Source organism: Pezoporus wallicus, unplaced genomic scaffold, assembly GCF_028554395.1.
Source record: "Pezoporus wallicus isolate ANWC-B61680 ecotype Strahan unplaced genomic scaffold, APGP_CSIRO_Pwel_v1 contig_8475, whole genome shotgun sequence".
NCBI classification, from domain to species: domain Eukaryota; kingdom Metazoa; phylum Chordata; class Aves; order Psittaciformes; family Psittacidae; genus Pezoporus; species Pezoporus wallicus.
Window position 1 is genome coordinate 20,955 of NW_026642487.1, and position 72,089 is coordinate 93,043.

Sequence of the window (72,089 nt, forward strand, 5' to 3'; positions counted from 1 at the left end):
GCCTCCCCCTAAAAAAAAAGGAGGAAAATGCAGGTACGAAAAGAACTCCCCTGGGCAGCCCAGGTTCCTCTCGAGCCAGGCAAAAACAGATATTGCAAGCCCCTCTCCGAGAGGCAGTAGGGCCCGAAGGGACTACAATGCTGATCAAGGTACCTTTTTCCACGCCAGATATAGAAGCATGGAAAAAGGTAGTCTTGAGACCCTGGCCCACGACCACCAGGAGACACTACGCAAGCGCAAAGGACCTTTTACCTCATTATAATATGAAGCGGGGATAGGTCATGAATATGTATGAGTGTGTTGTGTAATAGTTTAGAGGGTAAATATAGAGGAGAACAATGCTGGGGCGCGCATGCCTTTGGAGGAGCAATCCCCCATGCACCTCAGTGCTGAATAAAGCTTACCTACTTTACAACTTTAATGAGTTGTGGAGTTTATCCGCGTATCACTAGGATCAATGTAGTTCCATCCTGCCATGTGCTTGTACTTTTTCCTGTCCACCTGACTTCCTGTATATGAGAAAAACTGTTGGTCTGTTCTTTTCTGTAATTTTTGATCATGTCACAATTTTCAAAGAAAAGTGATGCACCTAAAGAGGACTCTCATATTCCTGAAAATACTGCTTGGGAAGGGAGTGTTGGATAATCAGTGGCATCACATGGAACAAAAGCAAAAAAGAGAGCAACTACTTTTAAAAGTTACCATGTCTGGGGAAGGAGAAATGAGTGATGACTTGGAAAGGTCCTTTGTTTAATGAAAAGCAGGGAAGAAAAGAAAGCAGACTGTTTGAAACCCTGACAGCTTGGCAGGCCCATATTTCTAGAAAACAGTTTTAAAAAACAATAAGCACCTCTACACATTAACTGTAGCACCTAGTATCAAATACATGAGTCCCTAAGCCAAAGTTCTGAAAATGCTAGATGTTCTGCAAGCAGCAAGACTAAAGCTAGCATAGCACTGGCTTTGACACCAACATCAATTTTCAGGATTTAATCTGGTATTCAGCACTTCTTAGGACAAGAAATTGTCCTGGGTTCTGCTGCAGCAGTCATTTTTCTCTTTCTTAATAGCTGGTGCAGTGCTCTGTTTTCAACTTTAGTCTGAGAACAATGCTGATAACACACCAATGTTTTTAGTTGTTAAGTAATGTTTACTCTGATCAAGGACTTTCCAGTATTACGCTCTGCCAGTGAGGAGGGGCACAAGAAGCCAGGAGGAAGCAGAGACAGGACACAGGACCCAAACTAGCCAAAGGGGTATTCCATACCACAGCATGTCATGCCCAGTATATAAACTGGAGGGAGTTGCCCAGAAGGCCAGACCACTTCTTGGGTCAGGCTGGGTATTGGTTGATGGGTGGTGAGCAATTGTATACTCTCCCCTTGTTATTTCCCTTATTATTAACATTGGTGGCAGTAGTAGTAGTTTTGTATTATACCTTAGGTACTGGACTATTCTTAACCTGTGGGATTTACATTCTTTTGATTCTCCTCCCCATCCCTCCAGGAGCAGAGAGGGAAGAAGAGGGGGAGTGAGCAAGTGGCTGCATGGTTCTGAGTTACTGGCTGGGCTTAAACCATGACAATTCTTTTCTGGTGCCCAACGGGTTAAGATAAGTACAGATCAGAGCAGTGTGTGTCTAATCATCTTTGTGATAAGCATTCATTGTTTCAGATTAATAGTCACTTGTGACAATGTTGATTTATTAGCTCTTGGAGTTGTTGTGCTTCATCTCAGAATATCAGCATGTCATACCTTACTTGCAGCCAGTATTTGCTGTTTTAACGTTTATCAGATTTGGGACCTGGGCTGAGGTCCTCATTTCGTTGTAATGACTTATAATACAATAGAGTCATACACTACAATAGAGCTAAAATACAATAGAGTTGTAATACAATAGAGTCATTGATCATGAAACTGGCTGGTATGGGTTCTCAGCATGATCATCACCTCTATACTATGGGAGGCATGTAATGGGAATTTTTAACAATTACACATCTTTCTTTTTCCTTCCCTCAGGGGGTCAACCTATGAAGGAGATATTACCTCACACCCTCAGCCCCCCCCCCCCCAGCCTCCACACCCCCAGGCCATTTACATTATGAGCAGATTCTGGAAAAGTTAAAGAACTTGATTATCCTTTCAATGCCCTGAAAGCACCCTACTCCTTTTGCTAGGAACTTTTGCTGCGTATGCTCTCCCTGTTTTGCCTACGACATGACCACCCTGAGAATTCCCTATCTTATCCGATCTCGGAAGCTAAGCAGGGTCCCACTCGGGTCTTGTCTAAGGTTAAACAACTATTTAAGAATATTACCAAGAGATCTTCCCTGAGGCTGGACAGTCATGGGTGGCTTAAACCAAGACATGCATGAAAGGTCAGGGTTGCCCTCCTAAATTTAACATAGCTTGGTATAAAAGGTGCAATGGATTCTCTTTGGCAAGGTGGCAACACCACCACAAGAAACTTACACAATACAGAAAAGCTGAGCCTTCTCCCGGTTCTCTTACATGTATCATAAATTTTCCCCACTGCAATAAAAGGATCTGTTAGTAAATATTCCATTAACTCTCTGGTGTATTCGTCAGCCAAGTCCTTCTTACAATGTGCTGGAAAAGGACAAGACAAACTTTCAGAAGTCAGTATGTCACTGTTCTCAAGTAGGAAATTCTGTGAGTGTAATGTAAGAACAGATTTTTCCAGCCTTGCCATTTGAACAAATGCCTTCAAACTGGCCGCACAGTGATCCCGATCTACCAAGAGATCTTCCCCGAGGCTGGACAGTCCTCAGTGGCAGGGTGTGTGGGATCATATGGGTAAGCACTTAAGCCAGCTGGACCCTCCAGTGCTTTGGAATTTCACTCCTGAACAAATGCAGAATCTGGAAGAATTAGCAGAACACTTAGACAAGATATGCTGTTGTCCTGGCTATACGAGAGAGGGACAACTTGCCACAACGTGCTGGGGCTTGGCCTATGCCTATATAGCCCTGTACTGTAAGGCGCAGGAAGATGTGTCTGGATCTGATGGCAAAGCAACAGGCAACGCAGCTACTCAACCCCCAAGCACAGCAGCTACACCAACCCTGAAAAACAGCCACTGGAGCCACTTCAAGCCAAGTGAAAGAGAGTGCAGCCACTCCAATCCCAGTGAACAGACACTGTAGATAAACAAAAGGACCAATCTCATGCCAATATCAGTTGTCCCTGTAAGCAAGGCAAAAAGCAAATGACAGCCACAAAGAGCAACTCATGCAGTGAAGAAAGATGAAGACCCAATGTGAGTAATAGGGGACACCACCTGAATGAGAGTTATTACTACAGGAATCAGATGAAGAGGAAGAGGTGACTTGTTGATCCTGGACCTCTACCGAGCTGCAGAGTATCTAAAAAGATTACAGCCATCTTCCAGGGGAGCACATCGTCACCTGGTTGCTCTGATGCTGGGACAATGGGGCCAACAGCCATGAACAAGAAGGTAGGGAAGCCAGGCAGCCGGGATCACTTGCTAGGGAGAAAGGAATTGACAAATGGATTGCAAAAAGACAAACGAGTCCTCAGCTCTTGGCGGCAGCTCTTGGCAGATGTGAAAGAAAGTATACAATGTTATGAGTTGCTCAGGCAAGTGGACCACGACAGAGAGAGGATTCTAGTCCCTGAGGGAATCATCCATTCTAAACAAGACCTATCATAGGCTGGATGGTGGAAATGCACCTGTAGGTCTAGGTGAAGTTGAATGCACATGGGTCATATGGCGGAAACTTACACGAAGTGCACCATCATCATATGCCCGCTCATTGGCATCAGTGACCTGGAGTGAGGCAGAACCACCAACAATCGATGAATTGAGTTATCAACTCTGAGAGCTTGAAGACAATCTCACCCCTTCCATCATTTCAGTGGTAGAAAAACTGTCCCAGGAGATCAAACAATTGAAAAAACATCTGAAATATCCAGCTCCCCACATGTATCAACCCACGTCTCAGCTACTAACAGAAGGTGCCCTATTGCCTGAGAGAGAAGATACAGGAGTTACACGCTACAAGCCACCCTATGGTCTCATCTGCGGGATCATGGAGAAGACATGAGAAAGTGGGATGGAAAACCCACCTCAGTTCTGGAGATAAAGGTGTGTGAATTGAAGAGGAAAACAATGGTCAAGGATGATTCTCCCAAGAAAGTTGCTGCTCCAGTATTTGGTAAGAAGCCTCCCAGATGGAGTGGAATAACAGATTTTACTCCAACTCCTATGATAAGGAATTCTAATCCATTTCTACAGGACATATGTGGAGAATCTTATGATCACTGTTAGTGGGGCCCTGCCTCCAGCCAGGTGGAGGACAGGAACAATTGGGTTTACTGGACTGCATGGATCAGATGGCCTGGCACATCAATCCCACAGGAGTATAAGGCTCTAGTAGATACTGGTGCACAGTGTACCCTGATGCCATCAAGCTGTCAAGGGGTGGAACCCATTTGTATTTCTAGAGTGACAGGAGGGTCCCAAGAGCTGACTGTACTAAAGACTGAAATTAGCCTAACACAGAATGAGTGGCAAAAACACCCTATTGTGACTGGTTGAGAGGCATCCTTGGCATAGACCCTTCAAGGGGATTTAATTTTGGGAAAAACAGCCAATGAATTTAATCATATGCTGTTGCCTGCTCTATAACATTTATGTAACCCATGAGCTAATCCTCATTTCTGCCACTCTGTAATGTCCAACACGACAAAAAAAAACACTTACAGTCCTCTGCCCAGTACTCACCAGAGCTGTTAAACATAATACAGTTGCTCCTCCTGCTTCCTGTTACTAACTTCCACAGACTTGCCTGTTATCTTCACAGCTATCTCCAGTTCTTGTGTAATATGTGCTGCCTGGCCTTTGATGGGGTTCCGAGCTGTGCTCCCAGTGGCACACCAGCCAGCTCCAGGGAGGACTCTCTTCACCCTGAAAAGAGCAATGGGGGATGAGGCAAGGTAAGAGAGGAGAAACAGTGGTGCCAAGGCCAGAGTAACAGATGAATAATGATCTTTATGGTCCCTTAGAGCATGGACCAATCCCTATAAAGCTGCTGAGTTCATGTGGTCCATGGTGTCAGGGGGCTCCATGTCTTGTAACAGTCTTTCAGAGCAGGAGAGACAGTGCGCAGTGTTGGAATGTTACCTGCTGATGTCACCATGGAACTCATCTGGTCACTGCTGAGCTCATCTGGTTTTGTCATTCTTTGCTGGAATGATTATCAGAGGGAAGCCAGGGCCAGTTGCTGGTGACCTGAAGACATCTAGTTGGTGGGCTATAAAAGTGCTACATAGCAGGCAACAGTATATGATTGAATTCACTGGCTGTTTTCCCCTAAAATCAAATCCCCTTGAGGTACACACTGGACTTCATTACCTCAGGGGAGCTGGGAAGGGGAGAGCCTCGATTGCTCTCAGGCCGGCACCACTCACTGGGAGTGAGTGAACAAGCTGTCTGGCTAGGGTTTAAACCACGACAGATCTTTTTGAGGCCCAACATGGGGGCACGAGGGGTTGAGATAACGACAGATCTGACCGGATTAATAGTCACTTGTCACAATGCTGATTTATTGGCTCTCAAGGTTGTTCCTCTTGATCTCACAGTATCAGTATATTGTATCTTACTTCGAGCCGGTATTTGCTGTATTAGTGTTTTTCAAGTGTGGGGCTTGCGCTAAGGTTTTTGTCTCATTGTACTTTATGGTAATGACTTGTAATACAATAGAATCATTGATCATGAAACAGATCTGGCTTATGTTCCCAGTGTGGTCACCACCTTTATACTTTGGAAGGTATAAAATAGAAGTGCTTAGCAATTACACATCTTTTTTCTCCTTCTCAGGTGCTCAACCTGTGAAGGAGACATCCTTTTACCCTCCCAGTCCTCCCCCCAGACCATTTACATTTGAGAGTTTTGAAGTTTTTGAATGGCCTTTTAAAGCTGTTGAGACTCGTTTGCTGATCATGATGGGAATCACCATGCTAGCACGCATACAGAGTGTGTTTTGCCCATGACTGATTTCAAGAGTTAAGCAGAGTCAGGTTTGGGTCTTGTCTGGGATCAAACGACGATGTAGGAGGACCAAGAGATTTTCCCTGAGGCTGGACAGTCATGAGTGGCAGGGTGTGTGGGATAGTATGGGCAAGTATCTAGGCCAGTGGGCCCCTCCAGTACTTTGGAATTTCACCACCAAACAACTGCAAAATCCAGAAGAATTAGTAAAACACTTAAATGAGGTGTGTGGTCATTCTGGCCATACCAGAGATGGACAAATCATGGCAACGTGCTGGGGCTTGGCCTATGCTTACAGGGCCTTGTTCAACACTATCCAGCACCTTCAAAAGGAAAAGAATGTCGGTGGATCTGAGGGCAAAGCAACAGTCAGCGCAGCTACTCCAGCTCCAGGCACAGCAGCTTCACCACCCCCAGCAACAAGGACTGTCACTACTCAAACTTTGGCTGCAATGAACAGCGCAGCTACCCCAGTGGCAAGTACAACAGCTGCTCAAAGTTTGACTGCAACAGACAGCGTGGCTACCCCAGCTCCAAGCACAGCAGCTACACCACCCCCAGCAACAAGTACAGTTGCTACTCAAACCACAGTGATAATCACTGCAGCCAAACCAGAGGACCAATTCATACCAATATCGGTTGCCCCTGTACGCAAGAGAAAAAGCAAAAAACAGGCAAGAAGGGTGAAGCAAGATGAAGAAACAATGAATTCACCACCCAGTCTAGAATCTGATCAGGAGTCATCATCACATGACAAAGAAGAAGAGGTAACTTCTCGACCTCGGACCTCAACTGAGCTACGGAATATGTGAAAAGATTTTACCCATCAACCAGGGGAGCACATCATCACCTGGTTACTCCGATGATGGAACAATGGGGCCGATGGTCACGAACTAGAAGGTACAGAAGCCAAGCAGCTGGGATCACTTGCTAGAGAAGGGGGAATTGACAAAGCAATTACAAGAGAGGAAAAGTCCCTCAGTCTTTGGAGGAGGCTCTTGGCAGCTGTGAAAGAAAGGTTTCCATACAAGGACGATGTTAGGAGTCGTTTGTCCAAGTGGACTACTATAGACAAAGGCATCCAGTCTCTGAGGGAATCAGCCATCGTAGAGATGATCTATCACAACAAGCCAAATAACGGGGATACACCCATAGATCCAGATGAAGTTGAATGTACACGACCCATGTGGCGAAAACTTACACGGAATGCACCGTCATCATATGCCCATTCATTGGCAAAAGTAACCTGGAATGACATAGTACCACTAACAGTGGATGAAATGGTTCATAAACTCCAAGAGTTCAAAGACAATCTCACGCCTTCCATCATCTCAGCTGTGGAAAAACTGTCCCAGGACCTCAGACAATTGAGGGACGATCTATCTGATTTATCCAGCTCCTCACGTGTACCAACACACGTCTCAGCTATTAAGAAAAGGTGTCCTATCGTTCGAGAGAGGAGATACAGGAGGAATACGCCACGGGGTACCCTATGGTTTTACCTGCTGGATCACGGAGAAGACATGACAAAGTGGGATGGAAAACCTACTTCAGCTTTGGAGGAACGGGTGAGTGAACTGAAGAGGGGAGCAAGGGCCAAGACTGATCGTCCCATGAGAGCTACGGCTTCAGTCTCTGGTGAGCAGTTTCCCAGATGGAGTGGAAGAGCTGATTTTACTCCAGCTCCTGTGATAATGAAGAATAATCCCTTTCAACACGACTTAAGTGTCCAATGCTGTGACGACCATTAGAGGGGCCCTGCCTCCAGCCAGGTGGAGGTAGGGGACAATCGGATTTACTGGACTGTGTGGATCAGATGGCCTGGCACATCAGTCCCACAGAAGTATAAGGCTCTAGTAGATACCGGTGCACAGTGTACCCTGATGCCATCAAGCTGTCAAGGGGTGGAACCCATCTATATTTCTGGAGTAACAGGAGGATCCCAAGAGTTGACTGTGCTGGAGGCTGAAATCAGCCTGACTGGGAGGGAATGGCAAAAGCACCCTATTGTGACTGGTCCAGAGGCTCCATGCATTCTCGGCATAGACTACCTCAAGAGAGGGTACTTCAAAGACCCAAAAGGGTACCGGTGGGCTTTTGGTATTGCTGCTTTGGAGACTGAGGAAATTGAGCAGCTGTCCACCTTGCCTGGTCTCTCAGAAGATCCTTCTGCTGTGGGGTTGCTGAAAGTTGAAGAACAACAAGTGCCAATTGCGACCACAACAGTGCACCGGCGGCAATATCGCACCAACCGAGACTCCCTGATTCCCATCCATCAGCTGATCCGTAGACTGGAGAGTCAGGGGGTGATCAGCAGGACCCGCTCACCCTTCAATAGCCCCATATGGCCAGTGCGAAAGTCTAATGGAGAATGGAGACTAACAGTAGACTATCGTGGCCTGAATGAAGTCACACCACCATTGAGTGCTGCCGTACCGGACATGCTAGAACTTCAGTATGAACTAGAGTCAAAGGCAGCCAAGTGGTATGCCATGATTGATATTGCCAATGCATTTTTCTCCATTCCTTTGGCAGCAGAGTGCAGGCCACAGTTTGCTTTTACTTGGAGGGGTGTCCAGTTCACTTGGAACCGACTGCCCCAGGGGTGGAAACACAGCCCTACCATTTGCCATGGACTGATCCAGACTGCACTGGAACAGGGGCAAGCTCCAGAACACCTGCAATACATTGATGACATTATTGTGTGGGGCGATACAGCAGAAGAAGTCTTTGAGAAAGGGAGGAAAATAATCCAAATCCTGCTGAAAGCCGGTTTTGCCATAAAACGGAGTAAGGTCAAGGGACCTGCACAGGAGATTCAATTTTTGGGAATAAAATGGCAAGATGGACGTAGACAGATCCCCACAGATGTGATCAACAAGATAACAGCAATGTCTCCACCAACTAATAAGAAAGAAACGCAAGCTTTCTTGGGTGCAGTGGGGTTCTGGAGAATGCACATCCCAAATTACATTTTGATTGTAAGCCCTCTCTAACATGTGACCCGGAAGAAGAATGATTTTAAAAGGGGCCCTGAGAAACAACAAGCCTTTGAGCAAATTAAACATGAGATAGTTAATGCAAGTAGCCCTTGGACCTGTCCGGACAGGGACAGATGTAAAAAATGTACTGTACACTGCAGCTGGGGAGAACGGTCCTACCTGGAGCCTCTGGCAGAAAGCTCCAGGGGAGACTCGAGGTCGACCCCTCGGCTTTTGGAGTCGGGGATACAAAGGATCTGAGGCCAGCTATACCCCAACTGAGAAAGAGATACTGGCAGCCTATGAAGGGGTTCTATCTGCTTCGGAAGTGATTGGCACTGAAGCACAGCTCCTCCTGGCACCCCGGCTGCCCGTGCTGGGCTGGATGTTCAAAGGCAGGGTCTCCTCTACACATCATGCAACTGATGCTACATGGAGTAAATGGGCTGCACTAATTACACAACGAACTCGAATAGGAAATCCCAGTCGTCCAGGCATTCTAGAAGTCATCATGGACTGGCCAGAGGGCAAAGATTTCGGAATGTCACCAGAGGAGGAGGTGATGCGTGCTGAAGAGGCCCCACCATATAATAAACTGTCAGAAAGTGAAAAGCAGTATGCCTTGTTTACTGATGGCTCTTGCCGTATTGTGGGAAAGCATCAGAGATGGAAGGCAGCTGTATGGAGTCCTGGACGACAAGTTGCAGAAACTGCTGAAGGAGAGGGTGAATCGAGTCAGTTTGCAGAGGTGAAAGCCATCCAGCTGGCCCTGGACATTGCTGAACGAGAAAAGTGGCCAGTACTTTATCTCTATACTGACTCATGGATGGTGGCAAATGCCCTGTGGGGTGGTTGAAGCAATGGAAGCAGAGCAACTGGCAACGCAGAGGTAAATCCATCTGGGCAGCTGCACGGTGGCAAGATATTGCTGCCAGGGTGCAGAACCTGGTGGTGAAGGTACGTCATGTAGATGCCCATGTACCCAAGAGTCGGGCCACTGAGGAACACCAGAACAACCAACAAGTGGATAAAGCGGCTAAGATTGAAGTGGCTCAGATGGACTTAGATTGGCAACATAAAGGTGAATTATTTTTGGCCCGGTGGGCCCATGACACTTCAAGCCATCAGGGCAGAGATGCAACATATAGATGGGCTCGTGATCGAGGGGTGGACTTAACAATGGACACTATTTCCCAGGTTATTAATGAGTGTGAAACATGTGCTGCAATTAAACAAGCCAAGCGGTTAAAGCCTCTTTGGTATGGAGGACGATGGTTGAAGTATAAATATGGGGAGGCCTGGCAGATTGACTATATCACACTGCCGACATCCCGCCAAGGCAAGTGCCATGTGCATACCATGGTGGAAGCAACTACCAGGTGGCTTGAAACATACGCTGTGCCTCATTCCACTGCGCAGAACACTGTCCTGGGCCTTGAGAAACAGATTTTGTGGCGACACGGCACCCCAGAGAGAATTGAGTCAGACAATGGGACTCATTTCCGGAATAACCTTATAGACACTTGGGCGAAAGTACATGGCATTGAGTGGGTATATCGCATCCCCTACCACGCACCAGCCTCTGGGAAAATCGAACGGTACAATGGGCTGTTAAAAACTACACTGAGGGGGAACTTTCAAGCATTGGGATACACACTTACCAAAGGCCACCTGGTTGGTCAACACCAGAGGATCTGCTAACAGGGCCGGCCCAGCCCAGTCAGAACTTTTACATATTGTAGAGGGGGACAAAGTTCCCGTGGTGCATATGAAGAATTTGCTGGGGAAGACAGTCTGGGTTATTCCTGCTTCAGGTAAAGGCAAACCCACTTGTGGGATTGCTTTTGATCAGGGACCTGGATATACTTGGTGGGTAATGCGGGAAGATGGGGAAGTCCAACGTATACCTCAAGGGGATTTGATTTTAGGGGAAAACAGCCAGTGAACTCAATTGTATGCTGCTGCCTGCTGTGTAATACTTTTATAGCCCATCAACTAGATGTCTCCAGGTCACCAGCGACTAGCCCTGACTTCCCTCCAACCATCATCCCAACAGAGAATGAACTTTGATGAGTTCCGCAGTAAAGGAACAACCAGCATCAGCAGGCAACGATCCAATACAGCACACAGCCTTTCCTGTCCTGAAAGATTTTTACAAGAGATGGAACCTGACATCATGGACCGAATGGACTCGGCAGCATTATAGGGATTGGTCCATGCACTAAGAAAATGATCTCTTTCTCTTGGTCTGTGTGTATATGGATGTATATATGTGGGAGAGCGATGGTGTATTGAAAATGTGGGATCTGAGCATGACGTGAATGGTATGGAGTAAGGGGTGGATAACGTCCTGGGTTCAGCAGTAGCACTCATGTTTCTCCTTCGTGGTAGCTGGTTCAGTGCTGTGTTTTGACTTCCCGCCTGGGAACAGTGCTGGTGATACCGATGTTTTCGGTTGTTGCTAAGTGATGTTTACCCTGACCAAGGAGTTTGTGAGGCTCATGCTCTGCCAGGGAGGAGGGGAAGCCGTGAGGAAGCAGAGACGGGGCGCCTGACCCAGGCTAGCCAAGGAGGTATTCCATACCACAGCACGTCATGCCCGGGGCGGGGGGTAACTGGGAGTTACCCGGAAGGACATGGGCTTCCGGGTCGGACTCGTTTCTTGGCTGGTGGTAACAGTCAAATCACAGTTCTTTCCCAAACTCCACTTCTTTGGTGAAACCATTAAAGCCTAACATTTCCTGTATTTATTTTTCTTATTCCATCAAACCACACACATGTAAAGACAGCAAGACCTCTGATAGGGTTTCCGCAACACAGCATAGTTTAAAAAGTCAGTTGCAAGGAATAAATGCATACATCAAAGAGAAGAAAAATCAAATAAAATAAAATTTAGTCCTTACCTCAAACTCCCAGCCTTCTCCAGTGACATAAGCCACCTTTCAAGTGTTCCATTTGTAAAGGAGAACAAAGTATTCAAATTACATTAAAGTAAGATTTTTGGTAGACTTCACCAGGACAAATCTTGGAAACAGATTAATGCAAACAGTCTCAATCTAAAAAGTTTTCCCTCCAGTCCCACCTGATTGTGATAAAACCTCAGTCATGAGGTTTTAATGATGAAATGGTATCTGGCACAGGATGCTTCTGACTACAGAGAAATAAACCTTACCTTAATATGATCCTCACACCCCCTTCCATTCTTATTACAGAAAGGTTTTCTGGCTTCAATTTCAAGTTCAATACTTCATTTCCTCTGGCACCAGAATGAGAAAACTAAGCATGTAAACTGTTACATTACACTGCTTAAGTGTCCTACTGCAAGAGAAATATGTATCATTCATGTTTCTGGCTTACCAGCACGTGTATAAAAAAAATAAATAAAAAATCACACCACTAACAATGTACATATGCTTACCTAAATCTAGAAGAAAAAGTAATAAGAGATTATTTATCAGAGAATGATGCCCCATAAAAATACATTAAAACAAAGCATAAGTTACTTTGAAAAGCCAGTACATATCGTAAGCATCTCTTATTCATTGTAATATAAAGAAGTATACATCATTCCATTAAGTACAACTCAAATTGTACAGTAACAAAAAAGATAAATTCAGATGTCCATGAACATATCAGGGTTCATTACATTTTGCTCTGCTGGTATTGCACGTGGAATGGTTTTGAAGTAAAGCACAATAAAACCAAAGTTATTTAGTGCTTCTACAGCAGATATCTTTTAAACACATGCTACATGACATAAAAGTACTTCTATCTTATATATATACACACAGGGAGGGAGAAAGAAAAAAGCATACATTGAAATCTAAATCCTCTAGCGTATATATTGAAACAAGATACAAGTAAAGATGTAAACAACTTGCATACACAAACTACAGCAAAATCTTTAATACAGTTTGAGAACTATTATGCTTAAATAAAAAAATATAGTACTCAGGTTTATGTGCCATTTTTGTCCTGTAGAGATGAACAGTTTGGGGCGGGGGGCAGGGAGTTATGAGAGAGCAGGGAGGACTTTCCTGCTTTTGGGAAGTTTTTTTGCCTTACGGACTGGCAGCATTACATTGGTAAGACAAATATGGCTTTTGCGAAACAATGTCTAATAAAACATGAGAAAGCACAATTGCATTTGGGGTCCAGCATCCTGGTATTTTCCAGTCAAGAAAAAAAATAAAAAAATAAAACCCAAAACATCACAAAAAAGCCACACAAAAAACAAACAAACAAAAAATATCATTATCTACGCTTTGAACTGGGAAAGCTACACATTCCAAAAGACATTTCTGAAGACATTTCAACTCTACAAAAAACAGACATTTTGTCAAGTGTAAACTCTTAAAAAACTACACATAAAAGAATCTGACTCAAAGCTTCACTTTCCACTTCAAATGGTACTGAACAGGTTTCTCCCACAGCTGCAATAGCTGAAGTGCTATTAGATTATCTTCAAAATTAATTAGATTCCAGGAGTGAGTTTGATTTAAAAAAAAAAAAAATACAAGCACACAAGAAAGTAAATTAACTACATAATTTTTTGAGTCACTTTATCTTTAGCACAGGTTTACGCCATTTTTCAAATTAAACACAGAACATGTGCCACTCTACATTCCAACATATTATGCCAAAAAGGTATGTTTACTGCTGCCTGGGTAGCAAGGGAAGACTTCTTATTTGCAAAAGGCACAGTGCTTAGTGCGATATTCTTTCCCCATCCCCTAAAGAGTATTTAGTTAGACCAGGAACAGTTCTACATAGTGGCATCCCAGAAGCTGTCTATTTTTTCTCAGCCACTGCTTTCAGAGCTAGATCCAAGCTTGGAGAAGTCACAAGTCTCTCTCCACTGGGCTGGCCGCTAAAGTTGTAAAGCACGAGGATGGAATCTGTGTGGAACTGCAGTGGTACAAGAAGAAAAAAAGAAAAACAAAAACCCCCAACCCACCCACCCCCCACCCCTCCCCCCCAAAAAAAAACAAAAACAAAAAAAAACAAACAACCAAGCAACCAAAAAAAAAAAAACAACACAACAACTTACTTAAGACCAGAGACCACACCTGGAAATGCAGTTGTTAATGCTGTGCATCTGGTTCACTCCACTGCTGTGTCTATGGCAAAAAAAGACTGCAGATGTGAGAGTGGGAAGGAACGGAAGACAAAAAGAATTCTGCTTTTAGTTTGGCAAACAGCAGCAGCTCTTATTCTGCTAGTGTGCTGAGCACAATAACGTAGACATAATTCCATACAAAGATTTTGTTAGAGAAGTAATTCAGATTAAAGGTTGAGAAGAAAAGAAAGACTTAGATGTTAATAAAGGGTAAATGGATAAAGAAAAATTCTTGTATCGTGTAGACTACTGGCCAAGTGACAAAGGCTATAAGGCATGTGAATACTCAAAAAAAAAAAAAAAAAAGCAGCTGTACAAGAGCTCTGAACTTTACAGGTATAGAGTACAAGAGATTGTTCAATAAAACTAAATGAGATTATTTAGTATTTGGAGTTGATTTACTTTGGAGTGCATTTGCCCTCATGACTTCTTAAAAGACAGTTCCAAAATGCTGAGTTTAAAGCAGCCATCTGTCTGCCCTATGGTACCTCAGCTATTTCTCACAAGATGCTGCAAGTCCTTCCAAGCTAAGTTTAGAAGCCTTATTTGCTGGATAGAAAGGGATCTCAGTGAAGTTTCAAAACCAAAGGTTGAAGGATCAGAAGCTCAGCATACAAGATTCATTTGTTGGAGAAATCAGCACCAAAACATATACTGAAAAACCAACCAGTTTTATGAGTAATAACCCAAATCAAGCTAAGTTTGTGTGACATATGTCCTCATGGGTTTATAAAAGGTTATAAAAAAAAAAAAAATCTAAGGGTTTAACTTTTTGTAGAATATGTGCATGCCTGGTATGCTGCAAAGAAATATCAGACTTCTCAGTTGTTACCAGTTTCTGATCAGCTTTACATTCAAACACATGAAAATAAATCAAGTACATGCCAGAACTTCACTCACTCAAATACTTAGCGGGCAGTAAAAGTATTCTTCAGATATAAGCAACAGTATACTTTAGAAACTAAAAGCAGGTATAAGACAGTACAGACTTCCTATCATTTCTTCTCACAGAACCAAAGTTAGTCAAAAAGTAGCATGCAGAAAGAAATTCAAAGACAAATAAAAAACACCATGCCTGAAGCCCAGTTCAGTGAACCTTGTGAACCTTGTGTCCTGCGTTCAGCAGTAGCAGTCATGTTTCTCCTCCTTGGTACCTGGTGCAGTGCAGTGTTTTGACTTTCGGCCTGGGAACAGAGCTGATAGCGATGTTTTGGTTTGGCCAAGGACTTTGTGAGCCTTATGCTGGCACACATACAGAGTGTGTTTTACCCACAACCATTTTGTCTGATCTCAAAAGTTAAGCAGAGTCAGGTTTGGGTCTTGTCTGAGGTTAGACGACGATGCAGGGGGACCAAGAGATTTTCCCCAAGGCTGGACAGTCATGAGTGGCAGGGTGTGTGGGACAGTATGGGCAAGTATCTAGTCCACTGGGCCCCTCCAGTGCTTTGGAAGCATCAGAGATGGAAGGCAGCTGTATGGAGACCCCAGCAACAAGCTGCAGAAACTGCCGAAGGGGACAGGGAATTATTTTGAGCCTGGTGGGCCCATGGCACTTCAGGCCATCAGAGCAGAGATGCAACACAGAGATGGACTCATGATCGAGGGGTGGACTTAGCAATGGACACTATTGCCCAGGTTATTCACAAGTGTGAACACTGCACACAGTCTCTCCTGCTCTGGAAGACTGTTACAAGAGATGGAGCCTGACATCATGGACCAGATGGACTCAGAAGCTTTATAGCTACTGGTCCATGCACTTAGATAAGAGTGATGGTATATTGAAAATGTGGGATCTGAGCATGACGTGAATGGTATGGAATAAGGGGTGGATAATGTCCTGGGTTCAGCAGTAGCAGTCATGTTTCTCCTCCTTGGTACCCGGTGCAGTGCAGTGTTTTGACTTTCGGCCTGGGAACAGAGCTGATAGCAATGTTTTGGTTTGGCCAAGGACTTTGTGAGCCTTATGCTCTGCCAGGGAGGAGGTGGAAGCCAGGAGGAAGCAGAGACAGGACACCTGACCCAAGCTAGCCAAAGAGGTATTCCATACCACATCATGTCATGCCCGGGATGTAACTGGGAGTTAGCCGGAAGGGCTGGGAGACTGCAGGGTTGGAGGAGGTATGGGTCGGTGCTTGGTCGGGCTTGGGGGGTGAGTTATCGGTTGGCTGGTGGTGAGGTGTTGTATTCTCTTCCCTTGTTATTTCCTTTATCATTATTATTACTGGTGGTAGCAGTAGTGATTTGTGTTATACCTTAGCTACTAAACTGTTCTTATCTCAACCCGTGGGAGTTGCATTCTTTTCGATTCTCCTCTCCATCCCTCCGAGAGTAGGGAGAGGGAAAGAAGGGGAGGGAGTGAGTGAACAAGTTACCTGACTGGGTTTAAACCATGACACCTTGGTTTATTTCAGAATAACACTGTGCAAATGAGAAAGTTGTACACAGTTTGGGTTGAGCCACAAATATGAGCTAAAATATGGCCTGCTCTTAAACATCTTTTTGCTATTAATCCATATGGGATCAAGTAATTTACCATCAGTCCTGAATGCAAGTTTAATATTGCAGTTCAAAGTCAGATGAAAACATACATAGAACACAGTCAGACCTATGAGCAGAGAGGAGAGCTTTAACAAGTAGTTTAAATAGCAGCACTGGTGTAATACCAATGTCAGGATTTGGAAATTCACATTATAAGAGTTGCATAGAAAGTTAGTAGAGAAGCCTACATGTTCTGCAAGCAGCATAATTAAAAAAGTAAAATAAAACCCTGTGTGATACTGCTGAGGACTGCTTAGAATTCAGGATGAGCTACTCCATGAATTATTTTCTAGTCAAAGATTGTTTTCCATCTCATACAGTTTAGAACCCTATTGCTGATCTGGTTTTCCAGTTACTCTGGGTAAAACAAGAGAGCCAAACAGATTGTGTAAGGTCACATAAATATAGAAAAATCTCAGAGTAATAATGGTTGTTCTTCTGTACTCCACCAGACCATGCAGCTTCTGTATGTTCTCCCTAGCAGATCTAACAGTATCATGAGAAAACAACTCATTTGAAAACAGAGGTGATGGTGATTATGTGAAGATAATTCTATCAAGGCCCAGTATGTGACTGCCATTTGTACTAAGTGTTTTGTGTGGGTTTGAGGGAGGGGGAAAAAAAAAAAAAAGTAATGCAGGGAAGTTTACCATTAGCATATTTAGTTAGCTGCATTAGAAAGCCACTATACCAAAGAAACATGTCCTAAAAAAAGGAAAAAAAAAAGTAACAATTCACATTGCATCAGAGAGAAACAAAGAAATTAATCTCTAGACAGCTATATGATACAGGAAAGAGAAAGCCAGAGGTTTGGGGTTTTTTTGCACACACATTTGTGTGTGCTTTGTAGCCATATCAAGAAAAAGAAATCATCCTCTGCTATGCTAAAAATAAAATGTTGGACTGAAATCTTCACATGAGAATCAAGTGCTAATAAATCTTTCTGGAAGTTTAAACACACCATCTGCACAGAACCAGGCAATCACACCACCTCCACCACTGCTATCCCATCGGCTACAGATCACAATTGGCCTATTTACTCAGGTTAGTTGATTATTTTTTTTTTTTTTAACAGGACGACAGCAGAAAGATTAAAGCAAAGATTCCAATACAAGCTAAGAAGGGGAATAAACCATAAGCCAAAATAACTGTATCCCCAAGCTCTTCTTTCCCTTCCCATTCAACGCTGGAGACCCAGCTTCTGCCAGACACACCTTCTTCAGAAGTTAGAGTTACAAACAGACCCATTCTTACGGTGCTTGTAACACAGTCCTTGCTTGATTGCTCAGCTGAATAAGGCCATTGTAGTCATCAGGTGCATACTACAGTACAAGTGTGATATACAATAATCAGCAAGAGAAGGAACAGTTCTGGTACAACATGCCACACAGACCATTTGCAACCATAATTAAGAGCATCAGCTATAATAACTGGCAGGAGAAAGTGAATTTGACAGACATTATTTTTATGCAAGATAAAAACCCCCACAGCAATTGAATTACTAGTTGTAGAAATAGATTTAAAGTAAATTTATACAGGGAATATTCTAAACTGTGTATCTGAACTGTTCCTTATCAAAGGAGGAAAATAGTTCAGACAACAAAGTGCTCCTTTTTCCCTTCAGTTTGCAGAATCATGCTTCCAGTAATGACTCTCACTGGGACAGATGAGCAGCATGTGAACTGAAGTGGGGCATTAGGAGTGTACGGATCTCATTCATATCTTTCATGCAATCACGGAAATAAACTGCAGCATTCCTAAGGTAGAGCAATAAACACTCTAGCCGCATATAATACTTGCATTACATAGACTACACCAGCATAGTTAAAGAAAATCCCAGCATGAATGCACTTTAAGATAAAACAGCATTTATACTAATATAGTATATTTCCACATAGGAAAAAGAAATAAACTATATACTGTAACTGCATTATGACAGATTTGTAGCAGAATATTAAGATATAGTGACTGCACAGTAGATCAGATCTAAAATATTTGAGATCCTGAATCTGAACAGTAATCATGCATACTGCAGGGCCTGGTACAAATATGAAATCTATAGCCAGAACATAGATCTTGGGGAATACAAAACATTGGCTTTTTTTTTTAATCTTAATCTTTCCAAATTACATATCCTGGAAAGGGACTGAACATTACTGTATATGCTACAAAGACTACTGGAGTGGCTCCCATAATCCAGAAGACAAAATGTTTAGCATAACCCAAGTTATAGAATATCCTTTCAGTGGCAAGAAGAGCTTCCCAACTCCCCCAAAATGGCTATTTCGCACTAATGTTTTAGAGGATCACCAAATGCACAGTGTAGACATGCTATGTAGACAAGAAGTCTCCTGCGATTAAAAAAAAAAAAAAGTATTATATTTGGGCATACCGAACACATTGTATCCATCCAAAGTGAAGTTGAAAAGAAAAAATACCAACCATCACAGTATACACCTTCCACAGAGAAGGATAACCAAGAGCTCAGAGAACATAAAAGAACCTTCCTGAATTTTACTACTGAATTATAGCCACCTTCACATCTAGACCCATGCCATTAAGTAAAAGACAAATATAAGAAATACTTTCTAGACAGTCTCTGCCAGGGCAACCAGACTGTACAAATATTATATTTACCAGTTCCCAGACCTGCCCTTGAAACAAATCTACAGCAGCAACTTCTAATCACAAGAAAGGTAAAACCTTAAAGTAAATAAAACAGAAGTTGTGGAAGAGTAAATTCTTAAAATGTACAGATTTCAAAAAGTAGCACTGCAAACCAAGCTAGGAAATAAGGTGGGGGAATTCTTTTTCCCCGTGAGTGAAACTGAAACTGCCATAACTTGCCTGAGGAAGTACATGATCATGAATACTTCTGATTCTGTCTGCATTTCAGAAACCCATAAGAAAACAAAACACAACATGCAGGACAAAGTGTACAGCCAAGATTAAACCCATGAACTCATTGCTCAAAATGGAAATAGTTTTGCTAGCTTCACCTCCAATGCAAAGGCCAAATTCTGCTTCTACTTAAGATTCATTTCACAAATAACACCTACTGATTTAATGCCCCAGTATAATCAGCTGTAAGTTCACTAAGCTAAATTCTAGTAGCTTGTTTCCTGTATAAATGTTAGTGAGACCCAAGTATGACAATACTGAGATAACATGAAACTTCACATTGCATTTTCAAATACCTACACTTAATTCAAGTAACTAGTAAAAAGTTACCAAATACTGCAATGGTCCCCTTAATTTTAAGTATAATAAAATTAAAAGCAGACCTCATTGTTAGTACCTCCACTACCTTCCTCTTATCCCACTACCATCTCATTCCCACCTTCCTTGCTTCTCTGAAAAACACAGCCTCTTTCCTCAGAGCTGCTGCCTTCTCCCCTCCTTCCTGTGAGCTCACAGCTCTTGGGGGGAGGTTGGACTTCCATTTCAACCTGAAAGATTCTATCATTCTTTGTCACCCAGGGGTTTCCACTTACTGTCAGTAGGTCAGCAGCAGCATTAAAATATAGTAGTCTAGATGATAAAGAGGGGGGACCTATCTCCTACAATGAATGAAGAACACAGAAATAAATTCAAACAATAAAGCAATTTCTCTTTTACCTTTGAAGTAGCCATCAAGTAGTCTAGCTTAGTCTAGTAAGGAAGATAATACAAAATACCACTTAAGACCATCAGAAAAGTCAGCCACAGAGCAAAAGGCATTAAGATATGGTTCTCAGCATATGCTCTGGTGCTATACTGACTTCTTCCAGTGATCAGAGATGGGAGGTAGGATCAAGAAAGATGGAAACTAGGTATGGGATAAGATTGACAGTTAGAATCTAACTTAGGAGATAGAAGCAAAACAGAACATTTGCAAATAGTTACAAAGTAAGATTCTGGGGTCAATGATTAGCTCTACAGCAGGCTGCAAGACTACAAGAAGATAATGCATATATATGGGGAAAAACCCCACAGCTGAATGGAACAGAGATCACATTGAAGAGCAAAGAATGGTGTTTCTTGTTCCCTACGTTCTTCTTCTGTTATCTCCTCTGTGACAGTGGGGACTTTCATAGCTGAAGATATGTCTGTTAATAATGGCAAAATGACATTTCCTGAAGGACATATTGCTTCTTTACAGAATCAGCACCTTACCTTACAAGCATAAGGTAAATATCTTTCTAGGTATTAACATTTGAAATGGCAGAGATATTTTAACTCATGTATATTAAGTAATACTTAATATTCAATAACACAATAGACTATATAAATGACATATTAAAAAACACTAACCCCTCTCCCCTAAAGGAGATGACCATTTCTGACCAACAACTATCTCCAGGACAGTAACATCTCCCTGACAGACTGCTATGTTTACTACAGTGCAAAACCTTTTTAAGATAATTGCCGCAGAAAATATATGGACTCAGTCAGAGATCAATATGATCAGACAAAAGCCATTTATTACAAAGCCTTAACCCCTTAAATACTATTTCTTACATGCACTTACAGTGATTTGGCATATTATGATTGGATACATGTTTTGAAGACCCTTTGCAACTAGCATATAATTGGTTAAGCACAGGTGTGGGAACTTGACCTCCAAAGCTTGCCAACAGTCCACAGTTCTCATTACCTCAGTGAATTCCAGCTTCTTCTTATCTTGCTTGCTTAAGCTTCCTTGGGCCTCTCACGGCCTTCCTGTATCTTTCAGGATTATTCAGAGTTTATGTACCAATTATCCACTCTCCTGTGAGAACACTGCCTCCACATCTCCCCCTTTTTGTTTTATATATGTTTTGGATGACCCTACTTGAGCAGGGGATTTGGGCTAGATTATATCTCTAATATATGCCAACTACAGGCTGCTGGATCTGCCCCTTTTTTCTCCTGTATGGCTCTCTGATAACAGGGGAGGCCATCCTTCACATCAAGGTCTGGTATGGCATGTGTCCCCACCGCTCCACGCCTGCTGGGTTGCAGCCAACAGTGGAGCTAAAGGTTCTTCTTGCTGGCAAACACAGAGGCCAACCCAGTCTTGCCCTTGATTGTGGTAGCAGGCCTTTTGTTAGCCTCAGTCCTTGCACTTTGTTGTCAATGCACAGTTTCACCTGCTTCATCCAGTACCAAGTCGCTACTACAGCAAGGCACACACACATTTACATTAGCACAGTAACTATTACAGGGTGCAGCAGCATGTTGAAGATGCTGATGGCAGCGAGGGACTAGCCAAAGAAATTTCTTACCACTGGAATTCTCCCACCCTCTTAATTTGTTCCATCACCTGCTTTATAACACTACCATTGTATTAAAGTCTTTCTAGCTTTTGCCTTAGCATTTTCTAGCAGCTACTGCAAATTTCCATATGCTAACATCTCTTACAAGTGACAAATCTGTACAAAACAAGGTGCGGTTTCTTATTAGCAACTAGCTAGTAAATACAGGTGGTTTTATACACAAAATCACAACCTCTAATAATAGCTACTTTACAAGCACACATATTCAGGATGTTACTTTTCAGTTGCCTCCAAGTGATGTTTTGCAGTCATTTGTTTTTCTCTTCCTCTATCTCATTCTGCTTGGGGTATTCACGGTCAGCTCCTGTAGCTGAGGCATCAGGTTTTTCCATTCGTCTGTCCAGCTCATGGCAAGGCTTGACAAACTTTGCAGGCAGTCGCCATGGACCTGTAGGCAGGAGGACACAAATATACCCCCTCCCCCAGGTTATCAGTTCTTGAGAAGCAGACAGGTTAAACTGCACATTGTTAACTGTCGAGAAGTTTGCTGCATCATTGCTCTTTTCTTCTTTTTTTTTTTTTTTTTTTAATCCCTGCAAAAGCTGGCCTGCTTGGCAGCAGCTACAGCCGCCTGCCTGCTTCAGCAGCAACCATAAATACCTGCTGGCAGCCGCACTTTTACATTAACTCTTTCATGCCCGAAATGTTAAAAGCTACTCGTTAAAAACTTTTACATGAACCCAACAATACATAAAACACCGATTGCCCTCAATACACACACACACATGTGGGATCCCAGAAGCACACTCCACACAACTACAGTATTTGAAGCACAAAATCCAGACAATCATTACTCCCACTACAGTCCCACGTACAGAACGTGGCACAAGGGCCCTGTGGAGACTAACAGCAAGCCAGCTCCGAGAAGCATCATTGCAGTGCGAGGTGGCAGGCTCATTCTTAGTGGGCGTCCCCACAGAGGCTCTGCCTCCCCCACAGCGCATGAGGCTTGGGCTTTTATACTGACCAAAATGCACACTCATTCCGACACAGGTGGCCAGCCTGTGCTGAAAGAAGTGACCAGCAATATCTATAAAGGTCTCCAAAGGTCGATAGAAACCTGGACATACTTATTTTTACCAATTTCTAGTTCATAAGTATCACAGAGAGACTGTATTAAATGAGTCACAGTATGCCCAACACCCCTGATAAGAACATATGTAAGATCTTCCCACCACCGAAAACACACACAATACCCCTGTATCCCATGTTTGTCTCGCTATAGGTTTGGGTGGGTGGGTGGGGGGTGGTGGATGGTTTGTTTTGGGTTGTTTGTTTGTTTTTTTGTTTGTTTGTTTTGTTTTTTCTTTTTTTTTTTACTTTAACGTAAAATTGTTTGCTCTCTTCACTATAAGAAGGACTGAAAAACATCCATAAAACAGAAGTCCTAAGCTGACATTTCAATTAATTCAGTCACTGACAAGGGGGTTGTCCTGGGGTGGTGCTGGCTCTTTCCAGGGTTTCACCCATTGAGCTGGCACCCACCACAGACCGGAATCTGTAATTACACACATATAACCTTGAACAGTTAATTTTACTTTCACAGGACTTTTCCAAATGCTGGTTTCCAAATCCTTGTACTGGGCCAAAATACCCAGAGTTTTAGTCATATAACCTGAACCAAATGCCTGACCATGTATTATAGCAGGGGGGTCATTAAAGTCTCCTGTCAATTGCACAAAATTCATAACATATACAGCTTTCTGTATCCTTGCTACTGGTGTACATCCTTCTTCCCCCGTTTTTTTGTTTTTCCAACAGTTGTTTCAAAGTTTGATGTGTTTGTTCAATAATAGTTTGTCCTATAGTACCCCCACGATCACCCTGACCTTGTTGTAGAAGGGGTTTAACAGCAGCAGCGAAGGCAGTAGCCATGTATCCAGCCTTTTCCTCTGCTGTGCCCACTTTAGAACATGCATCCATCATATCCTGAAGACCAGCAGATTCTGGCAAAACCTGCAAAATACGCTTACAATCTGGGTTAGCATTTTCCATAGCCAGAGACATAAGCATGGATTCTTTAGCATTAGATGCCAGATAAATATTCTTTTTGATAGCCTCTGTCAATAAATTGCATATATGGCTCAGTAGGTCCCTGTTTTACTGATGTATATGAAGGATTAGGCTTTCCTGCTTCCGGCACAGCTTTCAGAGCAGCTAAAGCCAATTGCTGTGCTTGCTGTAAAACTTCAATTTTCATACAAGCTTGTACTCCATCAGGGTGAAATTGTCCCTTTCCCAATAACATTTCAGATGAAACACTGTGCAAAGGGCGATGAGGATTACACTCTGAATTCTCATCTGCAGCCCTTGCAGCAAGCTCCTCAAACCCACTTTTAAAATGCAGGAGCTGTGAAGGAGTTAATAAAATTGCAGCCACTCTGAGACAATCATTTGGAGTCAGAACATTACTAGAAAAGAAAGCAGAGAACATTTGCTGTGTATATGAGGAAGACAACCCATACTGAGTAATTGCTCCCTTAATTTCTTTCATAGCTTTCCAGTCCATAGGAGTCCAGACAGACTGTCCCTGAGAATTTATAATAACAGGGAATGCAGCGGGAACATCTATCGGTAAAATAGTACCGCCTATGATTGCATCCTGAATGCAGCCTTGCCATCTCATGACACTCGGATTGGCTTTATTAGATGTAGGATTCGGTGGTAACGGCACATCACATGGACTGATCTTATCTGGGTTTTCCGTTTTTTCCCGTTTTTCTGGGGCTTGCTCCCTCTCCTCCCCCAACTTGTCCAGACGGTCCCTCAAGTCCTGCAATTGCTTATCTAAGGATTTCGTCCATTGTCGCCAGTTCCACTCATTTTGCAGCTCCAGTGGGAGCGATGCAAGCGGTGGTTTATGTGGTGGAGGTGGGTATTTATTCGGAGTTACACTCTCCTCCTTAGGAGACTCCCACCCCAGCAAAAATTCTTGGGGACCAAGTTCAGGGGCAGTAGCAGCACGAAAAGGGTTAACATCAGTTTGTTTCATTTCCTCACTAGCCCCTACAGGCTCCCGAGTATCAACTGGAGCTACCGCCGATAAAGGCGTTGTCGACACAGGATAGGGGAAAGGCGCAGGGTCCTCAAACATTCGTACCTTACTGCGTGCCGGTTTTTGACCAGAAGGTTTTATGCCCGAAACAGACGACACTACCATGGCTGTAGCACCGGGTGCTGAATCTAATGTAGGTGCCGAGCCCTGCTGTTGTGAAGGCGAGTCAGAGAGAGCTGTAAAAACGGATTTTGCCGCCTGTTTGCGGCTAGAGTCCCTTTTAGTAGTAACCAGGGGGCAGCAAGAGACTTTGCCTCCTTAAACCCACAAGTAACTTGATCCCACAGGCATGCCCCAATTTTTTTCCAAGTCCCGAGATCAAAAGTTTCATTAACCCCCTGGATCAGCTCTTTTTCTTTACTCCAGAGCAACAATCTTTTTAACAGATTATCGACATATTCTATCCCTCTCACTGAGAGGATGTGCTGGAAGACCTTAAGGATGACCATTTTTTCTTTACTTAATTGATTCCCCATCCTAACCCTCTTCCAGACCCCGTCGGCTGTTACCTTATTTGCACTGCGCAGTGTCTTCCAGGCTCACTAGGCTCCGTTCCGAGGCGTCTACCTCCCGATCCTGGTCCTGCCGGATCGAACCCAGCCGACGTCCCTGCAGCTCCGTGTTTTCCACTTTCTTCGGTGCCACGCGCTTTAATTCTTTCAGCTTCAATATGAAAAATATGGGGGGTCCCTGTTCGGGCGCCAATTGCCGCAGAATATACATGGACTCAGTCAGAGATCAATATGATCAGACAAAAGCTGTTTATTACAAAGCCTTAACCCCTTAAATACTATTTCTACTTGCACTTACAGTGATTTGGCATTGGAAACAGAGACAGACTGGTTAAAAAAAAAAGAGATAGTATATTACACTCTCTCCTTGTAATTGTTGATGTTGTTTTCCTCTTCCTTCAAGCTATTTCTTTCAATAATACCTGCTACCCTGAGAGTAATGTGGGACTGACCTTATCCCTCACAGACTGCACAGATTCAATCAATCAAGTCACTAACCAGCAAAACAGTAACTTCCATTTCATTTTTGTAGTTCTTACAGTGGGCATTCAAAGATCAGTCTAAAACAGGATATGCAAAGTAATCTAGAGAAAAAAAAAAAAACACAAAAAACCCCCATAGCTAAAAACAAAATTAACATTGGAAACTATACTTAGACATGCCCCAAATGGGGGGAAAAGAAAAAAGTAAAAAAATTAAGGAAAACATCACAGGCAAAATGGCCTCTTCAGGAACATAGCTGCAATTCTAGCCTATACTACCAAATAACTGTCACAGAACAGTTCCCAAAGGGAAGAAATCCATCTCTCAGACTTTGGAAAACAAAAGTCTAGATATAGTAAGTCTGGAACATAGGATCTAACTTAAGGATTAGGTAATTGTAATCCTTGGCACAAGCGTCAGGAGAAATACCCTAAAATTGTCTTTGTCACTAAAGTATATATCATCTGTACCTTAAGAGTGCCAATATAAGCACCAGCAGCCACCTGTATGTTTTGAGGAACAGATAGTGAAATACATAATGCATGTTCCCCAAAATAACAGCTTGAAGATGGTGCTACTTAGTCTCTTTCTTCAAGCATGAGAGGCAACAAACAGTAACCACTAATTTACTAGATCTAATCTCACAGATGATTCTGCCACAGAGGCAACATTTCCAGGTGGGGAATAAATTTAGGAATAAAGGAAAACAAACAACACAAGTGCATGGAGAGAGTATATAGTAATATCTATATTGCCAGATAACTTCAAATACCCCTAAGCGGGAATTCATCTTCTACTACACACTCTTTCCCTTCCTTAGTCAGAAGGTGCTGTGCCTGCAGCTGGCACACAGACATGGAGGATCCCTCTCATACTATGAAGCATCAGGTTTCAAAAGGAGCCCATAGGAAGCAAAGAATACTTCTTAGTTCAAACATGCAATTTGGAGGGGGAAAAATAACAACAGCAACAACAACAAAACTCCCAAAAACCACAAACCCCAAACCAAAACCAAACTAATCCCTAAAAAATAAAACAATGAAGCCTGCTGTCCTGATACAAGAGAAAAATGTTGTCCTCTCTTGGAATTTAGCTATCCATCCATTCCCCTTCACTTATTACCATTTTAAGCACAAGCCACCCTTCTCCCCCACCAACATGAGCCTTGAATTCTGGGTCTCTGAAGACTTGGAGGATTAATATACTGCAAAAGCTCTTTTTAGCTACAGATAAAAGGCACCTAAATCCCAGTACAGGTTTTAAAGAATAGTACTTATCTTAAACTCCACCTACACAAAAACATGTACACAAAGAAGTCCCTACATATTCTATCCTAGCCTTTTTCAGCACTTTCAGGAGGCTTTAAGTAATGCTCAGATGATGACCATAGCCCCTAAATATTTAGTCTTGTCCTTGTTTGTTTTTTCACCAGTTGAAGCACTACTATAGTTACACACAACTTACCTAAATAGCAAGTCTGCTTTCTAAGAACTAATACCACATGGATTTTTTCAGGCAGACATAAGTTCACTTTACATGCCAACCTCCAAGAAACAAGGCAACTACTACTAAGTGCATGCTGAATGCTAGCTGACATTTGTGACTTTTGGTCAGCTAAAATCACGGGCACAGTTAAATTGTATCTACTTGTACATTGTCATGGTTTAGGCCCACCTAACAGTTGTCAGAATACCAACTCTGTCAGTGTTGGCAACAAACCTGCATTCTCATAAGAAAAAAAAAGTCATTCTTTGGAGACTAGAAATATTTCTCATTGATTCATCTAGTGGTTGAAGAGTAAAATCCATACAGGATTTAGCCAGTAAATAAAGAAATCTACTTTTTAGCAAAACATTTTCCCCAGATATGCACAACTTAATGTAAATCCATCACTCAAGTCCTACACCTGTTCCTTCCTTATTTGATTTCTCTCACTGCTTCTGCATCTGGCCTAAAGTAACATTAAGAAGGCTGATGCATGTAATTACTATTTTTGCACCACTTGTTCCTCATTTTTTTCCCCACAGGATCTGAAACATGAAATATTTTTCTTAGGTCTAGAAGGGTCTCTTCAGAATCACATTTTTCAAATTATAAGGAAAGTTTCCTATAAACATCCATAGATCCCTTGGCTTCAACATAATGCCCAGAAACTAGCATCTGCTGAGTCCCAGGTGTTTTAGCACCTGTCAGGGTAACACCTTGTCAATCCCACTCTCCTATCTCAATTGCATGGTGGGGTTTGTTGCTGTGCTGGTTTTGGTGGGTTTGGGGTTTGTTGTTAAGTATCCTTTATCTATGTATCCAGTATATGACTGGAGTCAAATCAATAGCCCTGATGCATTACAGTACAACTACAAAGCAGTTTAACATGAATTACTAACTTAATCAGAGCACCAATATTAGCTCTTTTGAAGATTACAGTACACTACAACACTATACAGAAAGGTGATGGGAAAATTAAACACCTCTGAGATTTACTACTAAAATTCCTCACAGGTTTTTCCAAGATTGTTTAATGCAAAATACATTAAACATGGAATTCTCAACAATAAGAAAGCAGAACTACAAGAAAACAAACCGCTGAACCAGTGAACAAGAGGTTTGATACAATTACATAAAAATTAAAATGCTGATCTACAGATTTTTACATTATGTGTTATTAGAAGCATGTACTGATGTTGAGACCAACTTGTTGAAGCACATAAGCAAAGTGTATCTCTTAAGAGGCAGGTCTGGTATAAAAGGTGCTTTCACTTCAATAGCAACATGCGCATGCATACAATATACAAAGTCCATCAAGACTGACAGAAGAAAAAATAAGAGAATAAAGCAAGAACTAAAACTTAAAACCTGTTCCTTTCAGACAAGGACATACAAAGACAAAAATTACCCTTCGATCTCAGCATCTCCGATCGGGTTCCCAGAATACCAACATCAATTAGTAATACAGAGACTAAAATCATGCCCAAACCACTGATTATTAGGGCTATTAGGAATATTAGGGATATTAGAAATAATACTTGCCTCTGTGTGTGTGTCCTGGGTTCAGCAGTAGCAGTCATTTTTCTCCTTCTTAGTAGCTGGTGCAGTGCTGTGGTTTTGACTTCAGCCTGAGAACAGTGCTGATAACACTGATGTTTTTAGTTGTTGCTAAGTCATGTTTACTCTGACCAAGGACTTTGTGAGTCTCATGATCTGCCAGGGAGGAGGGGAAGCTGGGAGGAAGCAGAGACAGGACACCTGACCCAAACTAACCAAAGAAGTATTCCATACCACAGCACGTCATTCCCAAGATGCAGAACTGGGGACAGTTACCCAGAAGAGCTATATCACTGCTTGGTTGGGCTGGATATCAGTCGGCGGGTGATGCGCGGTTGTGTTCTATTCCCTTGTTATTTCCCTAATCATTATTATTATTGGTGACAGCAGTAGTGGTTTGTGTTATACCTTGGACTGGACTGTTCTTATCTCAACCTGTGGGAATTACATTCGTTCAATTCTCCTCCCCATCCCTCTGAGAGCGGGGGGAGGAAGAAGGGGGGACAGTGAGACAGAGACTGCGTGGTCTGATTTATGGCTGGGCTTAAACCACGACAACAACTCATGGAATTCTGAGAGACAAACATGCAAAAAGAGTATTTTTCCCCATACATATCACTTGAACAGTGGTTTGAGACCCACAAACGGTTTTCTTTTGAGTCAGGGCTTCAGAGAAGTACCAACAGGGCAGATCCACTATCTGCGTAAGTGCTGTTATCCACTGTCGTGTTTTAAGCCCAGGCAGTAAATCAGAATCATGCAGTCTACTCCCCCCCCGCCCCGCCCCCCTTTTCTCCCCACTACTCCCAGAGGGATGGGAAGGAGAATTGAAAGAATGTAACTCCCACAGGTTGAGATAAAAACAGTTTAGTAACAAAGGTATAACACAAATCATTACTGCTACCACCAATAATAATAATGATAAGGGTAATAACAAGGGAAGAGGATACAATACCACCCGCCAGCCGATACTCAGCCCGACCCAGCAGAGAATTCGCCCTTCCAGGTAACTCTCAGTTTACTCTCCTGGGCATGACGTGCTGTGGTATGGAATAGCTCTTTGGCTGGTTTGGGTCAAGTGTCCTGTCTTTGCTTCCTCTGGGCCTCCCCTCCTCCCTGGCAGAACATGAGACTCAGAAAGTCCTTGGCCAGACTAAACATTTGAGCAGTAACTAAGAACATCGGTGTTATCAGCGCTGTTCCCAGGCTGAAAGTCAAAACCACAGCACTGCACCATCTACTAGGAAGGAGAAAAATGACTGCTACTGCTGAACCCAGGATGCACACACACACACAGAGGTATCATTCCTTAGTCCATGGACCATCCCTATAAAGCTTGCTGAATCCATTCTGTCCATGATGTCAGGCTCCATCTCTCGTAACAGTCTTGCAGGGCAGGAAAGACCATGTGTAGTGCTGGATTGTTGCCTGCTGATGACACTGCCGAACTCCTCTGGTTACTGCTGAGCTCATCTGGTTTCATCATTCTTAGTTGGGGTGATGACTGGAGGAAAGTCAGGGTCAGTTGATGGTGAACAGTTTCATGGAGGACAGTTCTGCTGCTGCTGGCTTTTCCAATAACTTCATTCTCTGCTAATGATCATGACAACACATGCCTTATTTTCAAAGCCCAGAGTGGTGAAGATGGGCACCTAACTAACGGGTTATAAAAGTGTCAGAGCCCATCTGTATGTTGCATCTCTGCCCTGAAGGCCTGAAGTGTCATGGGCCCACCGGGCCAAAAACAATTCACCTTTATGTTGCCAATCTTAGCAGCTTTATCCATTTGTTGGTTGTTCTGGTGTTCCTCAGTGGCCCAACTCTTGGGTACGTGAGCGTCTACATGGTGTACCTTCACCACCAGGTTCTGCACTCCAGCACTAATATCATGCCACAATGCAGCAGCCCAGATGGGTTTACCTCTGTGTTTCCAGTTGCTCTGATTCCATTGCTGTAACCACCCACACAAAGCATTTGTTACTATCCATGAATCAGTATATAAATCAGTACTATCCATTTTTCTCCATTTACTTCTTGTATAAAGGGATTAGTATTCCTTACCATAGGAGTTGAAGTGAAATCAGCTCTTCCACCCCGTCTTGGAAGCTGCTCACCAAAGACTGGAGCAGCAACCTCCTTGGGAGAATCATCATTGACAGTTTTTTTCCTTTTCAGTTCATGCACCCATTCCTCCAGATCCGAGGTGGATTTTCCATCCCACTTCCTCATGTTTTTTCCATGATCCTGCAGGTAAAACCATAGGGTGATCCATGGCATGTGCCTCCTCCATCTTCCTTCTCAGGCAACAGGGCACCTTCTTTTAATAGTCAAAACGTGGGTTGGTACATGTGGGGAGCTGGATAAATCATCTCTCAGTTGCTTGACCTCCTTGGACAGTTTTTCCAAAGCTGAAATGATTGAAGGGGTGAGCTACTCTTCCATCTCCCAGAGCTGATGACTCACTTCATCCAGTTTTGGTGCCGCTGCCTCACTCCAGGTCGTTGATGCCAATGAGTGGGCATATGATGATGGTGCACTCCGTGTAAGCTTCCGCCACATGGGTCGTGTACATTCGACTTTATCTGGATCTGCAGAGCATTCTGGCATCTGGCCTGCGATACATCATCTCTAGAATGGCTGATTCCTTCAGGGACTGGAGGCCATTCTTCATCATGGTCCAATTGCTTGGGCAACACACAACATCATCCTTGTAGGGATGCTCTTCCTTTACAGCTGCCAGAAGCCACCTCCAGAGGCTGAGGACTCATTTCTCTTTTGCAATCACTTTGTGAATCATCCCCTTCCCTAGCAAGTGATCCCAGCTGCTTGGCTTGACTACCTTCTAAGTTCATGACTTTCAGCCCCACTGTCCCATCATCAGAGCAACCAGGTGACCATGTGCTCACCTGGAAGACAGCTGAAATCTTTTCACATTTTCTACAGCTCAGTCAACATCAGAGATTGCAAAGTTACCTCTTCCTCTTTGTCTTGTACTAGCTCCTCTTGTTCAGATTTCACTCCCTCTAGTTTGTGCACCAAGTCTTCACCTTCCTTCACTGCACAAGATTTTCATGCCTTTCATTTGCTTTTCTTCTTGCTTATAGGAGTGATTGATACTGGCATGGTCTGACCCTTTGGTTGAGCTGCAGTGTCTTTCACTGGAGTGGCTGCAGTGTCTGTTGTCAGGGTTTGAGTGGCTGCTGTGTTTGTTGCTGGAGTTAGGATAGCTGCTGTGCTTGGGGTTTTAGTAGCTGCGCTGCCTGTTGCTTTGCCATCAGATCCAGACACATCTTTTTCCTGCGCCTTACAGTACAGGGCTATATAGGCGTAGGCCAAGCACCAGCACGTAGCAGCGAGTTGCCCCTCTCTGGTATTGCCAGCATGACAGCACACATTGTTTAAGTGTTCTGATAATTCTTCCAGATTCCGCATTTGTTCAGGAGTAAAACTCCAAAGCACTGGAGGGTCCAGCTGGCCTTGTAGTTTACCAATATGATCCCACACACCCTGCCACTCATGACTGTCCAGCCTCAGGGAAGATCTCTTGGGTAGTATTCTTAAATAGTCATTTAACCTTAGACAAGACCTGAGCCCAACCCTGCTTAGTTTCGGAGACTGGACAAGATGGTGTTCTCAGGGTGGTCACAACATAAGTAAAACATAGAGAGCATATGCAGCAACAAGCTGGTTCTCAGCAAAAGGAGCAGGGTGCTTTCAAGGGCATTGAAGGGATATTCAAGATCTTTACCTTTTCCAGAATCTACTCCTACTGCAAACAGCCTGGTGGGGGAACAGAGAGTGTGAGGGAATATCTCCTCTATAGGTTGAGCCCCCAAGAACAAAAAGTATAGAGGTGATGACCACACTGAGAACACATACCAGCCCAGTTTCATGAGCAATGCATCTATTGCCTTACAGGTCATTACCAGGAAGTACAGCGAAACGAGAACCTTAGCCCAGGCCCCAAAGCCAACAAAAGTTAAAAAAGCAAATACTGGCTGCAAGTAAAGTACAACATGCTGATACTCTGGGATGGTGTGCAACATCTCCAAAAGCAAACAAATCAGCACTGTGACAAGTGACCTTTAATCCGAAATAATGAATGATTATCACCAATAAGGTCAGACACACTCTGGTCAGATCTTTTGTTATCTCAACCCTTCGTGCTACACATTAGACACCAAAAAAACCTGTCATGGTTTAAGCCCAGACAGTAACTCAGAATCAAGCAGCTGCTCGCTCACCACCCCCCACCCCCCCCCCCCACCTTCTTCTGGAAGGATGGGGAGGAGAATCAAAAGAATGTACCTCCCATGGGTTGAGATAAGAACAGTCCAGTAACTAAGGTGTAATACAAAACCACTACTGCTACCACCAATAATAATAAGGGAAATAACAAGGGGAGAGAATATAAAACTAAAAAGGTAAAGGAAAAAGGAACAATAAAAACAAGTGATGCATAATACAATTGCTCACCACCCACCAACCAACACCCAGCCCGACCTGAGCAGGGATCTAGACCTTCCAGATAACTACCCCCAGTTTATATACTGGGCATGACATGCTGTGGTATGGAATACCCCTTTGGCTACTTTGGGTGAGGTGCCTCTGCTTCCTCCTGGCTTCTTGTGCCCCTCCTCACTGGCAGAGCATGAGACTGAAAACATCCTTGATTGGAGTAAGCATTACATAGCAACAAGTAAAAACATCAGTGTGTTATCAGCAGACTTCTCAGGCTGAAGTCAAAAAAACAGCATTGCACCAGCTACTAGGAAGGAGAAAAATAACTATTACAGCCAAACCCAGGACACTATGTGTTTGCTCACTTACAAAGCTCTGAATCAGTACAAAGTGACTGTAGCTACCTATAGCACATAGAACATTTGCTATCAGTACTAAATGATTTGGAGAATGCAGGTTTCCTTTAGGTTACCATGTAATGCAGTCTTAATGGAAAAAATGTTCCTCTCTGTAACCAAAATAATTAGCCCTTGAAATTGTCTGACAGAGGCATCTGTCCCTCTCCTTACCACACCTAGGTCACAGCCTTTTGTACTAGAAGTTTGGTCTCAGTAGGCTTTAACACTTGAGTCTTGAAGGTCAAACACTGACCCCTATATGTAGGGCTCCCACCAAAATGTGGCCAGGACTGAAAGCTTTAGGCAGCCCTACTCACCCCAGGCCTCTGTGCTTTCTCCCTCCCCAAGCTCAGACCCTAACCCTAGACACTAAACCACTGCTTTTAAATTAGGCTATGTTTATCACATAAGTAAGGCAAATTGTATACTAGACTTTGGTCTGCTAGTTCTATATCCAACATTGAGCTTGCACACTTGTTCAATAATTTCGAAGAGCACCCACTTGCTCAGTGTTGCAGAATGACTCTTAGAGCAGAACCATAGAGTTCTGGAGGACTGTGCAAGCAAGGCAGGGGGTGGCCCCCACAGGTAGGCAGAGACCGGACCTGGGAGGAGAATGTGGAGGAAGCTGTGGGAGGCTAACCAATACTGTTGTGCCAATAAGGAGTGGCTGAATACCACTCCTATATATGTGTGAACTGCGTCACAAATAAACTAGAAGTTGCTTATCACCCATATTGGGTTGGCCTGTCTGCTTCTCCTCGCCGCATACAAATGGCGCCCGAACAGGGACGCGGACTACAGGGCCCTGGTTGCTGGGGACCCGGATTACAGGGCCCCGACTAGCGGGGACCCGGATACAGGGCCCCGGCCGACGGGGACCCGGATACAGGGCCCTGACTAGCGGGGACCCGGGATACAGGGCCCCTGCCGACGGGGACCCGGATACAGGGCCCCGACTAGCGGGGACCCAGGATACAGGGCCCCGGTCGACGGGGACCCGGAACGGCGAGTGAGCGGCGCCGGCGGCAGCGGCCGGGAAGCGCGGGCAATGCTGCTGCGGTGACGTGACGGATCTGGGTGCTTGGACTAACCGAAAGGAATCCGCCGCTGGGGCGAACCAGACACTGCTGCGTCGGGAGGCCGATCCGGAGACCGAGGTTACAGGACGACCCAGAAGAAGACGATCCGGAAAAGGCTGGCCATGAAAATGGACCGAGAGGTAGCCCTGGACTTATTACAGTGCTTCTTATAAAAGCAGGGAATTGAGCCTGAGACTCTAAAGCACCTAGCAGGTCTACTGGCTTTAAGGAAGGCTAAGGGATTTTTTTTGCAGATCCTAATACAATATTTGAGGAGAGTGAGTGGCGAAAGTTTGGTGATGAACTATTTGACTCAGTGCTTAATGATTATAAAAAGGCAAAGAAACTCGGTAAACCACGGAGAGAAGTAATAAACTGTATAAAAAGATACAAGGCAGAAAAGAAAACTGCCGCGGTAGCAACGGAGAAACTAGGAACAGACGTCCCCGGTCGGTTGAAACCGGGGGAAGATTACAACTCGTTTCCCCCAACTCGCGGGAGCACAGGGTTTCCCACACCCCCCCGCCCCCCCCCTTCCTTTTCTCCCCCTCCATCAGAAGGTGCCGCGGAGGAGGTGTAACCCCCTGCTCCCCCACCACCCCAGTTCCGAAAGTAGGGACTTTGAAAAGGACAGAGAAAGTATATTAGAAGGGATACGTAAGATAAATGTCGAGGAATCCGAAAGAAAGAGGGCGGTGCCTCGGCGCCGGATCGATTGCGGCGCCACTTTGAAGCACGCAGTAGAAAATAGGGATCATGCGCGAGCGGGAGATTTAAAGGAACCGCGAGCCTCTCCAACCCACTACGCCCTAGAGTGAAAAAATTTTTAACTCAGTCAGGGAGGAGCCAGGTCTGCAGATGGCTACATACCGAACGAGAGACATCTGATAAGAACGAAACAGCTGCGAGCAACGGAGACCCCGAGTTCGGCGCAGGATCAGCCCCCGAATCCCCTGAATCCGAGCCAGATTTATATCCTCTGCTTCCAGACCCCGACTCTTTGTCTCCCGGGTGGGTCTGCTCAGACTTACTGGCCCTGGAGACGCTCAGTTGTAACAATGGGTAACCAAAGATGTGAATCGTTACTGGTGAATTTTCTGCAATGGGCATCTCTGCATATCCTGTGTTTACTACACAGCAGGGGGCTAAAGAGTGGGAAGCTCTTGATCTCAAAATAGTTAAGGAGGCCTGACAAACAGTGACCACGTATGCGTTAAAATCATCTTATACTCAAGCTGTATATGATTTTTTCTTGCAATTGACAGGGGGAGCCCATACAGTTTCTCTGTGATACTCATGTACTAGAAGTTGGTAAATATAAGTATGTCCAGGTTTCTATCAACCCTTGGAGACCTTTGTAGATACTGCTGGCCACTTCTTCCAGCACAGGCTGGCCACCTGTGTCAGAATGAGTGTGCATTTGGGTCAGTATAAAAGCCCAAGCCTCATACTATGTGGGGGAGGCAGAGCCTCTGCGGGGACGCCTGCCACCTTGCACTGCAATGATGCTTCTCGGAGCTGGTTTGCTGTTAGTCTCCACAGGGTCCTTGTGCCACGTTCTGTACGTGGGACTGTAGTGGGAATAATGATAGCTTTGGCAGGGACAAAAAAAAAAAAAGAAGAGGGGAGAGAGTAATGATGTTACATTTAACTTTAACCTGTCTATTTCTGAAGAACTGATAACCTGGGGGAGGGGGTATATTTGTGTCCTCCTGCCTACAGGTCCATGGTGACTGCCTGCAAAGTTTGTCAAGCCTTCCCATGAGCTGGACAGATGAATGGATAAACCTGATGCCTCAGCTACAGGAGCTGACCGTGATTACCCCAAGCAGAATGAGATAGAGGAAGAGAAAAACAAATGACTGCAAAACATCACTTGGGGGCAACTGAAAAGTAACATCCTGAATATGTGTGCTTGTAAAGTAGCTATTATTAGAGGTTGTGATTTTGTGTATAAAACCACCTGTATTTACTAGCTAGTTACTAATAAGAAACTGCACCTTGTATTGTATAGATTTGTCACTTGTAAAAGAGATGTTAGAGTATGGAAATTTGCAGTAGCTGCTAGAAAAATATAAGGCAAAAGCTAGAAAAATTTTAATACAATGGTAGTGTTATAAAGCAGGTGAAGGAACAAATTAAGAGGGGGGGAGAATTCCACTGGTAAGAAATTTCTTTGGCTGGTCCCTCACTGTCATCAGCATCTTCAACTGCTGCTGCACCCTGTAATAGTTACTCTGCTAATGTAAATTTGTGTGTGCCTTGCTGTAGTAGTGACTTGTCACTGGATGAAGCAGGTGAAACTCTGCATTGACAACAAGGTGCAAGGACTGAGGCTGACCAAATGCCTGCTACCACAATCAAGGGCAAGACTGGGTTGGCTTCTGTGTTTGCCACTAAGAAGAACCTTTAGCTCTGCTGCTGGCTGCAACCCAGCAGGCGTGGAGCCGTGGGGACACATGCCATGCCAGACCTTGATGTGAAGGAACAGAGAGCTATACAGCCTGTTATCAGAGAGCCATACAGCAGAAAAAAGGGGCAGATCCAGCAGCCTCTAGTTGGCATATGTTGGAGATATAATCTAGCCCAGATCCCCTGCTCAAGTAGGATCACCCAAACCATATATAAAACAAAAGGGGGGAGATGTGGAGACAGTGTTCTCACAGGAGAATGCATAATTGGTACATAAACTTTGAATAGTCCTGAAAGATACAGCAAGGCCATGAGAGGCTTGAAGAAGCTTAAGCAAGCAAGATAAGAGGCTGGAATTCACCAAGTTAATGAGAACTGTGGACTGTTGGCAAGCTTTCAAGGTTGAGTTCTCACACCTGTGTTTAACCAATTATATGTTAGTCACCAAGGGTCTTCAAAACATGTATCCAATCATAATATGCCAAATCACTGTAAGTGCTTCAGCTCAACTGAGCAGACTGGGTTGCTGAGTTGCTAAGCAGACAATTCTACATCGAAGGCAATTCCTGATTTGTTTTAATGTTGACTCTGTAAGACATGCAACACTGCAGAACCTTTTGTTGTTGGAACAGGGACATGGATGTGAAGAGTTTGATGGAATGTGTTGTATGAGTCTCTCTGATTATGCTAATTCGATGCACGCACAGCTGAGAACCCTGGCTCAGCTTACCCAGCAATAGTAAATGAGCAATATCCTAAGAATAACTAGATGGTTGTCTTCATGGGGCATTACAGGTTGAGTCAAATACTGCTGTTTGAAGTATTGCACTTATGTATCATTGTTAGGTTAATCATCGTAGCTATTAGACTTGCTTATAGTTGTGTGATAAAACAGGTGAACAGAATAACCCATAATGCCTTGCTTGCACAAAGAAAAAGGGGGGAATTGTTGCAGAATGACTCTAAGAGCAGAACCATAGAGTTCTGGAGGACTGTGCAAGCAAGGCAGGGGGTGGCCCCCACAGGTAGCCAGAAACTGGACCTGGGAGGAGAATGTGGAGGAAGCTGAGGGGGTGTCGTGGTTTAAACCCAGTCAGGTAACTTGTTCACTCACTCCCAGTGAGCGGTGCCGAGCTGACAACAATCGAGGTCCGTGTCCGTCCCCCCCCCCCCCCCCCCCCCCGCACCGGGGCTCTCCCCTTCCCCACTCCCGGAGGAACAGGGAGGAGGATCGAGAGAGTGCAACTCCTACGGGTTGAGACAAGAACAGTCCAGCAACAAATCACCACCGCTACTATCAGCTAAAACAATAAGGGAAAATAACAAGGGAAGAGAATACGATACCACCAGCCAAGAAAACGAGTTCCACCCGGAAGCCCCTGTCCTTCCGGGTAACTCCCAGTTACCCCCCCACCCCGGGCATGATGTGCTGTGGTATGGAATACCTCCCCGGCCAGCCCAGGTCAGGCGCCCCGTCTCTGCTTCCTCACAGCTTCCCCTCCTCCCTGGCAGAGCATGAGCCTCACAGAGTCCTTGGTCAGGGTAAACATCACTTAGCAACAACCGAAAACATCGGCTTCACCAACACTGTTCTCAAGCTACAAGTCAAAACACAGCACTGCACCAGTTAACACAAAGGAAAAACATGACTGCTACTGCTGAACCCAGGACATTATCCACCCCTTATTCCATACCATTCACGTCGTGCTCAGATCCCACATTTTCAATACACCATCGCTCTCCCACATATATACATCCATATACATACAGACCAAGAGGAAAAAATCATTTTCTTAGTGCATGGACCAATCCCTATAATGCTGCCGAGTCCATTCGGTCCATGATGTTCCAAGTTCATTCTCTGTTGGGATGATGGCTGGAGGGAAGTCAGGGCCAGTCGCTGGTGACCTGGAGACATCTAGATGATGGGCTATAAAAGCATTACACAGCAGGCAACAGCATACAATTGAGTTCACTGGCTGTTTTCCCCTAAAATCAAATCCCCTTGAGGTATACATCGGACTTCCCCATCTTCCCGTATTACCCTCCAAGTATATCCAGGTCCCTGAGCAAAAGCAATCCCACGAGTGGGTTTGCCTTTACCTGAAGCAGGAATAACCCAGACTGTCTTCCCCAGCAAATTCTTCATATGCACCACGGGAACTTTGTCCCCCTCTACAATATGTAAAAGTTCTGACTGGGCTGGGCCGGCCCTGTTGGCAGATCCTCTGGTGTTGACCAACCAGGTGGCCTTTGGTAAGTGTGTATCCCAATGCTTGAAAGTTCCTCCACCCATCGCTCTCAGTGTAGTTTTTAACAGCCCATTGTACCGTTCGATTTTCCCAGAGGCTGGTGCATGGTAGGGGATGTGATATACCCACTCAATGCCATGCTCTTTGGCCCAAATCTCTATAAGGTTATTCCGGAAATGAGTCCCATTGTCTGACTCAATTCTCTCTGTTTCTCAAGGCCCAGGATGGTGTTCCGGGCAGTGGCATGGGGCACAGCGTATGTTTCCAGCCACCCGGTGGTTGCTTCCACCATTGTAAGCACATGGCGCTTGCCTTGGCGGGTTGGTGGCAGTGTGATATAGTCAATCTGCCAGGCCTCCCCATATTTATACTTCAACCATCGTCCTCCATACCAAAGAGGCTTTAACCGCTTGGCTTGTTTAATTGCAGCACATGTTTCACACTCATGAATAACCTGGGCAATAGTGTCCATTGTTAAGTCCACCCCTCGATCACGGGCCCATCTATATGTTGCATCTCTGCCCTGATGGCCTGAAGTGTCATGGGCCCACCGGGCCAAAAATAATTCACCTTTATGTTGCCAATCTAAGTCCATCTGAGCCACTTCAATCTTAGCCGCTTTATCCACTTGTTGGTTGTTCTGGTGTTCCTCAGTGGCCCGACTCTTGGGTACATGGGCATCTACATGACGTACCTTCACCACCAGGTTCTGCACCCTGGCAGCAATATCTTTCCACAGTGCAGCAGCCCAGATGGGTTTACCTCTGCGTTGCCAGTTGCTCTGCTTCCATTGCTTCAACCACCCCCACAGGGCATTTGCCACCATCCATGAGTCAGTATAGAGATAAAGTACTGGCCACTTTTCTCGTTCAGCAATGTCCAGGGCCAGCTGGATGGCTTTCACCTCGGCAAATTGACTCGATTCACCCTCTCCGTCAGCAGTTTCTGCAACTTGTCGTCCAGGACTCCATACAGCTGCCTTCCATCTCTGATGCTTTCCCACAATACGGCAAGAGCCATCAGTAAACAAGGCATACTGCTTTTCACTTTCTGACAGTTTATTATATGGTGGGGCCTCTTCAGCACGCACCACCTCCTCCTCTGGTGACATTCCGAAATCTTTGCCCTCTGGCCAGTCCATGATGACTTCTAGAATGCCTGGACGACTGGGATTTCCTATTCGAGTTCGTTGTGTAATTAGTGCAGCCCATTTACTCCATGTAGCATCAGTTGCATGATGTGTAGAGGAGACCCTGCCTTTGAACATCCAGCCCAGCACGGGCAGCCGGGGTGCCAGGAGGAGCTGTGCTTCAGTGCCAATCACTTCCAAAGCAGCTCGAACCCCTTCATAGGCTGCCAGTATCTCTTTCTCAGTTGGGGTATAGCTGGCCTCAGATCCTTTATATCCCCGACTCCAAAAGCCGAGGGGTCGACCTCGAGTCTCCCCTGGAGCTTTCTGCCAGAGGCTCCAGGTAGGACCGTTCTCCCCAGCTGCAGTGTACAGTACATTTTTTACATCTGGTCCGGTCCGGACTGGTCCAAGGGCTACTGCATGAACTATCTCTCGTTTAATTTGCTCAAAGGCTTGTTGCTGCTCAGGGCCCCATTTAAAATCATTCTTCTTCTGGGTCACATGATAGAGAGGGCTTACAATCGAACTGTAATTTGGGATGTGCATTCTCCAGAACCCCACTGCACCCAAGAAAGCTTGCGTTTCTTTCTTATTAGTTGGTGGAGACATTGCTGTTATCTTGTTGATCACATCTGTGGGGATCTGTCTACGTCCATCTTGCCATTTTATTCCCAAAAATTGAATCTCCTGTGCAAGTCCCTTGACCTTACTCCGTTTTATGGCAAAACCGGCTTTCAGCAGGATTTGGATTATTTTCCTCCCTTTCTCAAAGACTTCTTCTGCTGTATCGCCCCACACAATAATGTCATCAATGTATTGCAGGTGTTCTGGTGCTTGCCCCTGTTCCAGTGCAGTCTGGATCAGTCCATTGCAAATGGTGGGGCTGTGTTTCCACCCCTGGGGCAGTCGGTTCCAAGTGAACTGGACACCCCTCCAAGTAAAAGCAAACTGTGGCCTGCACTCTGCTGCCAAAGGAATTGAGAAAAATTCTTTGGCAATATCAATCGTGGCATACCACTTGGCTGCCTTTGACTCTAGTTCATACTGAAGTTCTAGCATGTCCGGTACGGCAGCACTCAATGGTGGTGTGACTTCATTCAGGCCACGATAGTCTACTGTTAGTCTCCATTCTCCATTAGACTTTCGCACTGGCCATATGGGGCTATTGAAGGGTGAGCGGGTCCTGCTGATCACCCCCTGACTCTCCAGTCTACGGATCAACTGATGGATGGGAATCAGGGAGTCTCGGTTGGTGCGATATTGCCGCCGGTGCACTGTTGTGGTCGCAATTGGCACTTGTTGTTCTTCAACTTTCAGCAACCCCACAGCAGAGGGATCTTCTGAGAGACCAGGCAAGGTGGACAGCTGCTCAATTTCCTCAGTCTCCAAAGCAGCAATACCAAAAGCCCACCGGTACCCTTTTGGGTCTTTGAAGTACCCTCTCTTGAGGTAGTCTATGCCGAGAATGCATGGAGCCTCTGGACCAGTCACAATAGGGTGCTTTTGCCATTCCCTCCCAGTCAGGCTGATTTCAGCCTCCAGCACAGTCAACTCTTGGGATCCTCCTGTTACTCCAGTAATATAGATGGGTTCCACCCCTTGACAGCTTGATGGCATCAGGGTACACTGTGCACCGGTATCTACTAGAGCCTTATACTTCTGTGGGACTGATGTGCCAGGCCATCTGATCCACACAGTCCAGTAAATCCGATTGTCCTACCTCCACCTGGCTGGAGGCAGGGCCCCTCTAATGGTCGTCACAGCATTGGACACTTAAGTCGTGTTGAAAGGGATTATTCTTCATTATCACAGGAGCTGGAGTAAAATCAGCTCTTCCACTCCATCTGGGAAACTGCTCACCAGAGACTGAAGCCGTAGCTCTCATGGGATGATCAGTCTTGGCCCTTGCTCCCCTCTTCAGTTCACTCACCCGTTCCTCCAAAGCTGAAGTAGGTTTTCCATCCCACTTTGTCATGTCTTCTCCGTGATCCAGCAGGTAAAACCATAGGGTACCCCGTGGCGTATTCCTACTGTATCTCCTCTCTTGAACAATAGGACGCCTTTTGTTAATAGCTGAGACGTGTGTTGGTACACGTGAGGAGCTGGATAAATCAGATAGATCGTCCCTCAATTGTTTGAGGTCCTGGGACAGTTTTTTCACAGCTGAGATGATGGAAGAGGTGAGATTGTCTTCGAACTCTCGGAGTTTATGAACCATTTCATCCACTGTTAGTGGTACTATGTCATTCCAGGTCACTGTTGCCAATGAATGGGCATATGATGACGGTGCATTCCGTGTAAGTTTTCGCCACATGGGTCGTGTACATTCAACTTCATCTGGATCTATAGGTGTATCCCCGTTATTCGGCTTGATGTGATAGATCATCTCTACGATGGCTGATTCCCTCAGAGACTGGATGCCTTTGTCTATAGTAGTCCACTTGGCCGAACGACTCGTAACATCGTCCTTGTACGGAAATCTTTCTTTCACAGCTGCCAAGAGCCTCCTCCAAAGGCTGAGGGACTTTTTCTCTCTTGCAATTGCTTTGTCAATTCCCCCTTCTCTAGCAAGTGATCCCAGCTGCTTGGCTTCTGTACCTTCTAGTTCGTGACCATCGGCCCCATTGTTCCAGCATCAGAGTAACCAGGTGATGATGTGCTCCCCTGGTTGACGGGTAAAATCTTTTCGCATATTCCGCAGCTCGGTTGAGGTCCGAGGTCGAGAAGTTACCTCTTCTTCTTCTTCTTCGTCATGTGATGATGACTCCTGATCAGATTCTGGACCGGGTGGTGAATTCATTGGTTCTTCATCTCGCTTCACCCTGTTTGCCTCCTTTTTGCTTGTTCTCTTGCGTACAGGGGCAACTGGTATTGGTACGAATTGGTCCTCTGGTTTGGCTGCAGTGATTATCACTGTGGTTTGAGTAGCGACTGTACTTGTTGCTGGGGGTGGTGTAGCTACCGTGCTTGGAGCTGGGGTAACCGCGCTGTCTGTTGCAGTTGAAGTTTGAGCAGCTGCTGTACTTGCCACTGGGGTAGCTGCGCAGTTCATTGCAGCCAAAGTTTGAGTAGCGACTGTCACTTTGCCCTCAAATCCGCCGACATTCTTTTCCTTTTGAAGGTGCTGGATAGTGTTGAACAAGGCCCTGTAAGCATAGGCCAAGCCCCAGCACGTTGCCGTGATTTGTCCATCTCTGGTATGGCCAGAATGACCACACACCTCATTTAAGTGTTTTACTAATTCTTCTGGATTTTGCAGTTGTTCGGTGTTGAAATTCCAAAATACTGGAGGGGCCCACTGACCTAGATACTTGCCCATACTGTCCCACACACCCTGCCACTCATGGCTGTCCAGCCTCTGGGAAAATCTCTTGGTCCTCCTACATCGTCGTTTGACCCCAGACAAGACCCAAACCTGAATCTGCTTAACTCTTGAAATCAGTAGTGGGCAAAACACATTCTGTATGCGTGTTAGCATGGTGATTCCCTTCACCATCAGCAAACAAGTCTCAACAGCATTAAAAGGCCATTCAAACAATTCAAAACTCTCAAATGTAAATGGTCTGGGGGGACGACTAGGAGGGTAAAAGGATGTCTCCTTCACAGGTTGAGCACCTGAGAAGGAGAAAAAAGATGTGTAATTGCTAAGCACCTCCATCATATACCTCCCAAAGTATAAAGGTGGTGACCACACTGGGAACATAAGCCAGATAAGTTTCATGATCAATGATTCTATTGTATTACAAGTCATTACCATAAAGTACAATGGGATAAAAACCTTAGCCCAGGCCCCACACTTGATAAACACTAACACAGCAAATACCGGCTCTGAGTAAGTTACAACATTCTGAAGCTGCGATATCAAGAGAAACAACTCTGAGAGCCAATAAATCAGCATTGTGACGAGTGACTATTAATCCGGACAGATCTGTCGTTATCTCATCCCCTCGTGCCCCACGTTGGGCGCCAAAAAGAACTGTCGTGGTTTAAACCCAGTCAGGTAACTTGTTCACTCACTCCCAGTGAGTGGTGCCGAGCTGACAACAATCGAGGTCCGTGTCCGTCTCCCGTCCCCCCCCCCGCACCGGGGCTCTCCCCTTCCCCGCTCCCGGAGGAACGGGGAGGAGGATCGAGAGAGTGCAACTCCTACGGGTTGAGATAAGAACAGTTTAGTAACTAAGGTATAACACAAATCACTACTGCTACCACCAATGATAAGGGAAAATAACAAGGGAAGAGAATACGATACCACCAGCCAAGAAAACGAGTTCCACCCGGAAGCCCCTGTCCTTCCGGGTAACTCCCAGTTACCCCCCACCCCGGGCATGATGTGCTGTGGTATGGAATACCTCCCCGGCCAGCCCGGGTCAGGCGCCCCGTCTCTGCTTCCTCACAGCTTCCCCTCCTCCCTGGCAGAGCATGAGCCTCACAGAGTCCTTGGTCAGGGTAAACATCACTTAGCAACAACCTAAAACATCGGCTTCACCAACACTGTTCTCAAGCTAGAAGTCAAAACACAGCACTGCACCAGTTAACACAAAGGAAAAACATGACTGCTACTGCTGAACCCAGGACACTAACCAATACTGTTGTGCCAAGAAGGAGTGGCTGAATACAACTCCTATATATGTGTGAACTGCGTCACAAATAAACTAGAAGTTGCTTATCACCCATATTGGGTTGGCCTGTCTGCTTCTCCTCGCCGCTTACAGCTCAGTTTGATCCTCACTTATCATTACTCTGGGATCCAAATTCAGTATCAAGGAGAGGGGATGTATACTGACCTGATACCCCTGGACAAAACTAAGTATCTCCTTCATTCCTGTGTTATATGGCAAGCTCTGTATATGAACCAATGCTCCAGGCTGGGGCAGAATCGGAGGGTGGGTAGCAGTGACAGCAGCAGCAGCAACAGCTCCTGGAGGAGCTGCAAGATACCCCACTGTGGTGGGGGATACTAGAGGACTGAAAGAGAGGCGAAGTTATTATGAAATTAACTGGGTTTAATACTTGAAATAGGCAAAGATGAAAATAATTTAAATTTGAGAATAAGCAAAAAAATCATGGAAAACCAAGCAGCCCTGATGTGGACTGCTTTGGGGACTTTTTAAAATTTTTCTTCAGCATCTGATAATTAATTTTTGATAAGGGAGGCAAAGGAAAACAGCTAACATTTGTAGTTGAAGACAAAGTGGCATTTGTTAGTTCACAGGGGAGGAGAAAAATAGTAACTGCAGATAACTTGTTCTAAGATTGTTAATAACACCATAAAGAAAAAAAGTGGGGAGAAGAAGGAAAATCGTAGTATAAAAAGTAGGCAAGGGCTCAAATCTAGTACTTCCGAGCCACAAAATGATGGGCAAAGTAGCAGCTCTGGTCAGGGCCCACCTTGCAATTTACCAGATACTCAGGCTAGTATCAGAAGCCTAAGAGCTATCAACAAACAAGCTATTTCCCCAAGTACTGGACTTCAGTGAGCAATATTGATACCATCTGTGGGAAGGGAAAAACATGGAGATTATCTGCTTTGCCTAAACACGTAAAGTGTTCTTTAATCTCACTGGTATAAGAAATCAAACCTAGTACACACCTATGATGAGTCTTTCAGTATGGAAACAGTATTGTAAGTACAAGAACAAAGTGAGGGTAGAGGCATGTATTGACACAGCTTCTCATTTGTCCAAGAAACAGAACCACCTTGACAACACTGCTCCGGTGCCAAACACACTTAAATATTAGACCAACATTATCATGAAATTCAAACAGAACCCACAGAAAAGCCAAACTTCATTACAAGGCCACAGAGAACTGGTTAAAATGGCTACTGCCTCTGCTGATGAACATCAAGTTCCCAGGATTATCTGCACCAGAAGAACAAGTTTAAGAGCTGTTCACAGGTGACCACCAAGATGAAATGTGAAGAGAAGCAGTTAAATCTAGGGATTACCTGGGATAGTAAGCTGTGTAATTCATATAAAGCTGAGCAGCCTGAGCTGAGTAGTAGTTAACAGTTGGAGAAGCAGCTGCAGAAGCTTGGGGAGTCCTGGTGGCTGGTAAAAGGGCTTGCGACTGGTAAAGCGTCACCTCTGCTGGGATCACAGCTGCTGCCTGGAAAGCAGCATAAGCTGGTGGAGAAAGACCTAAAAACAAATGATGACACAGCAACAAAAAAAGGATCAGAATAGAGATCTCTGCTATAGCAATTATTCATCATAATGTGATTAATACCATCTGGATGTGATTAATGAACACTTGTGCAAAGACTGTAGCCTCTCCCCTGGATACCCCTGCTACATCACCATGAATGACAATAGGGGCATTCAAAATGAGCACAGCTCCTAGAGCCAAACAGTTCATATGTAAATGGAAAGTAGGGAACCGCACCTATTTAAAGACAGCATAAAGCTGTGTGCATAGAGAAAGCAGGCATGCATACCAATATACCCTCTGTTCTTTCTAACAGAAGTTGTACTTTGTGGGAAGAAGTACCATAAGATTTAGCTACACATGGACATCCACAACTGCTGGCACCAGGATCCTCATGTGTAAGCCTCCTACAACTTCAGAAAGTATTCATAGGACCTATAAAATGGAAAAAAATATCCCACTAGATCACTAGTCTGATGCATTCTGATGAGCAAAGTGTTCAGATACAAATCAGGTGTAAGTTTGGCTTGGCATGCAGTCAAATTCTTTTTATATACTATATTTGGCAGTTTTTTGCTGTTTTTCAAGTATATATCAGTACTTGCTTTGTGATTTGGTATTGAAATTAATTAAAATGGTAAAGAGCCATTATAGTGCCACAATAAGGTCCACTGTAATCTAAAATAAAAAAACATCCAACATCACCACTATGTTCTGTTAGCATATCATGCCAGTGGGTGCTTTCCTTCAAAAGTAAGCTCAAGGAGTACCTTCTCAATGCTCTAAGGCAAGACAGCAAGAGCACTCATCAGCACCTAGAATACAGAATTTCTCCCCCTTTTAAAAAATCCCTCTAATTCCAAGTAGGTTTCACTACAGGCAAGTCCACTGCAGAACTCAAAAGAACAGTACACCCACAAAAAGCAAAGTGTGAGACAATTTCACTGGCAAGGCCTTATTGCCCTCTACTCATCACCAAAAATACAATAAAAATGCATCTGATCAGTCCCATTATTGCCCAAAGGGAACAATTTCAATCTCAGCATGTATACAGATGGATGATTATTGATCATGGCAAAACCCAAGTCAACAGATAAAATGCCATGTCATAGGTCCAGATGTAGCAGTCATTTTTCTCCTTAATAGCTGGTGCAGTGCTGTGTTTTGAACTTTAGCCTGAGAAGAACGCTGATAACACACCAATGTTTTTAGTTATTGCTAAGTAATGTTTACTCCGATGAAGGATTTTTCAGTCTCATGCTCTGCCAGTGAAGAGGGGCATTGGAAGCCAGGAAGAAGCAGAGACAGGACACCTGACCTAAACTAGCCAAAGGGGTATTCCATACCCCAGCACATCATGCCCAGTATATAAACTGGGGAGAGTTACCTAGAAGGCCCAGATCCCTGCTCAGGTCGTGTTTGGTATTGGCCAGCGGGTGGTGAGCAATTGTATTCTCTCCCCTTGTTATTCACCTTATCATTATTATTATTGGTGGTAGCAGTAGTGGCTTTGTGTTATACCTTAGTTACTGGACTGTTCTTATCTCAACTTGTGGGATTTAAATTCTTTTGATTCTCCTCCCCACACCTCTGGGAGTGGGGGGAGGAAGAAGGGGGGGAGTGAGTGAACAGCTGCATGGTTCCGAGTTACAGGCTAGGCTTAAACAACAACAGGCCACAAAGCTTCAGCACCTACCACATTTCAGCCTTTAGCAGCAAAGAGCTGAAGAATTGGAGACTTACATGGTAACTTAACACGGATAAGCCACTCTGATTTAAAGTGCCACCCATTAAAACAAAGTTCATCTCCTCTCCTGAACACTGGAATACTTCCACATAACTGTCCTTCAACACTTTTTGTGACATTTCTGAGCTACCATAAAGGCTTTGTCAGCAGATTTCATTTGGATAAAAGCATCACTTGATAGTCAACTATCACCTATGGGAGGGGGGAAATAATCATAAGTCAATCTGTTATTAAAACAGCTAGGAAACAAGAAATGCAGAAAGGACAAAGATCAAATGCCTACTAACAATCTGTATTGTTCTTCCTCACCTGGCACCAGTGACTAATAACTCAACACTTATTTTTAGGAGCAGAAAGGCAAGACTCACATAACCAGCAGCCAGTTAACGCAACACTACTTTCCATCTTCTTCAGGAAGAGAGTAATTTAGCATGGAGACAAAGTTTGGAGCCCTCTAATTCAAAAGCTGTTCAAAGCAGAGCTAATTTTCAAGTTTTACATCAGGACACTCATGGTTTTCTCCATTTGAAATCTGGACAGCCCCAGGGGTTAAGATTCCACAGCATCTCTGGGAACCTGTTCTGGTGCGTAACTAATTTCCATTTCTGATTATGTCATTTTCTTTCCTTTTCACCCAATTGGAATTTTCCTTTATGCAGGTTATTAACGCTGTCTCTTATTCTGTAATGATTTACGGAACAGAACTTCATAACTCACAGAGTTATAAAGCAGGTATGTTTATTGCGGTGCTGGGTGCGAGAGGAATCGCTCCTCCTAACTCGCACACCAAGAGCTCAACAAGCTGGATATTTATTATACACAAACATACATATTCATTAGGTTCCCGAGAGTTCAGCAGGGATATTATAATTAGTTTAGGTACTTATTATCATAAGTCTCCTCCCTTTTGGCGCTTGCGCACTGCCCTCCAATGGTCATGGGCAGGGGTCTTCAAGATGAAGTAAGCAGTCTTCCTCATGGTGCACTTTTCACCCTTGGCACAGTTTCCCCAGCTGGCAACCTCAAGTCTTATAGAAACTAGTTGAAACAAATTTCTGTCAGACATTCATCTTCTTGAGGGAAAAGGGTCTCTGATTTTAAACAATGTGTTTTGGCTACCTATTCTATTCTGGCTTATAGTTTAACTAGCAAGAACAAGAACATACCTGTTCCCTATTTTAAGTTAAGACAACGTATAGTTTGAAGAAAACTCTTAACTCTTTTCTTAGTCCGTTACTATTCCTTGCATCAGTAAGATGTAGGAAGAGTCCGACTTCACATTCTTCTCGCTACTTTCTAGGTAATATACAATAGTATAAAAATCCAGACCTGCTTTAGTGAAGTCTGTAACTACAGGAGACTGATTTTAAGGTTTGATTTTCTGTGACCTGACAGACATTGCTGTATATATAGAATATTAACAACTTTCTTAACAAAACCACAAAACAACTATAGTATCTCATTTAACACCTCAATATTTCTGTGGCTAATGAAGCTCATTTTTAAACACAAGACAACATGGAAAACTTGTCTTTCTTTAAAGCCTGGTAAGTGTCTAATCAAGTTAGAAGTTAGAAAAACTTCATTTTTCCACAGATACCACCCAAACAACCCTGTTATCACTGAGTAGAAACCCTCAAGCTGACAGAGCAGCTATGCTACCTTAACATGAGACATTTCTGCCTTGTGTATTTCCAGCATTTGCCTGAAACTTAAGGGACTATTTAAGACAGCCTCCAGGATAAAGCTATCCTTAAAGAAAGAGCTTCATCCTCCCCAGTCTTATTCATGCATATATAGGAAGAAAAGCAAGTGTGTATGTAAAAGGGGAAAAGAAATGAGGAAAAGACACAAACAGAACACAGTATTATCTCAAGGCTACAGAAGACCTAAAAGCACAGTCAATAACAGGTAAGCTAAGCTTCTCTGACTACTAACCCTGTTCAATAACAGGAAAGTTAACTCTCCCATCCAAAACACTGTTACCGGTTGATTAACAACCGTATGAACTCCATGGGGCTTGATATCTCCTGTGGCATCTCCCATGAATTCCAGGATGTCATCAGTGCCAGCAGAGTAGGGAAGGCCTCCGAGACAGACACAGTCACGTATGCTACCTGTGGCAATGGTGTATGGTGGGGGTATGACAGGAATGATGGGAGTTGGGAGAGTAGGAATAAGAGATATTGACATATATTGATTAAGTACCTGTTGGCAAAAAAAAAAAGCACATGGATAAAGATTTACATATCATCTAGCATGAGCACAAATCAATTCTAACCATACTATTTCACACATTTAAATAAATCCACTTCCAACATCAGAAGGGAAAAAAAAAAAATCAAACCCACAAAACCAAAAAAAACAACCAAACAAAAAAAACCAAACACCCCAAAATCAAACATTCTTCAGCTAAATGATTGCAGACAGCTTCCTTTTGAGCATCTGAAAGTTACAAACTCAAAAGGGGAAAGGTGAAATCTAAGACATTTAAATTTGCTAGACCCTAAAAACAGACCTTTCTAAGTTCATTATAAAAAAGTTAAAATCAGATTACAGTTCAATTTAAAATATCCCAAAAAGGAATATCTGAAAAAACATTTTTATCCCAATAAACCAGTGTTGGCACATACAGTTCTTAAAATAGCATAAATTAAAACCAGTAATTTTAAAAGAACTGAGATGTGAAATAACTAAAAAGTAAAAATAGTGGCTCTAATTAATTCATAAAACTTAACCAGTTAAGTGAGGGTGCTTTTGTTTTCTGTGAGCTTTTTTTTTTGTTTGTTTGTGTGGGTTTTTTGTTTGGTTGTTTTTTTTTAATTTTTCTTTTTTTGGGGGGGGGGAAGGGAAATTATGTTTAAAAACAAAGATAAAGAACTACAGACCACCTTGACCTCAACATTTTATTTTCTTTGGACTCATTCCCAAAATGACAAAGGGGCCTAATGCTGAAAAACATTTAGTGATGACTATCAAGAAAAAAGAAAACACATTCCACTTAAAGAGGTATCAAAAAAGAGGTTACAAATTTTTAGTTATGTCAATACTGATTCTGCCTAAGGAGTTAATCTCAAGAGAAGACTTTTTTCAAGAATCTACTTGTACCACATTTCAGGCCAGAAATCTTCTCCCTTATATGTATATAGATCTCCTGGGTTCAGCAGTAGCAGTCCTTTTTTGTCCTAAGGAGCTGGTGCAGTGCTGTGTTAGTGACTTTCAGCCTGGGAACAGCACTGATAAAACCAATGTTTTCAGTTGCTGCTTAGTAATGTTTAGTCTGACCAAGGACTTTGTGAGTCTCATGCTATGCCAGGGAGGACGGGAAGCCAGGAGGAAGCTGAGAAAGGACACCTGACTGAAACTAGCCAAAGAGCTATTCCATACCACAGCACGTCATGTCCAGAATGTAGAGCTGGGAACAGTTACCCAGAAGGGCTAGTTCACTGCTTAGTCGGGCTGGGTATCGGTCAGAGGGTGGTGAGCAGTTGTATTCCCTTCCCTTGTTATTTCCCTTATCATTATTATTATTGGTGGCAGCAGTAGTGGCTTGTGTTATACCTCAGTTACTGGACTGTTCTTATCTCAACCCGTGGGAGTTACATTCTTTCGATTCTCCTCCCCATCCCTCGGGGGGGGGGGGGGGGGGGGGGGGGGAAATGGGGGGGGTGAGAGAGAGATTGCATGGAAATGCATTGACATCTTAGGAAAAGAGATATTTCACTCCTTTCACCAAAAATCAAATACAGTATCACAGTATGATAGAGATTGGAAGGGACCTCAAAAGATCATCTAGTCCAATCCCCCTGCCGGAGCAGGAACACCTAGATAAGGTTACACAGGACTGTGTCCAGGCGGGTTTTGAATGTCTCCAGGGAAGGAGACTCCACAACTTCCCTGGGCAGCCTGTTCCAGTGTTCTGTCACCCTCACTGAGAAGAAGTTTCTTCTCAAGTTTAAGTGGAACCTCTTGTGTTCCAGTTTGCACCCATTACCCCTTGTCCTATCATTGTTTGCTCCATCCTTGTGACACTCCCCCTTTATATATTTATAGACACTTATAAGGTCACCCCTCAGTCTCCTCTTCTCTAAACTAGAGACCCAGCTCCCTCAGTCTTTCCTCATAAGGGAGTTGCTCCACTCCCTTAATCATCTTAGTTTCCCTGTGCTGGACTCTCTCCAGCAGGTCCCTGTCCTTCTTGAACTGAGGGGCCCAGAACTGGACACAATATTCCAGATGCGGTCTCACCAGGGCAGAGTAGAGGGGAAGGAGGACCTCTCTCGACCTGCTAACCACCCCCCTTCTAATACACCCCAGGATGACATTGGCCTTCTTGGCCACAAGGGCACAGTGTTGGCTCATGGTCATCCTGTCTTCCACTAGGACCCCCAGGTCCCTCTCCCCTACACTGCTCTCTAACAGGTCATTCCCCAACCTATACTGGAACCTGGGGTTGTTCCTGCCCAGATGCAGGACTCTACACTTTCCCTTGTTATATTTCATCAAGTTATTCCCTGCCCAACTCTCCAGCCTGTCCAGGTCTCGCTGGATGGCAGCACAGCCTTCTGGTGTGTCAGCCACTCCTCCCAGCTTAGTGTCATCAGCAAACTTGCTGATAGTACACTCAATTCCCTCATCTAAATCATTGATGAATATATTAAATAATACTGGTCCCAGTACTGACCCTTGAGGCACTCCACTAGTTACAGGCCTCCAACTAGACTCAGCCCCATAGACTACAACTCTCTTGCTTCTCTCCTTCAGCCAGTTCACAGTCCACCTCACTACCTGATCATCCAGACCACACTTCCTCAATTTAGCTGTGAGGATGCTGTGGGAGACTGTGTCAAATGCTTTGCTGAAGTCAAGGTAGACCACATCCACCGCTCTGCCATCATCCATCCACCGTGTTATTTCCTCATAAAAGGCTAAGAGATTGGTCAAGCATGATTTCCCCTTGGTGAAGCCATGTTGACTGCCCCTCATAACCCTCTTATCCTTGATATGCCTTAAGATGGCACCAAGGATAAGGTGTTCCATCACTTTCCCAGGGATGGAGGTGAGGCTGACCAGTCTATAGTTACCCGGGTCCTCCTTCTTGCCCTTTTTGAAGACTGGAGTGGCATTTGCTTTCCTCCAGTCCTCAGGCACCTCTCCCGTTGGTAAAGATGATGGAGAGTGGTCTAGCAATGACTTCCGCCAGTTCCCTCAGCACCTGCGGGTGCATCCCATCTGGACCCATGGATTTATGGATGTCCAGGTTGCTCAACTGGTCTCTAACCCATTCCTCGTCGACTAAGGCAAACCGCTCCGTTGACCTGACTTCATCTGAGGTCTCAGGGGTAAAGGACTCTTCAGGACTGCCTGCAGCAGAGCAGACAGAGACAAAGAAGGCATTCCGTAACTCTGCCATCTCTGCATCTTCTGTCACCAGGGCACCCATCCCGTTCATCAGTGGGCCTACATTGCCTCTGGTGTTAGTTTTATCTGCCATGTATTTGAAAAAGCTCTTTTTGCTGTCCTTGACCCCTCTCACCAGATTTAATTCTAAGGAGGCCTTAGTCATCCTAGCTGCCTTCCTACATCCTCTAGCATCAGCCTTATATTCCTCCCAAGTGGCCAGCCCCTCCTTCCATGACCTGTAAACTCTCCTCTTCCACTTGAGCATACCCGGCAATTCCCTATTTAGCCACGCAGGTCTCCTGGCCCTCTTCCTTGACTTCCTATGTGTCGGGATGCTCTGATCTTGAGCTCGGAAAAAGCAATCCTTGAATGCCAACCAACTATCTTGGGCCCCTTTACCTTCAAGCAGCCTTGCCCATGGGATTTCCCCTAGCAATTGTTGAAAAGGCCAAAGTTTGCCCTGCTAAAGTCCAGGGTTGCAATTATATACTTAAATACATGCTGGTAATTCTTATTTTCTAACAAAGCAGTTGGAAGAAAATCTGATTTAATGCATCCAGATTTGGACTTGATGTTAGAAATGCTGTGCAATTCTCTATGGCAATTAGGAAGCACATACTGTCCTTTCTAGAACTTGACATCTTTAATGTAATAGACTTTCATAGTTGTCTACAACATATTTGCATGTAAGTGTTAGAAGAAAAGATTTAACTGTTTTGAGTCTCACAGTCAACATCTACAACCTGTTGGACTTCTGCTGCTCTGCTCCTGAAGAGTTCAATATAACATTTTCCAAGTATCTCACTGTGCCTTTTAAGTGCATTTTCTGCACATCCTTCACAGGAAAGTAACACAAACACATCTTCTGTGGGCTTGCCATGTGGGTACTTGACAAAGAGAAGTCCCTCTTTCCCTCCTGTGACTGGGAACTCCGGTCCAGGAACCGCAAGAAATCCTCCTGAGTAGCAGTGAAGGGAAGGCCTCTCATCTGGATGATGACTTGATTCTCCTTAGATAGGAAGTGGGCTACTTCATTGGAGGTGCCTGGTAGAAAAAGAACATATGGTCAGCCAGATCATGCTGGTCAGTCAATTAGAATCATAGAATAGTTAGGGTTGGGAAGGACCTTAAGATCATCTAGTTCCAACCCCCCTGCCACAGGCAGGGATACCTCACACAAAACCATGTCACCCAAGGCTCTGTCCAACCAGGCCTTGAACACCTCCAGGGATAGAGCATTCACAACATCCCTGGGCAACCCATTCCAGTGCCTCACCAGCCTTATAGTCACCATGCCATGATCGCTGCATCCAAGGCTGCCCTGGAGAGTCACATTTCCAACCAGCCCTTCCTTGTTGGTGAGCACAAGGTCAAGCATGGCACCTCTACCTGTTGGCTCCTCTATTACTTGCAGAAGGAAGTTGCCTTCCACACAGTCGAGGAACCTCCTTGATTGCTTGTGCCGGGCTGTACGGTCCCTCCAAGAGATATCAGGGTGGTTGAAGTCCCCCATGAGGACAAGGGCCTGTGAGCATGAGGCTGTTCCTATTTGTATATACAGTGCTTCATCAACAGAGTCCTCTTGATCAGGCAGTCTGTAACAGATCCCCACAGTAACGTCTTCCATCGCTGTTCTCCCTTTAACCCCGACTCACAAACTCTCTGTTGACTGCTCACCTGTCCCTAGACAGAGTTCCATACTCTCCAGCCTATCCCTAACATAACGGGCAACTCCCCCTCCCCATCTGCCAGGCCTGTCTTTTTTAAAGAGCCTGTAATCTTCCATTCCAACACTCCAGTCATAGGAGCCATCCCACCATGTTTCTGTGATGCCTATTATATCATACCCCTGTAGACATGCACACATCTCTAATTCCTCCTGTTTGTTCCCCATGCTACAGGTGTTTGTTTAGAGGCATCTGAGCTGAGCTCCAAATGAAGCCAGCTCATTGGCTGGAGTTGCTGGAATATCTCTACATTGCTCCTAGCATTTATTATAGGTGCTGGCAACTGACTGGTAGTGTTGGAATGGAATGATGCCCCCCTCCCCCAACACATCTAGTTTAAAGCCTCCTTGACCAGTCTGGCAAGCCTCCTACCAAAACTGCTCTTTCCCTTCCTTATCAGACCAGCTCCACCAGCCCCCACTAGACCTGGCCTACAAACTTAGGTTCCGTGTTCAAGACTCCCAAATCCCTGACTATGACACCACCCTTCTAACCATTTATTAACTTGGCTAATCCCCCTAGCTTTTTTTAGGTCCTCCCCTGTATCCTGGAGAATTGACAAAAAGACTATCTGAGCTCCAGAGCCCCTAACCACCTCTCCCAGGGCTCTGTAGTCCTTCTTAATGTTCTCCAGGCTACTGCTATCTATATCAGTAGCACCCACATGGATTACTAGAAGTGGCTAATAGTCAGTGGGATTTACTAGGGCAGGCTGCCTCTATGCAGCATCCCTGATCCGTGCCCCTGGTAGTCAACACACCTCCCTTGAGACTGGGTCAGGCCAACAGATGAGTGCTTCTGTTCTTTTCAAAGTAGAGTCCCCTACCACTATGATCTGCAGGGTTAACGGCCTCCTTCTTTCCTCCATGAGCTACAGGGGAAGCTTGAGGCCCCTACACAGTTTGGGCCTGGAGCTAGCGTTCCTACTTCCTCTCAGATACCCTGAGATCTTGCAACCTTTTAATACCATCCCGCAGCTCAGCCACCTGCTGCAGGAGGACCTCCACCAGGGAGCACCCAGTGCAGCCCTGCTCATTATGCACCCTTGCCTCACGAGACCAATGCAGGCACTCTACACTCCGAGCTCTGCACTGCAGCCACCCCTCTTATTGGCTCTGTTGGGGTGCCTATGCTGGCCACCGCCGAGCCAAACAGAGCAGAGCTCCCAGACTGGGTTTTGGTCATAGGGCGAGTGCTCACCTGCCCGCGTGAACTACAATCCAAGTTTTCTTGATTCCCCCCCATTTGCCGCGTTTACGTTCGCTCGTGCTCCCTGGGGCAGGTTTTTAACCAGTCAGGGATGGTGCCACTCCTCCTGGCTCCGCCCCCTGTGAATTAGCTGCTCGCGTCAGCTGAGCTGCCGGCTCCTGGGCAAGTCCTGTCGAGGACTCAAGGCTTCCTCGGTGGCTCTTGCTGCTCTGAGTTGAGGCTCCTGGACGCTGAGCTTCCCCCTGCTTAGGTGTTGAAGGCGTCCTCTCTCAAGCTACTCACCTCAGCATTTCCATAGGATGCAGGAATAGCAAAGCATAAAAGAGGAATACAAGAGATAGATAAACAGCTATAGCAATAAAGTGACAGAAGACCTGAGACACTACTAACTCCCTGAAATCTACTTTGAAGTGAAAATCCCTTACTCTGAAAGCATCTCATATTTTAATGAACTTGGAACAAAGACAGGATTAGTGCGAACTTATATAAGGTAGACTACTGCAAAGGCTCATCTTCCTCCCTAACAGCAAGACCTGGCAGTGAACATCACAGCCAACATGCAACCAAGTGAAACTGGAACCTGATAGGGTCAAGCATTCTTGGAAAGCAGAACAGGAAAAGTTACTTCATTATCTGTTTGGGTACTCAGTCAAGAAAACAAAAAAATTACAACTAGTAAAATACTCCTATGAACACTGAACTCCAGCATCACTTACCTCCTGCAATTTTTAAGAATTCTTCCCCAGTTGCTTTGTAAACCTTAAAGAGAAAAAGAAATTAAAAAAAAAAACACACATGAAAATGAAAACATTCAACTCACACACACACTCATTCCACATGTGAGAGAATTCTGTTTTGCTCAAAGTACCAGTATGCAAGTGCAGTTTGTTCGCATTTAAAACTGTAAAATATTCAGGTTGCTCTCCAAAGATTTGTTTCAAGTCACTACTTTTTACCTCAATGTATCTGCTACCCATGTGATGCTTATGCCTTTCCAGTGTGAGATCTCTCTGCTCAGAACTGACAAACTGAACTAATGCCTCCTCATTTCTTCTTCCTTGAGCATTCAGACAAAGAGCCACACCACCTCTGGAAGGTAAAGCCAACAAAAATAAACTTAGCTTGACTCTTTAACACATTTAATAAACAACTGTGTAAGAATAGTAGGGAAATCAGTCTTTAACATGGAGTTTATAGATTGAAAAAGAAAATGCTACTGTCCAGAATTTAATTTCATTTTTAATATAATACAATTATACTACAGAATCCCCTTTAGTGAGATCTTGGATCTCACACTGTTTACCACTTTCTCAACTTCCATGCAGATGTAAATTTGTGAGACCTTCCTATCATTTCAGAAATGCAGATTTTAATTTCCTTATACCTCTAAATAAAAGTAAAATATGCTTTCTCAGTGTTGAGAATCTAGAACATATAAAGTGACAGATATGCTAAATTAAACTCACTCTATATATACATATACACACAGATGTACACACATCAGTCACAAGAAAAGTTCTTCCAAACAGCACTTGGAAGTTTCTCATTCTGGCCTGTTAGGAGGTATATCAGAATACTGAAGAGGTGGCACAAAATTTAAGCTTCTACTATAGCTTGGGCTCTGCCTTGGTTAATGCAGTAGGAGTTTCTCCCTTTAGGTACGAACAATAAATGAACATGTTGGTTTTCAACCCATAAGTATCATAGAATCATAGAATCGTTAGGGTTGACCCCTGAAGTCAATTCTCCAGGCCTGATAGTTAAGCCCTTCAAGATTAATACAAGTGATGTTTTTCTTTGGTGGGTTTACTAAATATGGTTTAGAACTCAGTGTTAGACTCAAATTGAAAACAAAAATATATTACAAGCAGAGCTGCTACCCCAATGCACACTTAAGTGAATATTCCTTCTATTTTATTTGACAATTTTTAGTTCAAAAGATTAAAACCTGTAATGATCACAGAGATAAAACTGAAGGAAGCATAATTGATTCTGGTGTATAAGCTGCAGCAAAAGGATACATTCTGCCATGGTCTCAATACTCTGATCTTTCATGGCGGCTGAACTAGGGTAGCAAGTGTGAAATTCTTTGCGCAGATCATAAAAGGAATAGAAGCAGTCTGACAGCAGGAATTTCTACAAGACAGGCAAAAAAAAGTTTTATACACACCATTCCTTTATATTCTGATTAATATTTTTGGACTGAATGAGGCAGTCTCAAAAATCACATAGTTGTATGTCATCAGCTTGTCTATGATAGACCAGTTAATTCCTTTGTAACATAGTTCAAATTCCATAGCCTGACAGAATTAGATCTCTAGATGAGCAAACCCAAAAAGCTTCTCAGAGGCAGACCTGCAAAACAGCTGGGAAGAAAAAAAGAGAGAGAAAAATATCCCACAAAACAACAAACCTAAACAAAATCTCTACATTTTGTTGTTTTATAAATACTCCCATTTAGGATACTATATTTTCTCTTTTGAGGCTACACCAAAAAGCAATATTGCACTGAAACATGATAACAGTTTAAATAAATATTGTTAAAGCATACCAAATATCTTCCAGCAACTTAAAGACATGTCTTCATTACTGTCCTGTACTGGATAAGAACTATCTAAGATTGTTAAGCAAATGCTTAAGTAGCCCTTCACTCCAAGATTTGCTTGTTTCTTCAAGGAATAAACCCCAGATAATGCTGGCTTAAATCACTGTTTTCTCACTCTCAAACTATTTTACTGTATAGAAGTTTGCTTTTGGTCTAGTCAAACAGCACCCACCTTTGTAAATAAAGAATTACAAAAAGTCACAAAGTAATGCTTCTTATAAGAGTAGAAAAAGCAAGAGCCAAGGTCTGAGGCTTATTAACATTTAATGTGCAGGAAGAAATAAGCTTTTACAAATTAAAAAGCATTGTAGGAGGAGAAAGGAAAAAAAAAAGAGAGAGAGAAAGAAATGCAGTATTAAGAGACAACACATGATCAGATCCATTCTTTTATCTGGTATGGACAATTATTTCTTCCACAGCATTACAACGTTTGCTTTGTTTTAATCCATTTGTTTCAATCCATTTGTTTCAAAAGAGAAATACACAGAATTACCCACAAAAAAGTACTATCATGTTTGGATGTTAAATATCATTCCTGATTCCTTTCTTGCTTCATCCCTACACAAACATGTGCTTTTCATAGTCAGTGTTATGTTTTAATACAACACAAATGACAAATGAATATTTGTAGAAACTCAGCATGAGCCAATACCCTTATAGGGAGGAACCCCCCTCCCAAAAAAAACCCAACCCCACAAACAAACAAAAACCCCCCAAACCCTGATCAGTCAACTCCTTCCATGTCAGCAGCTCCCATTTCTGTGGGGTTCCTGCAGACCCTGCCAAACAGGCTAACCTATGAGCCACCACCATACACAAAGGCAAGATTCTTCTCCCTGTGCAAGACAGTCTGCTTTAAGCCCTTGCAGGAACTTGAAGTGGAAACTCCTGCTTCACGTGAGAGTAGCAAATAAGCTATAGCAATACTTCCTACTGAATAAATGCAGATGGGGAACCACTGCCATTCTCCAGGGCAAGTCAATAGTTGTCCATCCCCTCTGCTGAGGTTAGACCTGTACCTTTGCTTCTGTTTCCCAAGACCCAAAATTCAAAGTACTTGTACTGTTCCTCTCTCTATCCTCTTTCCTAATTATTCTCTTTATTATGCTCATTTGGGAGTCCTCAAGTACCATAGCTGACTTCCAAGAGCAAATGCCAAGAACTACTCTGCTACTCAAGGTTGAGACAGGGTGGGGATCATCTTAAATATTCTTGGAATACCACAGTTCTCAAGGTTGAATTGTGTTGCTCATCTCAAACTCATGTAAGTTATCTTCTTTGATGTCCTTAAAGCACGGTACTGCCCTTCTGCATCAGTTCTGATCTCATACCTTCTTAGAAGTTTTTGGATGGAGGACTTGTCAAATAAGTAACTGGCCATCACTGCAGAGCTCCTTCCAAGTACTTTCAAATCACTGGATACCAGCTGACTAAACTGAAAAATAAAAAGGGATAAATTTCATTGTACTGACACAGATAATTCCACAGAACAACCACTTGCCACTTGTCTTATCTTAAGACAAAAAAAAAACCCAACAAAACCATGATGGAGAACAGGTGTGGGCTCCTGATAAAGGGAGGCAAATAAACTCTATGCATCTATATGCATTTGTGGAATAGAAAATAAGAAAACTAACAGTATGGTAAAAAGAACAATTAGGACAATATAGCAGAATTATTAGTTCATATAAAAGGTTATGCTATTATACTGGCCATGTTCAACAACTGAACTAGCTATAATAAAGGCTATGAAATATTTGAAAGAAAAAGCAAAGCAAAACAAAACAAAACCTTTCAAGACCAATCACAACACTGATGTTGCAATAGCCTTTCTTCACCTATGGCACCTTTGAAAAAAGCTACCCATCAGGATATACTAATATTTCAAAAATTATATGCTAAGAAAAGCCAAACAAATGTGGTCTAATACCTTCAAAAGTGAAATTTTAATCAAGTTGTATCCAAGTCAATGAAAGTTGTTGGTAGAGATACAGCACTACAAACACTAGCTAAACCACAACTTTTCCCTACCTGTAGAATGGATAACCCCCAGTAGGTTAATTCAAGAGGAAAGGGCTCAATCTGTCTTGTTCAATGTTATTTTCCATCCTTCTACAACATTTCTAGCCTTTTATTACTCCATACCAGTGTTAAATTCCTTGCTCATAATAGTCAACTAATGTATTATAGTACCTACATGTATCTAATCAGTAAATAGTAGCTTGTTAGCTGAACTTTCCAAAGGACAGATAAAATTATTCTAAGCTTCCCTCTTGATGTTACTCCTGATATGAAGAAAACTCCAGGAACAAAATTGCCAACAAAGTTTTCAAGCTGACAAGCAGGTATTCTTTATTGTGGTGCCAGGAGACACGGGGGATAGCTCCTCCTAACGTGTGTCTCCCCATTGCCACACAAGCCGTCCTTTTATAGCCACTGAACATACATACATATTCATGAGGCTACGTATGGATTACATAATTTTCCAGAAAGTTCCTCGCATGCATACAGAATTGTGGTGGTGGTCTCTGAGGGTCATTTACTTCTTCCAACAATCTTCATCACTTCTGGCAGCCTTTGAAGCATGCGCAGTAGATGCTCATACCAGTTTAATTGGTTCATTAGCACCAGAGACATAATAATCCTCCTGTCCTCCTACTTATCAGTTAGTTTAACTGTAGCCCATCCTGGACACCTGCGGTTCCCAGATACTCCTTATCCCTGTGTCCTGTTCTTCTAGACTGTTTTTCTTAAACTATGTCACAACTATAACGATTTATCTTGTGAGAATTCTCAGTATGTTCTCTAGCTGTACTCTATTTTGTTTCTCTATGTGTCATGCACCTCAGTAATTTTCCATTGCTACTGTTACAAAGCCATTAAACTTAACATTACTTAAATCTAATTCTAAAGGTTTCTATATTCCATTTTGTGATTTTGTACCCCCTTGTTTCACTCCCTCCCAGGAAAGCATCACCTTACAAACAAAGCAATAATTAACCGCATGATGCAGTAGCCATCCACTGCTCTCATCAGTAGCTTGCAACTACAAAACAACCACGCCCAAAAGCAAGTTACAAGTTGACCTGAAATTCAGACAATATCTTTATGCTGTCTTTTATCTTGTGTATGGGGGGTGAAAGGGTTGGTTTGTTTTATCATCAACACTTTACATAGTTACACCCTGCTCAGGAAAGACGACATCCCAACAATCTGATCCCCCAGCTACACAGTATTCACTGTGCAAACTAATTTTGCAGCATCTGTGTCCCAGAGGTAAGGCTCCATAAGGGAGAAAACATGTATCGAACATGATTTAGTAGAAGCAGAGACATGATTACTGAGGCTTTATGCCAAAATAACTGCTCAAATCCAGTTCAGGCCCCTTTCTAGGTTTGAACAGCTAACCAGTGTTCCACTACCATTTGAGTTCAAAAATGCTGTAGTAGCAGCTACTACATATGAAGACAGAGAACTGAGGAGCAGAGCTGGGTAAGGAGAGACTTAGCATATTGTGTAACTTGTTGATTTTACAGATAGATACACAGATATAGGTAGAAATATGTCTATAAAAGTTAGTTACTTTATATCAAGCAGAAGATATTTGAATTTTAATAGGGGTGAAATATCCCCACAAAAGTATCTTTACAACACAATTCTTTGCACACTACCAAAGCACACAAAAAACAAATGCTAAAATCAGACAACCAACCCTAACTCTTGCAGAAACAAAAAGCCAGTTTCCTCCTGATTGCTAGTCCAGGTTGTATTCCTACCACAAGTTGAAGTCTTGAAGAGCCTGAAGCTATATGGCAAGTCATTGTTTAAGGGTGGTTTAAAGTCAGAAAACTGAGATCTGAAAGTGCTCAAAATACCTCAGCTGATGTGTAAACACCAGAAAAAGAAGAAATTCCAGAGTACTCAAAAGGAACCACTTCAGAAATGCAGTTCTGGGGACTGCCACTGAAGCACGAAATCAGACTCTACAGCTCAAAGAGAGTTATAAAGCAGGTATGTTTATTACAGCGCCGGGTACAAAGGGGATCGCTCCTCCTAACTTGCACACTGAGGGGTTAAGCAAGCAGATATTTATTACACACAAACATGCATATTCATTAGGTTCCCGAGAGTTCAGCAGGGATATTACAATTAGTTTAAGTACTCATTATCATAAGTCTCCTTCCTTTTGGTGCTTGCACACTGCCCTCCGATGGTTGTGGGCAGGGGTCTTCAAGATGAAGTAAGCAGTCTTCCTCAGGGTGCACTTTTCACCTTTGGCACAGTTGGATGCCCCAGTAATCACAAAACCAGCTGAAACCAGCCGTATCTGTAATTTTCTGATAGCTGGCAAAGATTTAGGACAGTGTGACCTTCGTACAAAATTTATTGCAAGCAGAACAGGATGGGCAGGCAAGGAGTATCCTAAGTTAGCAGATGTTCGGGAGTCACTGTCTCCAAACTAACTGATAATTAGAAGGATGGTAAGAAATAATTCACTCTTGTTAGTAAGACTACTAAATTCTGTTATCACACCACAGACTTACAACACAAACATTGTTCTCTATCTTAGACCTAAGTTAAAAGTATCTTAACCTTATGTTTTCTGGGCAATTGCTTTCCTTATATCACCACAGTCACAGACCAACAACAAGTATTCTCATGACAATAACAGACATCAGAATTGCCTTCTTACTACATGCAGGACCTTGTTACTTTCTGGTTTGAACTCTGGGCACAGTAGAAAGCAAATATTTGTAAAAAGGGATTGGAAACAGCAATAGAATTACCCGCCAGAAGGTGCACAAGGATTCTTGCCAAAAGGAAACAGTCTTACTGATGAACAGTAACAAAACACTCCCCAAATCTTCGACTTTGTACCCCGCGCTTCCTGTTTCTGAAGATGCACAAGAGCCTATATAGAATGCAATTAGGGAGCTGTTCTCATCAGCTACAAGAAGAAATCCAACACACACAATCTGAGGGAAGCAGGAAATGTATGCAGCCTCCTGCTTTACAAATAAAGCCTAAGAACTGTAGTTTAATACGTCTTTGTCGTGGTTTAAACCCAGTCAGGTAACTTGTTCACTCACTCCCAGTGAGTGGTGCCGAGCTGACAACAATCAAGGTCCGTGTCCGTCTCCCCCCCCCTGCACCGGGGCTCTCCCCTTCCCCGCTCCCGGAGGAACGGGGAGGAGGATCGAGAGAGTGCAACTCCCACGGGTTGAGACAAGAACAGTCCAGCAACAAATCACCACCGCTACTATCAGCTAAAACAATGATAAGGGAAAATAACAAGGGAAGAGAATACGATACCACCGGCCAAGAAAACGAGTTCCACCCGGAAGCTCCTGTCCTTCCGGGTAACTCCCAGTTACCCCCCACCCCGGGCATGACGTGCTGTGGTATGGAATACCTCCCCGGCTAGCCCGGGTCAGGCGCCCCGTCTCTGCCTCCTCACAGCTTCCCCTCCTCCCTGGCAGAGCATGAGCCTCACAGAGTCCTTGGTCAGGGTAAACATCACTTAGCAACAACCGAAAACATCGGCTTCACCAACACTGTTCTAAAACTAGAAGTCAAAACACAGCACTGCACCAGTTAACACAAAGGAAAAAACATGACTGCTACTGCTGAACCCAGGACAGTCTTCAAGTTAGAAAACAAAAGGAGAAAAATGTTTGGACATTGCAGAAAATACTCAGGCCAAATAGTGTAAATTATATTGGTAAAAATAAGGTCTGTTGCACTAAAATATTCACTTTTTTTTTTTTTTCAAATGGTGTTTCCCACACAATGTACAGCTGAAAAGACAGATACATAACATGGCTATTTTCGGAAGCCCCTGGTGAGGACACACCAAGACTGAAATACTGCACAAGGACACCAATAAGCCAGTAATAACAACACTCCAAGTGTACTAAGGTTTAAAGGTGGCATGAGAGGCAGCATTAATTTTTATTTTCAACTGAGCTTAAGTATTTGTGTTGCATATTCATTAGATGTCAGGGATAACAATCAACATTGCAAACTCCTTTCAATTGGAAAGATCACTATGTCAAAACAATTCTCTACTTTTCTTACTAGAGGCTAGCAGCTTAAAGTTGCCACAACATTGGCAGGCCTTTCTCAGAACTTATTTAGAAACTTTTATTTTCATAAATAGCCTTTTGTCAAATGTCGTGGTGTAGTGCTCCAGAAGGCAGCAAAAGGAGTGTGGGAAGAATAGTCAGAAGACATAAGCAACACTTCCTATCAAAACCAGCTTAACTGTCACATGGGTTAACTGAGGAGAGGAATGGTGTAGCAGAGTGTGAATAGAAAGATTTACCCAGGAGAAGAGCATGGGATGAAATAGCAAACATACCAAAGAGGAATGACATATTTAGGATTACCCTGAACTGGCTTCTTTCATCTATGTGAGATGTCTCCAAATTCTGGAAAGGTTAAGTATGAAAAGCATAGCTGTGGACCAGTTCTCATTACTATAGATTACACTGGACCCCAAAGTCTTTCAAGCAATAGATACAGCCTATCTATCACATGCATCAAAAGGAACTAAAGCAACCAGTGCAAATGTGTTTATGAAGCCACACTGAAATATAAAGTTAAGCAATTCAGTGTTCCTGGGGAACAGACATCTTTAGCCTCCTTCTTCCCCACTATAAATTTCAGGTGGCATCTCAAAAAATAGCCTTGAACCAGCACACACCCAAATGGAGCAAGCTGAGGACAAGTTAAGACCAGTGCCAGATTTACATTACATTTTTCTTTCTCACATGTTGAACACTCTGTCCACAACTCTGTCATTTCCCAAATTCCATCCACATCTCTTTCACTCCACTAATAAAAGCTATCTCAGCTATTTACCTCCTATCATTCATCTTCATGCTGCCCTCCATAGAACTCCCACTTCAGCAGGCAAAGCTGCCCCACCTTAAGACTTCCTCCACCAAGCTCATACACCATGTCACCGCTGTTAATCTACTAATTTCATAGCAACCGAGTTACAGAGAGCATTAATTACCACTGTTTGCACCTTGCAACCAGCCCTCATTTCAACTGCAAGAACCACAGTGTATTGGCATCACCTGCCACCCTTTACTGCTTAATTCCAGCAGATCAGTCTCTCTAGTAGAGCTCTGATGAATCATTCCATATTTAAAGGAATATACTCAATACTGAAATTAAAAACTGAACAGAGAAAAGGAAGAATCAAACAAGCTTCTCTGTACATTTACTTTCATGAAACCTAAAACAGTTCTTGGAGAAGAGGTGGTGAGAGGGAAGGACAGAGGTTGAGCACCAGTTTGAAAAACTGGCTGAACAGGATTTTGGTGGCGTAGCTGAGAGTACAAAGCCAGCAAAGAGACACGTTTCACCAGCAGCAAATCAGGATAAAAGCCAGCACAAGCTGCTGCGTTGTCTGCAAATGAATCCCAAGAGGCTGAAATGACACAGCACTCTTGGAGTTGCATTAATTACAACTGAGCAAAGCTGTGGATTTTAGAGAAACACGATTCCTCAATAAGCTCTTTCTATAGGTATGATGCACAAAGCACTAAAATAAGCCTCTAGCTATTTGGATATTCCTATTTCCTTAACTATAAATAGCTCTCATCCTTGAGAAAGTCCACTGCATCTGTGCCTGACATGGTAATGAAATAATGAGATAATCTAGTTACAAAATATATCCATGCTGTCAAATGAACCATTTCTAGAACACCAGGATACTCTGAGGGATTGCCTCTTTAATTCACCTCTGAGAAATAACAGAAAATTTGGCTGCTGCTTACTCATCAGACCTCCATCAGTTATTAGTAAGTCTTCAAAATGGGATCCTTTCCTTTAGCAATGCAAAAAGTTTTTCTGTTTTGCTTCTTTTAGCCCTACTGACCACTATCACAGCTGATGGTACCAGACAAGACACAAAATTATTCACAAAGCTTCAGAATTAAAGGCATCCTTGCAATTTCACTAGGTCGGAAATGTTATGGTAAAGCGTAATGTAAAAATCCAGGAACAAACTTAGCTTGTAGTCCACAATTAAGCTAGACATATATCTTTCTACTCAGGAACAGATGTAAGCTATTAGATTTATCAGTATTCTTTACACAAAGGATGGTCCTCACAGTGTGGGGACCTGGTTTCAAATCAGTTGTATTGACAAGCATGTGAGACCAAGCTGTTAGGCCTTAGCTGAAAAAACCCTTTACTTTTTATCATGATTATAACTCAGCCCTTAAACTTCTGTAAATTGCTTCTAAGCAGGGACATCCCTAATGGTAAGATATAATAACAATTTGAACGAAGAACTAAGCACGTAGCTCGCAGGTATTAACAGCTAATCAATAATACTAAGCTAAAAGGTAAAAATCTGTAGGAATCCTGATTAATACTAACCAATAGACTGTTGTAGCCCTAAAGTGTGCAGTGGGATAAGAGAACTACAGTTATGTAACTTACTGAATTACAATTTTATCTAAAGATAGATATCACAGATACATCAAGATGGAAATTAAAGTATAAAAAAGGAGAAAACCCTGAAATTTACTGTGCTTTGGAGGTTTGAACACAGCACCAATAAAGGTCTGTGCTACAGTACCTACTGTTGACTCGGAGAAATTGCCAGAAACTTACCAAAGTGTAAGTTGACAAGCAGGTATTCTTTATTGAGGCACCAGGAAATGCGGGGGATAACTCCTCCTAGCGTATCCCTGCCAAAGTGCTAAGCAATCAGTCCTTATATAGTCACCACTCATACATATTCATTATGTACATGCATATTCATGAGAGTACTTATGTATTACGTCATTCTTCTAGGAAGTTTCTCCCGCATGCTCACAAAAATGTGGTAGTGGTCTTTGGGGGTCGTTTTCTTCTTCCAACAAACTTAATCACATGGCTATTACTTGAACATTCGGCCGGACAGCCTTTGAAGCATGCACAGCAGATAAATGCTTATGCCAGCTTAATTAGTTTAGTAACACCACTGACATAATTGAATGATTTCTCCTCGTCCTTCTACTTATCAGTTAAGTGAGCTACAACTCATCCTGAACATCTGCTCGTTTCAGATAAGCTTTATAAACACATTCTGTTTTGAATACCATAAATTTTGTACAAGGTTACAAAGTCCTAGAACTAGGTCAACTATGGTCATTTATCTTATACAAGGATGATCACTAAGCAGAAATAATTTACTTAATTATAATGGATTATATTTCAGCCGATATATCTCTATTTCAATCCCCCCTTTTATTGTTCCTTTGCAAATTCTTTTGCAAAAGTTTCTTAAATCATTCCATTATGTTCTAGAGCTTTTCTAAAATATTCTCCAGTTTCTATCTGATGTTTAACTATATTCTTAGTTTATTACTGTTTGCAACACCAAAGGGAATATTGGACCATCATACATGTAATCAAAACCATTCCTATTATTACTAATAGAGTTAAAAACAACTGTCTCAACCAGGAGAGACTGGGTATCCATGATGTTATTTTTTCGCAAATTTCCTCAAACCCCCATGTGGTGTTGCCCTGCGCTGCCTTATGAAGTTTGTAGGCCAGGTCTAGTGGGGGCTGGTGGAGCTGGTCTGATGATAAGAAAGGGAAAGAGCAGTTTTGGTAGGAGGCTTGCCAGACTGGTCAAGGAGGCTTTAAACTAGATGTGTTGGGGGAGGGGGGCATCATTCCATCCCAACACTACCAGTCAGTTGCCAGCACCTATAATAAATGCTAGGAGCAATGTAGAGATATTCCAGCAACTCCAGCCAATGAGCTGGCTTCATTTGGAGCTCGGCTCAGATACCTCTATACAAACGCCCATATCATGGGGAACAAACAGGAGGAATTAGAGTTGTGTGCACGTCTACAGGGGTATGATATAATAGGCATCGCAGAAACATGGTGGGATGGCTCCTATGAATGGAGTGTTGGAATGGAAGGTTACAGGCTCTTTATAAAAAACAGGCCTGGTAGGAAGGGAGGGGGAGTTGCCTGTTATGTTAGGGATAGGCTGGAGAGAATGGAACTCTGTCTAGGGACAGGTGAGCAGTCAACAGAGAGATTGTGGGTCAGGGTTAAAGGGAGAATAGCGATGGAAGACATTACTATGGGGATCTGTTACAGACTGCCTGATCAAGAGGACTCTGTAGATGAAGCACTCTACAGACAGGAAAAGCCTCATGCTCACAGGCCCTTGTTCTCATGAGCGACTTCAACCACACTGACATCTGCTGGAGCGACAGCACAGCCCGGCACAAGCAATCAAGGAGGTTCCTGGATTGAGTGGAAATCAACTTCTTTCTGCAAGTAATAGAGGAGCCAACAAGGAGAGGTGCCATGCTTGACCTCGTGCTCACCAGCAGGGAAGGGCTCGTTGGAAATGTGACGCTCCATGGCAGCATTGGATGCAGAGATCATGAGATGGTGGAATTCTAGATCCTCAGGACAGTGAGAAGAGTATGTAGCAATCTCACTGCCCTAGACTTCAAGAGAGCAGACTTTGGCCTCTTCAGGAACCTGCTTAGGAAGGTTCCATAGGATATAGCCCTAGAGGGCAGGGGGGCCCAAGAGTCTTGGTTGGTATTCAAGGATCACCTGCTACAAGCTCAGGAGTGTTGCATCCCAACTAGAAGGAAGTGCAGCAGGAGGGCCAGGAGACCTCCATGGATGGATAAGGAGCTGCTGAGGAAAATTCAAAGGAAAAAAGAGGCTTCTAATAAGTGGAAGCAAGGACAGGTGGCCTGGGAAGAATACAGGGATGTTGTCTGGGAAGCTAGGGACCAGGTTAGGAAAGCTAAGGCCCGGTCAGAGTTAAACTTGGCTAGGGATGTTAAGGATAACAGGAAGGGATTCTACAGGTACGTAGCAAATAAAAAACAGACTAGGGACAACGTAGGCCCACTCAGGAAGCTCTCGGGAGAACTGGCTTCGCAGGATTTCGAGAAGGCTGAGGTTCTGAATGACTTCTTTGCCTCGTTGTTCACTGGCAAAGGCTCTGACTGCACCACCCAAGTCTTGGAAGGCAGATGCAGGGACTGTGAGAATGAAGACCTTAGGCCCACTGTAGGAGGTGATCTGGTTCAAGGCCATCTTAAAAATCTAAACATACACAAGTCCATGGGACCTGATGAAATCCACCACAGGTCCTGAAGGAGCTGGTGAATGAAGTTGCTAAGACATTATCCATCATATTTGAAAAATCATGGAAGTCAGGTGAAGTTCCCGATGACTGGAAAAAGGATAATATAACCCCATTTTCAAGAAGGGGAAAATGGATGACCCGGGGAACTACATACCAGTCAAACTCACCTCTGTGCCTGCCAAATCTTGGAGCAGATTCTCCTGGAAGGCATGCTAAGGCACATGAAAAAGAACAAGGTGCTTGTTGACAGCTAGCATGGCTTCACTAAGGGGAAACCAATTTGGTGGCCTCCTATGATGGGACTACAGAACTGATGGACACGGGTAGAGCAGTTGATGTCATCTACCTGGGCTTGTGCAAAGCATTCAACACTGTCCCACACAACATCATTGTCTCTAAATTGGAGAAACATCAATTTGATGGATGGACCACTCAGTAGATAAAGAACTGGCTGGCTGGCTGCACACAAAGAATTGTGGTAAATGGCTCAATGTCCGGCTGGAGACCAGTAACAAGTGGTGACCCTCAGGGATCAGTGTTGGGACCGGTCTTGTTTAACATCTTTGTCAGTGACATGGACAGCTGGATTGAGTACACTCTAAGCAAGTTTGCTGATGGCACTAAGCTGTGTGTAAGCGGCGAGGAGAAGCAGACAGGCTAACCCAATATGGGTGATAAGCAAACTTCTACTTTATTTGTGACGCAGTTCACATATATATAGGAGTGGTATTCAGCCACTCCTCCTTGGCACAACAGTATTGGTTAGCCCCACACAGCTTCCTCCACATTCTCCTCCCACGTCCGGTCTCCGGTTACCTGTGGGGGCCACCCCCTGCCTTGCTCGCACAGTCCTCCAGGGCTCTATGGTCCTGCTCTTAGAGTCATTCTGCAACAGCTGTGTGGTTCAGTTGATACCATGGAGGGAAGGAATGCCATCCAGAGGTACGTTGACACACTTGTGAGGTGAGATGATGCCAACCTCATGAAGTTTAAGCATGCCAAGTGCAAGGTCCTAAACCTGGGTTGGAGCAATCCCAGGCACATCTACAGGTTGGGCAGAGAGGAGATTCAGAGCAGCCCTGTGGAGAAGGACTTGGGGGTGTTGGTTGATGAGAAAATGAACATGAGCTGGCAGTGTGTGCTCACAGCCCAGAAAGCCAACTGTATCCTGGGCTGCATCAAATGGACTGTGACCAGCAGGTTGAAGGAGGTGATTCTGCCCCTCTCCTCTGCTCTCATGAGACCTCACCTGGAGTATTGTGTACAGTTCTGGTGTCCTCAACATAAAAAGGACATGGAACTGTTGGAAC

The 72,089-nt window shown here is 43.8% G+C and overlaps 1 pseudogene; it reads right to left on the bottom strand.

Moving 5' to 3' along the window:
• Positions 1-13,618: 13,618 nt before the first annotated feature.
• On the bottom strand, positions 13,619-58,120 carry LOC130610633 (epithelial splicing regulatory protein 2-like; annotated as a pseudogene).
• Between the last annotated feature and the right edge of the window lie 13,969 nt (positions 58,121-72,089).